The sequence below is a fragment of the Zingiber officinale genome, chromosome 1A, assembly GCF_018446385.1.
Source record: "Zingiber officinale cultivar Zhangliang chromosome 1A, Zo_v1.1, whole genome shotgun sequence".
NCBI lineage: Eukaryota > Viridiplantae > Streptophyta > Magnoliopsida > Zingiberales > Zingiberaceae > Zingiber > Zingiber officinale.
In genome coordinates this window covers 33,360,874-33,432,075 of record NC_055987.1, presented here as the reverse complement: position 1 = coordinate 33,432,075, position 71,202 = coordinate 33,360,874, and the positions used below count along the sequence as shown (strand labels likewise).

Genomic DNA, 71,202 nt, shown 5'->3' with positions numbered 1-71,202 from the left:
TGGTAAGAGGTAGGGTATATTCTCTAACAACCATAGTTCAATTCCCACTCAAGACTCACCTACAGCAATTGAACTACTAGTGAAACTAGGGTGTCACGGTAGGAGTCACCACACTTCCTGGATTTACTTGGTGGGCAGAATGTGGGATCGAACTGTGCACCCCAGGATTAGTCAGGTTGTAAGATTTGGATATCTGATATTAAAGAAAAACTTTAAAGTCACCATCAATTTTGACTGGTATTCTATGTATTAATATGGCAAGGATTATTTTTCTCAATCATTAGTATCGTGTTCATATCGATTGTTATCAACTATGTGTTTCCACCTAATAAGATTTTTTTCCTATTGTATTAATTTTGAAATCAGATAAGAGATCTTATCTAAATAAGATGAATGCAATAGGGTAAATGATGAAGAAATAAAAGAGCGATGAAATAATTATTTCCATCAACATTTTAATGAAGGTTTAGATGTTTAACTTAACTTAGGTAATTAAGTAGGTTAAATAAGTATAAAAATTTAATTTTTTTATCGCAAAATTCAAACTTCAGAAATAGAACAAGCTAAAATAAAAAAAAAAAATTGTTGGATATTCCTATACAGGTATAGAAGTGTCTAAGAAAATAAGGTATTAAATGACTTACAAAATTATTTAACATGATATTAAACATGAAAAAATGTCTGATCAATAGAGGGTAAGTACTTTATTTTTCTTATATAAGAACAAGAGAGACGTACAAAATTTTACAAACTATAAGGATATTAAACTAATAGCCATACCATAAAATTTTGGAAAAGAGTAATAGAAAAAAGATTTAGAAAAAAAGACAATTTAGGTTCATGTTTGAAGGTTGACAATAGAAGTTATACATCGTGAAAAGTATCCGGAGCAAAAGCAAAATCTACCCATGGTAACTTTAAAAAAAGCTTATGATAAAATTCTAAGAGAAATTATATAGAAAATTTTAGAAAAGAGAAGAGTTAGCATAATATATATTGAATTAATTAAGGATCAGAGTGAAGATTTCAGATGAATTAACTAAAGTATTTCCAATAAAGATAGGGTTACATTAACGATCAGCTCTCTCTATCTTTTTACATTAATCATGGACGCATTCTGGACACATTCAAGATACAATACTGTGGTGTATATTGTTTGTAGATGATATTATTTTGGTAGATGAGACACGTGAAAGAGTAAATACTAAACTAAAATCTTGACGGAAAATATTAGAGGTGAAAAGTTTTAGGCTTAGTAGAGTAAAGACAGAATATATAAAATTTAAGTTTAGCAATATTAGACATAATGAGACAATTGTTAAGATAGGAGATGACGAGAAACGGAGAGCTTATAGTATTTATGATCATTTTTGTAAAATGATGAAGGGATTGAGAGATATCTTACATAAAATACAAGTAGGATGGTTGAAATAGAGGACAACGTTGAGTGTTTTATGTGATCGTAAAGTACCTCTAAAACTTAGACCTGCTATGTTATATGACATGGAATATTGGCTATACCTCGAGCACATAAACAAAAGATGAGAGCTGCAGAGATGAAGATACTAAGGTGGATGTGTGGATATACAAAGATGGATAAAATAAGAAATGAAAGTATTAAAAAGAGAGTCGAAGTTGTATTTATTTAGGGAAAACTCCGAGACACACGTTTAAGATGGTATGAACATGCGCTTAGACGGTTAATAAATGTTCAGGCGATGTGAAACTATGACAAATATGCATATCAAATGACGAAAACCAAAAAAGAATGGGTTAGCAACGATAAAACAAGATAAAATGTATTTAAGTATAGATAATGATATAATACGAGATAGAGCTAAATGGCGTAAAAGAATTCATATAGTGGATCCCACCTAGCAGGATTAAGTTTGGTTGTTATTGTTGTTATTAATTTTGAAATATAGTATGTTTGACCATTGTTCACATTAAATCAAATTCAATTATCATGGTTCAGTTCCTTTCTGATTTTACGTAAGAAGCATATCTTTTTGGTATGTGAATTGTATCACATGACTTATGCATATACTTAGTTAGCAGCTGTCTTACAGAAAAAGGAAATACTAGGAGCAAGGTCACGCAAAATGGTTTGTGCTTGAATGTGTCTATCTCATTTCAAGGAAACCCGTCTAGAACATTTGGAACTGATTTGTTTCTAAATCCAGTCTGGTGACTGCTTGCAAAATGTTCCTTCAGTAATGTGGCTGAAGAACCGCTTGTACATTGAGGAAATTATGTGAAGGGTTGTATGATTTCAGAGTCAAATTTATCATCTTCTCTTTCTTTTTCTTTTTTTTCTTGCAGATTCAGTAAAAGATGGCCGGATTGACTTGGGTTCAAATTTTCTATTCTAAGCAGATTTTCCCTACTCGTTTAATGGTCTTCATAATCATAATTCTCTTGTAAGCTCTGCAGGATGAGGCTGTTGTTTAGAAGCTTTGGATGCGTGATCAAATGATGGGTGAGTCTTTTCAACACAAGAGCATCTGTATAGTTTTATCCTGCTTAACAGAGCATGTCTATAAATGCAGCACCTTGAAGATCTTGTTAAAAACAGACATAATGTCTGGTATATAATAGGATGATTGCACTATTTGTTGTTTGAAAATGTTAATATACATACACTAATCAAGTAATCATCATCAGTGTATGAGATAGTTGGGACATATTTTTGCACAATACATTCAATATATCATTGAACATATCTAGATTCTATCTTTTCCTATTTGGATCAATCTAAAACACATCTTCATGCAGTCTTTATCATTGTTGAAAATCTAGGCCGTCTCATGTGCCGCCAGTGTTCCCGGTGAGCTTCTTTTCCTTCTTCCTCTTTTTTATCTGTAACAATAAACTTCGAATACTTTCAGGCTTAGCAATCAATCTGTGTTCAGTAGTAGTTATCACGAAAAGGAGTTAAATAATAGTGAAATAGACACGAAAGAAACTCTCATTATAAACACTGTTGTACTGAGTTGAATGAAGAGAGGAAGAGACCAGCTAGATAGGGGAGAGCCAGGGAAGAGGCAGTGCATGGAAAGAGCAGCAACCTAGCATTTGTTGTTGACCCCGTCCCATGCTCTGCCTCGTCCCCGTCTTGCCCTCCTCGCCCTCTCTCCACTCGCATGAACTTACCTCCTCCTCTTCTTCTCCTGTGATATTGTTGTTGGTCTCTCCGAAAGAGATTAGGAATTGGATGTATTTATGAGAACTTATGGTACTGCATTGTCTTGCGGATTTGGTAAGCTCTGGTACTGCAATTGGAATTTGGAAGTACAAATTGATTTTTGATGAGCGTTCCATTCCAAATCAGTACAACGAGATCAACTGTACTGCAAGTTTTTTGTTGTACTATTCTGGTCTACGCTTTCTTGATTGCGTTGTCGTTGGATTATATTCGCCTGTTTTGCGTTGTCGTAGCCCCAAATTGAACGATTTTAAATGTGCAAGGAGATCAATCTCAAGTGAAATTCTAGAATGTTGGTGGTCTATTAGTCATATTACAATATTACATGCTCTTTTAAATTATATGAATTAGTTCACTTATTAGTAGTAGATAATATAATTATTGATAGTATTAGAGAACACTATTTATAAATCTGATTCTAAAAACGGAAATTATTTTGTGCTTTATTAGAAACCTTTTTATTTTATTGTTATTATTATTGTTTGGATAATTTAGATGTCAACCCAACTAATCTCGTAGGCAATTAGCTCATGGAAGTTTTTCATCTATCTCCAGGTAAATTTATTTAAGAAAAATAAACATCTCCAATATTTTTTAAGAAATGTTTTTTTTTTTCAAATTCTGTTTTGAAATTCACGTAAATTGTAAAATTGTATGGAAACAAACTAATCTTCATATTTGATTAGTTTTAATCAAAGTGATATTCCTCTTGTCATGTCATTCAATTCGATCAGTGCAATGAGAGTGATTTGATTTGATTTTTATTCTTTTAATTTTATTTTGCTCACTCGTATCAAAAAACCTTATGTATATTTAGAAGTAGATATAGTGGAGATGGTTCACTCACTACTTTTACTTTTATTCTAATATTTGAATGGATAATTTGAGATTACAAAAATTATTTCAATAAATCACTCATTTGATAATGTAACTTAACAGACTGAATATGATGAATAGATGAATTGGGTGGACACCAAGCGTGACTAACAAATTAGATGTTTTTTTTTTTTTTTTTTTAATTTTTTTAGTTAACTTCGTATATTCAACTTATGTGGCCTAATCGATGTAATACTATAAAAGTTTTCTATCGATTATTAATTAAGATAAATTAAGAAATATTCATAATAGACGATCCAACAGTCCAATATTTTTAAATTAATCATTTATTAAAGAAAATTTATTTGTTAGTTTACTATAATTGGACTCAATATTTAGAGGATTGGAAATCTGAGAAATCATTCTAGTGACACCATTATCCCAAGGGCAATAAATTGGATGTATAGATGGAACAAGATAAGGTTCAATCAAGCAATATAGTTATTGTTTAAGGATCGAATTATTAAGGTCCTCTTCAGCCACTGTGATAATTAAAATATGAGATATTATTATATGAGATTTTGAGATTAAAACGTGTCTTTACCATAATCGTATCTAGGCCCAGCTAGTATTATAGGGGTGATCGTTCCATTAAAATTAAATTGAACTAACATAATTTTTTTTTCAACCTGATCGAAAAAGTAAACATTAATATTTCTTAATTGTTTTATTTAATAAAAAAACTTAATCAGTTTAATTGATAAAATTTATAATCGAAACTGAATCAATATAATGAAATAATCAATATTAAAAAAAAGACTGAACTTCAAGTATCCACTGGACTAATTTTTAAATTTCGATTGAATCTTTTGCTAATCAATGAGCTTTTTGGAAGATATGTTTTATCTCTTAATTACTGTGATTTACCTTTCTTGTTAGGATGAACTGACAGAGACATTGCGAGCCTAATCATCTTTTACCTAATTTTTACCAAACCAGGAGCCCACTTTGCTTAAGTGCAACTTGGTATTAAAACTAAGGCCTCAATAGGACATTAGTCCGAATTATTGAATTATTTTTAATTAAGAACTGAATTCAAATCAATTAATTTTGAAGATTACTTCCACATAAATTTTCTACTAGACATCAAGATAAATTAAGAGGCACTCATATTGGTCTATCTAGACGGTCTACTTTCTCAAGTCGACTATTCATTGGAGGAAAAATCTCCTATAATTCACTATAATTGAAGCTTGATCTTGAAATTCTTGAAATCTACAATTGGAGATCTAACCATTGTGCGGGAACAAATTAGAATACTTCATGCCAACTCAAATAATTAGAACACTTCATGCCTCCGGGGCAATGGTGGAGCGGCAAGTGCTTTCTTAGTTTCTTAGATATTTAAGGATCAAATCTTAACTTCGACGAATTAACAGATAAATTTTTCTTAATGGACAATTAACTTAAGAACACTGGACTTATGGGTCGTTCACTGTAAAAAATTTTCAATTTATGAAAATTTATGTGGGGTGTAAGTTGGAGTCAATTAAATAATAATAATAATAATAATAATGTAGAAATTAAGAAAAAGAAAAAACTAGTCATATTATTGAATCCAAAATTTATAATTGGAAATACAGAGTATAAGGTCTTTATATAGTTTAGTTAAGAAACTCTAAACTCTAAATATAAAAAGGGAAAAGACCAAATTACCCTAAAAGTTATAAACAGTTAAATATATATAATCTAATATCTCCCCTCAAACTCATGATGCTACAGCTAGAAGCATTGAGAGTTTGTCAGATAAGAAACGAAAGCATGAAGTAAAATGTGACTTGGTAAACATATCAGCAATCTGTAACTTTAAAGGAACAAAAGGTAATGTAATTGTGTCAATCTGAAGATAGTGATGAGTAACGTGACAATCAATTTCAATGTGTTTAATTCGCTCATGAAAAATTAAATTGCATGTAATTTGAATAGCACTCTGATTATCACAATATAACGGAATAGGTTGATGAAGAGAAATACTCATATTTGCAAGTAACCAACGCAACCAAACAATCTCACAAGTAGTTGAGGTCATGACACGATACTCAGCTTCTATGAAAGATCTAGAAATAATATCTTGCTTCTTACTCTTCCAAGAAATGAGAAAATCGCCAAAAAAAAATGTAGAAGACAGTGGTAGATTTACAATCCATAAGATCACCAACTCAATCTATATTAGAGTATGCACATAGTTCAAGAGATGAAGTAAAAGGAAATAAAAGTCTTTGAAATTGAGTACCCCAAAGATACCTGAGAATACGAAGAATAGCAGTCCAATGAACTGTAGTTGCTGCAGGGACAAATTGACTAACCACATGAATAGCATATGCAATATCTGGATGAGTCATAGTCAGATAAACTAAGCTTCCAACAATAGTTCTATACAAACTAGGATCCAACAAAGGTGAGCCATCAGATGAAGAATATCGAGCATTAGTCTCAATAGGAGTATCAACGACTCTATTATCAGTAAGACGAATACGCTCAAACAGATCGAATATATACTTTGACTGGGATAAAAGATAACCTTTTGGGGAATAAGCAACCTCAATACCCAGAAAGTAGCGTAGCATACTAGCAAAACGATGAGCCAACTCAGACTTCAGGAAAGTAATTCCATCAGAATCATCACCAGTAATAATCATATCATCAACATATAATGATAAAAGAATACAACCTGTACTTGTATATCTAACAAACAATGTCAAATCATGATTAATAGGATGAAAACCAAGCAAAATAATCACTGTAGAGAACTTCTCAAACAAGCACGACGTGCTTGTTTGAGACCATAAAGCTCTATACGAAGCCTGCAAACTTCACCAGGTTGGTGTGAAATACCAAGAGGAGGTGACATATAAACTTTTTTATGAAGGTCACCATTTAGAAATGCATTCTTGACATCCATCTGAGATATTCTCCATTGATGAACAGAAGCAACAACAATCAGAGTACAAACAGTCATCATTTTTACAACATGAGCAAATGTTTCCTCTTAATTCATGTCATATACCTAAGAATAACCTTTAGAAATAAGACGAGATTTGTATCACTCGATAGATCCATCAGATTTAGTTTTGATCTATACATCCAGTATGTTTTCCAGGTGGCAACAGAACCAAATCTCATATATGAGTCTGATGCAAAGCAGTTAGTTCCTCAGCTATAGTACTCTACCAAAGTGGGTTACAAACAACTTATCTATAACATGCAGGCTCAGAAAGACAATGAATAGATACAACAAATGAAGCAAAAGAATGAGAATAACAAGAGTAAGTAAAATCTGAGAGTTTAGTAGACTTACGAACATGAGTGGATTGACGACGGTAGAGAGAAGGATCATCCGCAACCTCAGGAGATGATTGGGTGGTGGCAGAAGGAGGAGCATGTGGAGCGGATATCTTAGGAACCAAAGTATCAGATTCAGTTGAGCTACCAATAGGAGCTGAGAGTAAAACTTTCTCAATGTCGGTATTGAAAGGATCAATACAAAGTTGATATGACTTTGTCATATTATGTGAACTAGCTAGAATAGAAAAGAATGGAATATGCTCAAGAAACACAACATGACAAGAGACATACAATTTTTGACTAACGGGATCAAAGCAACGATATCCTTTTTGAGTAACATCATAATCCAAAAAGACATAAAGAGCATACCGAGAGACTAATTTATTACGCTCGACATGTGGATAAAGGACAAAGCAAATACAACCAAAAACACGTAAAGATAAATGGAGAGGAGCATGGCCATATAATTTTTTCAAAACGTGACAAACCTAAATTGTGTGAGGTTGGAATTCTATTAATCACATAAGAAGCGGTAAGGATTGCTTACCCCCAAAAGGTACTAGGAACACTGGGAGACAATAAAAATGAACAGGTTGTTTTAACAAGATGCTTATGTTTTCGTTCAACCACACCATTCTATTCAGGAGTATCTGTACAAAAGGTTTGATGAATAGTACAATCAGAAGCAAGTAATTGTAAAAAATGATTCGAAGTACATTCACCCCATAAATCACAACGAAAATACTTTATGACACTAGAATGTTGAGTTTTCACAAGAGCTCTGAAGTTGTTGAAAATGGTAAGATAATCATACATGTGTTTTATAAGATAAACCCAAGTATAACGAGTGTAATCATCAATAAACGAAACATAATACCTTAACCCCTCCCCCTTTTGTAGAAATAGGAGAGGATCCCCACACATCAGAATGAATAAGATCAAATGAAGCAGAAGAAAAAGAAAGACTTTCAGAAAATGGTAAGACAGAAAATTTAGCCAGTTTACAACTAGTATAATCAGAAATATCAGAACTTTTTAAAGATCCTGATACTCTTGTAGAAGCTAAAAAATGCAAACGAGATGCTGAAATATTATCTAAACAAGAGTGTCACAAATAAAAATCAGAAGATGAATGATTCACATGAAAAGATGATAAATCCACACTTGAAGCTACAATTTATGGTACTTTGAGTTGATCTAAAACATAGAGTCTTCTTTGCCTACGACCTATCCCAATCAACCTCTGAGATTGTGGTTCCTGAACATAACAATTGGATGAAAAAAAGAGACTAGGTATCTAGACTCACATAATTGACTAACAGAAACAAGATTTAAAGTAAGAGTCAAAATATAATAAACATCAATAAGAGATAAACAAAATGTAACAATTGAACCAATACCTACTAATGACATAGTAGTACCATCAACCGTCACAATATATATAGATGAACGGGGATAAAAAGAAACAAAAGATGATAATTAGATGGCATATGATGGCGGCACCAGAGTCCAAATCCCATAAGAATGAAGATATACATAAAATACTAAATAATGATAAACATATACGAGAGGAAGCTGACATGGCAGAGGGTTGTGAAGCAAGGAACTGTTGAAACTACTCCAACATATACAGATTAGATTTCCATGAAGCATCTACATGACCAGGCATGATGACAGAACGAATAATGCTTAGAATTGTTAGAATGTATACTAAAAACCTAGCTTTTGGTATAAAACATTTATCTATAAATAAGAATCACATTGGTCAAATGTCTACATTTGTGATAAATGTAGTTGTTCAATTAATTTATATTGTAGATAACATGGTGTATGGTGTCACACACAGAAGATCATGTTATCAGTACCTTATAAATTATAAACAGTAGTTCACGATCAAGATGGAAAGGAACAAACCATTGGAAGGTCGTAGTGTAATTAGGTATTAGTTTATCTTAACTATATAATTACACTAGTACACTTAGAGTGTATTGAGTAGGACCATTTGAGGTCGTTCCTTTTATACTGACTTTATGAAGGAACAAATACCTCAGTTATTATGGAAGTGTGTGCTCTTAATCCTAATATAATAACAAGCACATATATTTGATATTTATTTCTTTAATTTATCAATGGGTGAGATTTAGTTCGATAAATCAATAAGCCCGATAAGTTGGGAAATGATATCACTTATAGTGTGTGTTGTTGATTATAGAAGGAAACTGTGTCCTAGTAATCTAGGTTGAGAATGTCCCCAAGAGGAGCTCATAAGGTTGTCATGTTAAACCCTGCAGGTGGACTTAGTCCGGCATGACAATGAAGTTGAGTGGTACTACTCTTGGACTAGATATTAATTAAGTGAGTTGTCGGTAACTTACTTAATTAGTGGACATTGTTATCTTAAACACAGGGAGACTAACACACTCGTAATAAGAAGGAGCCCAAAATGTAATTTGGGATTGGTGCGGTAGATCAATAATAGTTCTCTAGTGGAATCAATTATTATTGATAAAATTAAGTTATGTGTTCAGGGCGAGCACAGGATGCTTAATTTTATCGGGAGACCAAAACCAATTCCTCCTCTCGGTCCCTATCGTAGCCTCTAGTATATAGAGATTTATACCGACCGCATACCCACCTTCTTACCCATCCAATGGGGTCGGCCAAGCTAGCTTGGAACCCAAGCTAGGGCCGGCCAAGACCAAGTGGATGAGCCATGTAGGTGGCCGGCCAAAGCTTGGGTCCCAAGCTTAGGTGGCCGACCACTAGAATATTAAAGAGGATTTTTATTAAAATTATTTCTTATGTGGATATCAGGATTTTAAAAGAGAGTTTAAAAATTAAAAATTTCCTTTTATAGCTTTCTACAAAAGATTAAGAGAAGAGATCAATCTCTTTCCTTATTTGTAGTTTAAAAGGATGGTTTTAATTTTTGGTAAAAACTTTCCTTATTTGTAAATCATCTACATGTTTAAAAGAGAGTTTAAAATTTGAAATCTTTCCTTATTTGTTGATTAAAGGAGGATTTTAAATTTTAAGAAAACTTTCCTTTTTAATCATGTTCATGATTTAAAAGAGAGTTTAAAATTAAATATTCTCTTTTATAAGTTTCTACAAAAGATTAAGAAAAGATTTGATATCTTTCCTTATTTGTAGATTAAAAGAGATTTTAATTTATAGAGATAACTTTCTTTTTATCCACATGTTTAAAAGAAAGATTTTAATTTATTAAATTTCCTTTTTATAAACCAATCATGAAGGGATAAAAATTATTGAGAAATTTTTTTAAATTTCCGGAAGCAAATAAGGAAGTTTTAATTGGTGTTTAAAATTTTATTTGCTTGGAGATTTCTTGGTGTGGCCGGCCATTGCAAAATTAAAAAGAAAAATTATTTTTAATTAAATAAATTGTCCTTTTCAATGGCAAAAGAATTAAGAAAGTTTTTATTAAATTTTCCTTATTTGCCAAGACCAAGGATTATAAAAGAGGGGGTAGAGGAGGCTTCAAGGCTAAGGACTCAATTCTATTTTTCTCCCTCTTTTCCTTGGTGGTGTGGCCGGCCCTTTCTTCTTCTCTTCTTCTTCTCTTTGTGGCCGAACCTCTTCATGCTCATGGAGTTTTAATTGGTGGTCAGATCTAGCTTGAGGAAGAAGGAGAGAAAGCTTACATCCCTTGGAGCTTGGTTGGTGGAAAAGATCTTCATCTTTTGGAAGCTTTGTGCTTGGCCGAAATTTGAAGAAAGGAAAAGAAGATGCTTTGGTGGTTTCTTATCTCGAAAGATCGTTGCCCACACAACGTCCGAGGTTAGAAGAGGAATACGGTAGAAGATCAAGAGGTCTTTCTAAAAGGTATAACTAATAATTTTTCTTTCCGCATCATACTAGTTATTTTTGGAAATAATACCAAATACAAGAGGCATGCGATTCTAGTATTTCGAATATGTTTTTCGATATTGTGTTCTTTTATTTTTTTTCCCTTGTGATTTGATTGTTCTTTTCGGTTAACCTTAAGTTATTTTAGGAAATTAAATATTAGCTTTCCATAAAAGGTTTTGTCTAGTCGGTGGTGGTTGCTCCCATATCCAAGAAGGTCATGTGCCTCGCCACGTCAATACTGGGAACCAATTATGGAAATTAATATTTAATGAAATTAATATTTAATGGAATTAATAACTTAAGGTGATTTGGGTTGAACGTGTTAAGTTCCGCAGGAGACCCAAGTCAAAACCTAAAAGAACGAATAGATTAAGTTTTGGATCAAACGTGTTAAGTTCCGCAGGCGATCCAAAATTTAATTTAAAAGAACACATGGTAGCTAGGAAAAGGTTCAGACTTTTGTACAAAATTTTTGTACAGTGGAACCTCTAGGTTTTCCGAGTAGCAACCAACAATTGGTATCAGAGCTAGGGTTTTGCCTCTGTGTATTTGGTATTAGTTTAATTATGCACATGTCATACATAATTTAGGCAGGATAATAGTAGGATGTGCTAACTTTGTGGATGCAGGATCCAACTATTATGACTTATAGTTATTATGTGTGTGATTGGACCCTTGGACATGTCAAGGGCATTTTATTGTGTGTGCATGATTGTATTATAAAATACAGCAGGAGTTGTATTTAGTTTTATTAGGATTTTATTTTTGATCTAGTTACATGTACATTTCTTTTATGGAATATAGGATCGATGGATGTAAATTTTATTTTATGTTCGATCTAGTTTACATGTACATTCCTTCGAGGAATATAGGATCAAAATATAAAATTCTATTTATGTCGCGGATCGAATCTTGCAAAGCGTGGAACCTTCTAAGGACCAGAGGCGCAGCGGAACTAGGAGCAAGATGGATACGACAGCTAGACCCGGTGGCAGTGGCCAAATATGGCAGCAGCTTGGGATGACAACACACGGAGGACAACAAGAGATAAAAGCCATAATAGTTGAAAATTAGATTTTCTATTTATTGCTTTTATATTGTGCTGTGTGTGTATGTTAGTTTACATATTTAGTAGGCTAGTATTGTTAAAATTCCTCATTTATAAATAACTAAGTGGGAAAGGGATTTTTAAGTAAATCTCATGGTCTCCATTACTGGTTTATAAGTGATGCAAACAAGCTTGCGCGTTGGCTCTGAGTGACTTCCTCCATAACGGATGAGTTTGTTTGTGGATCACTAGAACAGACTTCCATTTTTGGATGACTATAGGAAGTTAATTAAGAGCATGTCATCTTCCCCAACGGAAAGGGCATAATCTTATTAATGGACTTAGTGTCAAGTAATGGTATACACTTAGACACATCTAATAGTATTCTCCCCATCGGAGTCACTGCTATTATTTGTGTGACCAAATGATACCAACTATTAATTTTATTTGTCAAAAAGTTAGGTTGACAAGATAATAAAATTAATGGGTTAAAACCCTCCTTTTACAAATGTTGAATTTGGATCAACAAAAACAAAAACAAAAACAAAAACAAAAACAAAATTTCCTGTGCAGCGTCTGTAAAGTATAAACAATATATAAACGATGGATGTCACAGCAATGTAACCAATATTGACAATATTATATATAATATAGATATCATAAAGTGTGTAATTATCCATGTGATCATGTATAACAATTCCTCAACATCGATCTTCTACTAAACATCCTACATAATCATTGAGAGGTACATGTAATTTAAAAATGCTGTCGAATGAACTAGAATTCTAGAAAGCATGAGATTCACTTTCTTTACAATTTAAAAATGCAAGCTAAATAACATACAAGTTTCTCAATGGCTTTGTATCTAGAAGAAAGTAATCTAGACAGTGAACTCTTCTTCAGCTCCTTGTTAACAATTGTATTGAGTGTAAGAGTTATTGCACAAACAATTTCCTCTTCCTCTTCATATGAAAGATTCCATTTCTCCAAGTCCTAGATATGAAAAGAAGTTACACAAAAAAATAACCAATCAATATCAATTTCTGAAGAAAACACCAAGATTGCCCAAATACATAAAAATTTAAAAAATAGAAAGCTTCTAAACATCTTCCAATATTTTAGATAAACGCTCTTGATTGTTTACATGCCTTATAATCTTGGACTTATAAGCATTGGATGATCATATAGCTTACAAGACAGATGGTCTCCCCCTTCTGAAATATTCATAAAGGCTTTAGGAGGATGGTTTCATCAATACATGTACAACTATGAAAGTGATATTTCAGCATTTTTACAGGCCTACAATTTTTCAATGGTTCTATCTATCTAGAAGATAGTACTTTTTGGGTAATCGGTGAAATCTATTTTTTCATGCAGTTTCCCTATAACAACAGGATTAGAAGACAGAAAACCACAATTTCACTTTTTGGGTAATTGGTTCTATCTATCTAGAAGATACCAACAAACTTTATCAAGTTATAATGCCACAATTGACAAAATAAATTGTTTCCTACTATCAAGTTCTGGGGATTGACAAAATAAATTGTTTCCTGCTATCAAGTTCGATTTTGATTCATTGAAATATTCTAATCTATGTGAAGATCAGTAAAAGTGTAGCTTTTGTGTCTTAAAGGATTTAAAACTAATAGGAAATTGCAGTAAAAGCATAGCATCTCATCATTTCATACTCATTTAGAGGAGGGGAAAAAAAACAGGATCTGTCTGTATAGCACATTCTTACATTGCCACTGTAGCCAATTTTCATGTGAAAGGAATATAACATAGATACATTCAGATCATGCAGAACCCAAGTATATGGTACTGCTATAAAATTAACAACAATAAATCTTTCACAGCAGAGAACAAGATGGCCATTCAACATCTACAATCAAATACTGATAAAGAACTTAAACTTAATGGTGGAAAAAACTATTCAAACAGACTACATACTGTAAAACAGTGAATACTAGAGATACATTGGAAGTTTCTTGGCAACATGGCCTGAACTAGCAATAGCGGATGTTAATTCAGTTACAACTTACAATCATTTCTGAACAAGGATGGTAATCCTCATTGCTTATTATCAAAACACTGTATGGTGGCATGAATACATTTTTGGCTGTAGATGGATATCAGCATCAGACAAAAATTTCAAGCTATAGATCATGCAGTTTCTTGTTGCACCTTAAATTGCATGTATTACAACTACATCTATAGTATTTTGTTACCTCGCCTATCCAGATCAAAACTTCAAGATTTTATAGATCCTGCATAACTGCCGAAGCATCTTCACAAAGCTTACGCAATGCTGAGGAACAAGCATTCGAAGAAATTGATTTTGTGAGCTATTGTTCACAATGGGCTATTATTAAAGAAAAAATCTAAATAGAGGAAGCACTTGGTGATACACTAAGAAATGGTTGGCAGCTTTTACAAAGAGAAATTAGTGTTAATCCTCAAGATAAAAAAACATGAAGAATGTAGTCGTATTTGAAGCATTACCAGATATCAGAGCAATTTGTAAGGGCAAGATGAAGTCCATTTCCATAAAGTCATTTCTGCACAGGTTGCTTCAGAACCCCATGAGACATCATCTCATCCACCGCATCCTTGGAGGAAGCAAGCCATGCGTAACGGACATTTGCATTGCCACAAATCTTTTTTGTCATTTCAACATGTTCTTTGAAGAGGTTAAATCAAACTTGACCTAAAACATGAGGGAGCTAGCCGGCAGCAAGGGGGAGTGTGGAGGTCAGCCAAGGCTAGGGGAAGACGTTAAGAAACTTCTTGTTGTAGATGTTGAACACCACGTTCAGCGCTCACCACACGGCGAAGTAAAATCCAATCTTGACCTTCTACACCACCGCTGATCGGCTCGCCGATTAGCTCTCCTCCTCGCCATCAATCGGCCATTAGGGAACCCCCTTGGAGGTCTCCGTGGAGAGTCATCCTTCCTCCATTAGATCAGTAACCAAGGTATCGATCTCCTGCCGCGATCCGCACCTGGACAAGGTGGAGACGCGTAGAGGTTGAGATCGACATCGTATTACTGCTCACTTCGAGCGGCAGTGAAGGCTTTCAAGGCAAGGCACGACTGGTGCTAAAAAAGCTCACTGTTTGAAGGTGTTCAGAGGAGAGATTCGTGGAGAGGGGTTTGTGGAAGAGAGGTTGGACGGAGAGGAGTTCGAAGGAGAGATTCGCGGAGAGGGGAGAGGGAGGAGAAGACTATGCGTGAGTTGGTAGGAGAGATTCGGGTGAAAGGTGGGTGCCAAAGTGAAACCTAGGTCTTTTCTACTCCTTAGTTGCATCCAACGGTTTAGATTCTCCTAGATTTAGATGAGGGCTTGATAATAAACAACGCTTTTTAAAAAGCGTTGTGTTTGACCCATAAAAATCACTAATAGACAACAGTTTTTAAAAAAGCGTTGTCTATTAGTAAGAAAATAAAGAAATAGACAACGTTTTTCACTAAAAGCATTGTTAAAAAGAAAAAAACAACGCGTTTTTTAAAAAGCGTTGTCTTTTAAGTGTTGTAAAATCCCAATTTTCTTGTAGTGATTTTTGAGTAATTGTCTTTACGCACCAAGTTTAGAAAGAACTAGTTTTCAGTTTCTAAACTATTTAAAGAACTTGATATTCTGTCTCTTTTAATAACAAAGTTGTTATTAAGAAAAAGAGGGAAGTTATCTATTCTGGTACGTTGGTTGACAATTTATAAATCCAATAACTCTCATGATGCAACAAATGGAAATTAGTAACATATCTTCTAACTTTAAGAGAAAGTAACCTTCGGAAATGAACCAATTATATCTTTGGCATCTAAAGCTAGGTTATATTAACTTGAGAAGGATTCATTGGTAGCTGATGAACTTTTGGGTTCATTAGTAGTGGAAATCTTTCCAACCTGCGAGTCTTACTTGGAAGGAAAAATAACCAAGAAGCTTTTAAGTCTAAGGGGTATGGAGTCAAAGATATGTTGAAATTGGTTCATTCTGATTTGTGTGATCCTATGACTATCCAGACAAGAGGTAGTATTGAATATTTCGTCTATTTTATAGACAACTATTCAAGATACAAATAAATTTACTTAATGTACCGCAAGACTAAGTACTTTGATTAGTTCAAAGAGTACAAGGCTGATGCAGAGAAATGTTAAAGTAAAAGTCACTATGGTAAAATCGTAGTGGCAAGTAACTCTTGGGAGAATTTAGGAGTCACTTATTAGAAGCAGGGATTCAATCCCAACTAACTGCACCTGGTACACCCCAACAGAATGGTGTAGAAAAAGGAAGGTATAGGACTCTTATGGAAATAAGTAGATTGATGAGTTATTTAGAATATTACCAAAATCATTTTTAGGATATACTCTGGAAACGGAAGTGAATATAGTATTTTCTAAAGTCAGAACTCTCTACTCATATAGAATTGCTGAATAGGCGTAAGCCTATTTCGAGGCATATTCGGATTCGGGTAGTCCAGCACATATGCAGAAGAGAGACAATGATAAGTTAGACAAGAATTCACTTGTTTGTGGGTTATCCTAGAGAAATGAAAGTAAGTTTATAGTCTTAAAAATCAGAAGGTCATTGTTAGCATCAATGATCGATTTTAGAAAAGGACTATGTAATAAACCACGTGCCCATAAGTAAATTTGTTCTTACGGAAATAATAAAAGACATGTCTAATCTAGTACCAACTGTACAAGATGAGATACCACAAGGAAACTGCAACACGTATCACAAATGATACACAATTGCAGAAAGTGTCTTGTCGTAGTGGGAGGGTTGTTAGGCAACCTAAAAGGATTCATGTTTTGGGAGAGTTTTTGGACTCGATCCCTGGAGGACATGAACTTGATCTCCGGACATATGACGAAGCACTCCAAGATAAAGATGCAACATCTTGGCAAAGAATAATGAATAACAGAATTAGAATATATGTATTCTAATAAAATCTGGAAGCTTGTAGAACCACCAAATGGTGTAAAAGCCTTTGGGTGTAAAAAGGTCTATAATAGGAAAAGAGGGATAGACAGGAAGGAAGAAACTTTCAAAAGCAAAGCTAGATGAAAAAGGAAACTTTTTCACTGGTAGTTATGCTTAAGTCTATCCAGATTCTTTTATCTATTTGGCAAGTGGATGTCAAGATAGCATTCCTTAATGGAAGTCTTGAAGAAAGCATCCATATAAAGCAACCAGAAGGGTTCATTGCAAAGGGCTAAGAGCATCTTGCATGCAAGCTCAATCAGTCTATGGACTGAGGCAAAGCTTCAAGGTCTTGGAACATCTGGTTTATCAAAGTAATCCAGACCTATGGATTTATTTAGTAACCGGATAACTCTTGTGTATACAAAAGGTGTGATGGAAACATGGTGGTATTTCTTGTACTATACGTAGATAACATTTTTGGTAGTTGGAAATAATATCAAAATGTTGTCAGAAGTAAGGGTATGGTTGTCCAAACAATTCGATATAAAGGACTTGGGAGAATGTATATATTCTTGAGATCAAAGTAATAAGGGATCGCAAGAAAAAAATATTTTACTTATCCCAAGCTTCATGCATCGGAAAAATCCTTGCTCGTTTTAAGCATGCAAAATTCTAAGAAAGGTTTCTTACCTTTTTAGCATGGAATAACTTTATCTAAAGATATGTCTCCGTAGACATCAAAGGAGATAAAGGAAATAAAGGCAGTTCTTTATGCTTCGGCTGTCGGAAGCCTAATGTATGCTACGCACGAGATCAGAAATCTATTTTGCCAAGGGCATAGTTAGCAGATATCAAAGTAACCCTAGACAAGGACATTGGACTGCAGTAAAGCATATATTAAAGTACCTTAGAGGCACTAGAGATTATATGCTAGCTTACAAGGCAGTTAATTTGGTTCCTGTGGGTTGCACGGATTTTGACTTCCAATCGAATAGGGACAATAATAAGTCGACCTCGGGGTTTTTTTTGTTTACTTTAGGAGGTAAAGTCATAACTATGGAAGAGTGATAAGCATAGGTGTTTTTATGGACTCCACCATAGAAGCTGAGTATATGGCAAGCCTCTGAGGTAATCATAAAAGCTGAATGACTTAATAACCTCAAGATAGACTTAGATATGATTTCTAGTTTGTCCAAAGATTATTACAATTTATTGTAATAATAATGGTGCAGTAGCAAACTCGAAGAAACCATGAGTCTATAAGGCAAGTAAAGACAATAGAGCGCAAGTACTACCCAATACGAGAAATTGTATAACGAGGAGAAGTTGTTGCCGCCTAGATTGCATTAGATGATAACCTAAGGTCCTTAAGGCAAGAGCTTTTTGAAAGGCATGGGAATCAGATGTATGGCAGCAGATATGACAGCTTAGTCTTTTAGTATAAGTGGGAGATTGCTGGAATGTATACTAAAAGCCTAGCTTTTGGTATAAAATATTTATCTAGAAATAAGAATCACATTGGTCAAATGTCTACATTTGTGATAAATGTAGTTGTTCAATTAATTTATATTGTAGATAACATGGTGTGTGGTGTCACACACAGAAGATCATGTTATTAGTACCTTATAAATTATAAACAGTAGTTCACGACCAAGATGGAAAGGAACAAACCATTGGAAGGTCGTAGTGTAATTAAGTATTAGTTTATCTTAACTATATAATTACACTAGTACACTTAGAGTGTATTGAGTAGGACCATTTGAGGTCGTTCCTTTTATACTGACTTTATGAAGGAACAAAGACCTCAGTTATTATGGAAGTGTGTGCTCTTAATCCTAATATAATAACAAGCACATATATTTGATATTTATTTCTTTAATTTATCAATAGGTGAGATTTAGTTCGATAAATCAATAAGCCCGATAAGTTGGGAAATGATATCACTTATAGTGTGTGTTGTTGATTATAGAAGGAAACTGTGTCCTAGTAATCTAGGTTGAGAATGTCTCCAAGAGGAGCTCATAAGGATTGTCATGTTAAACCCTGCAGGTGGACTTAGTCCGACATGACAATGAAGTTGAGTGGTACTACTCTTGGAGCTAGATATTAATTAAGTGAGTTGTCAGTAACTTACTTAATTAGTGGACATTTGTTATCTTAAACATAGGGAGACTAACACACTCATAATAAGAAGGAGCCCAAAATGTAATTTGGGATTGGTGCGGTAGATCAATAATAGTTCTCTAGTGGAATGAATTATTATTGATAAAATTAAGTTGTGTGTTCGGGGCGAGCACGGGATGCTTAATTTTATCAGGATACCAAAACCAATTCCTCCTCTCGGTCCCTATCGTAGCCTCTAGTATATAGAGATTTATACCCACCGCATACCCACCTTCTTACCCATCCAATGGTGCTGGCCAAGCTAGCTTGGAACCCAAGCTAGGGCCAGCCAAGACCAAGTGGATGAGCCATGTAGGTGGCCGGCCAAAGTTTGGGTCCCAAGCTTAGGTAGCCGACCACTAGAATATTAAAAAGGATTTTTATTAAAATTATTTCTTATGTGGATATCATGATTTTAAAAGAAAGTTTAAAAATTAAAAATTTCCTTTTATAAATTTCTACAAAAGATTAAGAGAAGAGATTAATCTCTTTCCTTATTTGTAGTTTAAAAGGATGGTTTTAATTTTTGGTAAAAAACTTTCCTTATTTGTAAATCATCTACATGTTTAAAAGAGAGTTTAAAATTTGAAATCTTTCCTTATTTGTTGATTAAAGGAGGATTTTAAATTTTAAGAAAACTTTCCTTTTTAATCATGTTCATGATTTAAAAGAGAGTTTAAAATTAAATATTCTCTTTTATAAGTTTCTACAAAAGATTAAGAAAAGATTTGATATCTTTCCTTATTTGTAGATTAAAAGAGATTTTAATTTATAGAGATAACTTTCTTTTTATCCACATGTTTAAAAGAAAGATTTTAATTTATTAAATTTCTTTTTTATAAACCAATCATGAAGGGATAAAAATTATTGAGAAATTTTTATAAATTTCTGGAAGCAAATAAGGAAGTTTTAATTGGTGTTTAAAATTTTATTTACTTGGAGATTTCTTGGTGTGGCCGGCCATTGCAAAATTAAAAAGAAAAATTGTTTTTAATTAAATAAATTTTCCTTTTCAATGCCAAAAGAATTAAGGAAGTTTTTATTAAATTTTCCTTATTTGCCAAGACCAAGAATTATAAAAGAGGGGGTAGAGGAGGCTTCAAGGCTAAGGACTCTATTCTATTTTTCTCCCTCTTTTCTTTGGTGGTGTGGCCGACCCTTTCTTCTTCTCTTCTTCTTCTCTTTGTGGCCGAACCTCTTCATGCTCATGGAGTTTTAATTGGTGGCTGGATCTAGCTTGAGGAAGAAGGAGAGAAAGCTTACATCCCTTGGAGCTTGGTTGGTGGAAAAGATCTTCATCTTTTGGAAGCTTTGTGCTTGGCCGAAATTTGAAGAAAGGAAAAGAAGGTGCTTTGGTGGTTTCTCATCTCGGAAGATCGTTGCCCACACAACGTCCGAGGTTAGAAAAGGAATACGGTAGAAGATCAAGAGGTCTTTCTAAAATGTATAACTAATAATTTTTCTTTCCGCATCATACTAGTTATTTTTGGAAGTAATACCAAATACAAGAGGCATGCGATTCTAGTATTTCGAATATGTTTTTCGATGTTGTGTTCTTTTATTTTTTTTTCCCTTGTGATTTGATTGTTCTTTTCAGTTAACCTAAAGTTATTTTAGGAAATTAAATATTAGCTTTCCATAAAAGGTTTTGTCTAGTCGGTGGTGGTTGCTCCCATATCCAAGAAGGTCATGTGCCTCGCCACGTCAGTACTGGGAACCAATTATGGAAATTAATATTTAATGAAATTAATAACTTAAGGTGATTTGGGTTGAACGTGTTAAGTTCCGCAGGAGACCCAAGTCAAAACCTAAAAGAACGAATAGATTAAGTTTTGGATCAAACGTGTTAAGTTCCGCAGGCGATCCAAAATTTAATTTAAAAGAACACATGGTAGCTAGGAAAAGGTTCAGACCTTTGTACAAAATTTTTGTACAGTGGAACCTCTAGGTTTTCCGAGTAGCAACCAACAAGAATAACCAAACTGTAAGGATACACATCTGTATAATCCATAAAAAAATGGTGTTAGGGCGACCCGTGGTCACATAGAGAATTCGAGATAGAAAAGGATGTCAAATATAGAAATCAACAGCACTGGGTATCGATGTCGAAATTAGTAGAAAAGGACGTCAATACCAAAATCAATAACACAGGGAGTCGACACCAAAATCGATAGAAAAGAGTGTCGGCAGCGAAATTAGCAACATAGGACGTCGGCGCCTAAATCGACAAAAAAGAGCGTCAGCGCAAAAATCGGCAGGACAGATCGTTGGTGTCGAAAATCGACAATAGCAGTAGGAAACGATAGCTGCAAAAGGAAGCAATAACAGGGGGCGATAGAAAAAATTAGGTCCGAGAAAGAGAACCTTGCTCTGATACCATGTAGAAATTAAAAAGAAAAGAAAAAACTAGGCATATTATTGAATCCAAAATTGATAATTGGAAATACAGAATATAAGGCCTTTATATAGTGATGCAACGATAAGAGGAGGCCCACCTAGCATGGGATCAATCGCCAGGGTGGAGGTTAAAATCAGATGGTCAATGCCCAAGTGTCAAAGAGCCAAACGGAGGATAAATGCAATGGTCGGTCGGGATAACTAGGGCTCGATTAGCGGGGGGCATGTCCGAGCGGACACTCCTTCCGGCTCGGGAGAATACCATAGGCAGGCGCTCAAGTCATATTATCGAGATGCTGAGGGAGACCGGATCATGTTGTCCGAAAGGAGGAAGGCAGGTTATTACATAGACACCGCACGAAATGGCAACTAAAGTTGACAGAGCAGAGGACTCCCAACCGAGCGGCTACCCGCTCGACCAAATAGTGGGACCTGACCATGGGTAGAGCGCAGTCCTGGGCGAGCGGCTGATCCACTTATCCAAGCAACAGGACGGTGGTCCTCGCGACATCCTTTCATAGGATATAGTGGAGGATGTGACCCCGTATATATTGGAGAAGGTGGTCATGAACGTGTTGGAGGACGTGACTACAAACATATAGGAGAACGTGCCCACGAGGAGCGTGTACGCCACCTAGGGGGTGTCAAAAATGAACCCGACCCGATGATCCAACCCGAGTCGACCCGAAAAAAATCAGGTTCAGGATGGGCATTTTCGTGTTCGGGTCGGGTTCGAGTTGGAGGGTTTTCAGGTTGAAAATTTTCGGGTTGGGTCGGGTCGGGTTCGGGTTAACCCGGGTTAGCCCAAATATAGCGTTTATTCAATTTTTTGGGGTTAAATCAAATTTTATTTTGAAAATTAAGATATTTTTATGTATATTAAGATCAATGTTAGTATAATAATAATGGAGTATTGGGAGAAAAATAAAGAATTATAGGAAAAATAGTAAAAAAAAAGTCATTTTGAATTGGGTTTTCGAGTTTTCCATGTCGGGTTCGGGTTGGTCGGGTTTAGAGATTTCGGGTTGAATTCGGGTTCGGGTCGAGTTCGGATTGGGTTTTAAAAAAAAAATCAACCCGACCCAACCCACTCGAATTGACACTCTTATACTTGCCCACTAGGACTCTATATAAAGCGGGGTCCATCACCGACGGAGGTACGCATGGTCTATTTTTTGGGTGCATAATTCTACTATTACTTCACTTCTTCTCCACATTCCAATAACTGACTTGAGCATCGGAGGGATAACGCCGAGGACCCCTTCATCGGCTCAGCACTAATGTCGTTTGTTTTGCAGAGCAAAGCGGAATCAACATTCGGTTAGCGAAATCACCACCTCCCCAATTTTTCACTCACTTACTTTCGGATAGGATCATATAGTTTAATTAAAAAAAACCCTAAACTCAAACCATAAAAGAGAAAATGACCAAATTACCCTAAAACTATAAATAAATATATATAATGTAACAAATAATAATATTGATACGATGCGTGTTTTGTGGGGTTGATAGGATGATGTGGTTATGAGTCAAGGCCACAAGAGGGTCAGAAGTCAAGCTGACCTGGAGGACAGGAAGGTCAAAAGTCGAGCTTCCGTGGTCGGTCAGCAGTCAAGCTAACATGAGGTCAGGAGGGTCAAAAGTCAAGCCTCCGTGGTCGGTCAGCAGTCAAGCTGACATGGAGGTCAGGAGGGTCAAAAGTCAAGCCCCCGTGGCCGGTCAGCAGTCAAACAGACATGGAAGTCAGGGAGGTCAGAGGTCAGGTCGTCGTGGTCCGTCAGCAGTCAGGCTGACAAGGACAAGAGGGAGGTCAAAAGTCCAGCTTACGTGGCCAAAGTCAAAGTCTCAGCGAACAGGGTGGTCAAAGGAGGGGATTATAAGACCAGCCCTGACAGTGAGTAATAAACGAGCCCGCAGGCCAGGTATAGCTAAAGACGGAAACTACAAACAAACAGGTTTGGTACAGACCCAGCGTTCAGGTCGGGACATTGAAGCCAAGAATCACAGATCTGCTTACAGATCCAGCGTGCAAATCGGGACATCCAAGCCAAGGATCAGAGGTCTGCTTACAGACCCAGCGTGCAGGTCGGGACATTCAAGCCAAGGATCAGAGGTTTGCCTACAGACCCAGCGTGTAGGTCGGGGCATCCAAGCCAAGGATTAGAGGTCTGCTTATAGACCCAGCGTACAGGTCGAGACATCCAAGCCAAGGATCAGAGGTCTACCTACAGACCCAGAGTGCAGATCGGGACATTGAAGCCAAGGAGCAGAAGTCTGGATACAAACCCAAGGTGCAGATCGAGATGTGCAGGCCAGAGACAGCAGATGACAAAGGCAGATCTGGATACAAGCTTAGCACAGATCGAGGCATACAAGTCAAGGGTAATAGTATATAAAAGCAGGGCGAGCCCAGATCTCAAAACGCAGGCTCATCGGTCAGACACTACAGGACAAATCAGCTAATGAATCGTAACTGCTTGTCAGAGAGAATAATCAAGGTGTCAGGGAATATGCCAACAATCGGAGCTCAATACACCTTCGGTTTTACCGCCAGCCTATCAAGAAAAGCCACGTGTCAATCACCGCCAGACAAAGCCTGACAGCTGACATTCCCTGCCACCCGTCAGACCCAGAAACTCCCGTTGCAGTATAAAAAGGGATGTCTTGTCCCTTATGCAAGTACGCTCACTCGTCATTTCTCACTAGTCTCTACTTTTCATCCTTTCTCTGTATTTTCTGGGGGAAAAGTACCTGACTTGAGTGTCGGAGGGCCTGACCCGGGGACTTTTCCCCTGATTTCTGGTCTCTAACGACCGGTGGATTCGTCTGAGTGTGCGCAGGGCAACAGCGTCATCGTCCTGATCATCTCTAGTCGCCAACCGCCTGTGTGAACCTTTCCAAAGGGGGGGGGGTGTATCAGGTAGATAGAACAGTTCTACGACTCTCAGTCAACTTTCCGCACAACAAGGCCCGCCTTCACCCGACTCAGCTTCCGGACGGGATCAAATTTGGCGTCGTCTGTGGGAACACAACAACCTGTTCCGGAACGTGACGATGGAGGAGTCTGGCCGTATTCATGTCACTATGACCGCCGAAGAGTATGAGCTCTTCAAGGAGGCCAAAATGTTGGCAGCCTCCGAGAGGCAGGCAACTGTTTCACGACCACGACAAGCTCCTGTTGAAGCTTCCAAGGAGCCCCTCCCTGTTTCAGATCGGGGTTCTAAAAGAAAGCAACCTGAGGTATTTCCTCAAATTCCTTATCGTGAGCCTGACGGGGGATATTATCAGCCAGAGCCTCAATGGCAGAGCCTCAAGAAGGAGCAGCCTCCATAGCTGAGAGTTCCTTGCCACGAGACTCGAAGAAGGGAAAGGCCCTTATCGTACCTGAGGTGTTCCCCGAAGATCCGGACGAGAAAATACCTTTCTCGGCTAGGATTTTAAATGAAAGACTGCCTAAGGGTTACAGAGCCCCGTCGATCGGGGAATATGACGGGAGCAAGGACCCGGAAGAGCACTTGCGAAAATTTAAAAATGCAACCATGCTGCACCAATACAGCGATACTGTTAAATGTAGAGTTTTCTTGAACACTTTAGCTGGCTCGGTCTTAAAGTGGTTCGATGGGCTACCTCAAGGGTCCATTACCTGGTTTTTGGACTTCAAAACGGCTTTTCTGCGTCGATTTTCTAGCAGCAAAAAGTATCAGAAGACAGATCATTGTCTCTTCGCTCTGAAGCAAGGGTCGACTGGGCCCTTAAGAAGTTATATCAACTGCTTTAATCAAGTAGCTCAGGATGTCCCCACTGCCACTTCAGAGATTCTGATGAGCGCCTTCTTTCATGGATTGGGAGAGGGAGAATTCTTCAGAGATCTCATCAAAAATCTAGCTCAGAATTTTGATGAGATGGTGGAAAAAGCTGCTTCCTACATCAAAGTGGAAGAAGCGTAAGCAGCTCGGAGGAAAGCTGAAAGACCACCTCCCTCCGCCAATAAGCAAGAAAGAAGGGCACCTCAACCACCTCCTCAACCTCTGCCACGAGCCCGGGAGGCCAGACCTGCATTTCATCCTGGGACAGAAATCAGACCCGCGCCTCGAGTTGCCGCTGTGCACGTTCCCCGACCAGGGCCATGGAATAATTGGTATTGTACCTATCATCGGTCACGTACGCATGATACTAATCATTGTTTTCAGTTCGCTCGAGACTCCAAGCGGGCTGCCGAGATGGGTTTACCTCTGCCTGAATTATCCTCTCAACTGATCAAGATGATGGAGGAGCAAAGGGGGGCGACTGGACAGGCCGGGCAATCTCGCCCCGACCTCGCAGGACCCAGTACTCATCAGCCTAGTCGGGGAAAGGAGCCAGAAGGATCACGGGAAGCTGAGAATAGAGGAAATGCTGCTGTCAGAGAGATCGGCATGATCTCCGGAGGGCCCACTAATGGAGATTCAGGGAGAGCATGCAAGTCTCATGTCCGTCACTTGGAGGTTCATACCGTCGGGTGTAGTCAGGAGCAAGCTGCTGGTCCTGTTATTAGCTTCGGGCCAGCAGACCTGGAGGGCCTGGAGTTGCCTCATGACAATGCACTCATCATCAAGACCATCATTGCCAATAGCCGAGTGGCTCGGGTTTTCGTCGACACCGGGAGCTCGGTCAACATTCTATTCAAGACCACATTTGAAGAGATGCAAATTGATGCTGCTGAACTCCAGCTGGTGGCCACATCTCTATACGGATTTACAGGCAATGAAGTGAAGCCTATGGGTCAGATTAAGCTGCCTATATCTTTGGGCACCGAGCCGTTGGTACGCATAAGGAGGAGCACTTTTATAGTAGTGGACTCCCCTTCTTCTTATAATGTCATTCTAGGAAGGCCCACCCTGCATGAATTTAGGGCTGCTGTTTCGACCTCCATCAAAAAATCAAATTTCCTGTGGGCGAGCAGGTCGGGGAAGTTAAAGGAGAACAGAGGGTTTCTCGCCAGTGTTATATTTGTTGGTGCAACCTTAGGTCAAGGTTGACCTGGGTGACCCGACTCGAGTTGACCTGACTGGAGGTATATTTTGATGTTTGACAAGAATGGAGAAGTTATATTTTGATGTTTGACAAGAATAGGAACTTGGGGTATTGTGGGTGCAACCTTTGGTCAAGGTTGACCTGGTTGACCGGACTTGAGTTGACCTGGCACGGGAAAAGTCCAAGTATGGAGACTTGGCACGGAAAGGTCCAAGCAAGGAGCTTGGCACGGGAAAAGTCCAAGTATGGAGACTTGGCACGGAAAAGTCCAAGCAGGGAGCTTGGCACGGGAAAAGTCCAAGTATGGAAGCTTGGCATGGGAGGTCAGAGAGGGCTCGGTAGCTCGTTCTCTGGACTGGATGGAGTCGGAGAGGGCTCGGTAGCTCGTTCTCCGGACTAGGTCAGAGAGGGCTCGGTAGCTCGTTCTCTGGACCAGACGTGGAAGTCGGAGAGGGCTCGGTAGGTCGTTCTCCGGACTAGGTCGAGAGAGGGCTCGCTAGCTCGGACGAAGTCGGAGAGGGCTCGATAGCTCGTTCTCTAGACTAGGTCAGAGAGGGCTCGGTAGCTCGTTCTCTGGACTGGACGTGGAAGTCAAAGAGGGCTCGGTAGCTCGTTCTCCGGACTAGGTCAAAGAGGGCTCGGTAGCTCGTTCTCTGGACCGGACGTGGAAGTCGGAGAGGGCGCGGTAGCTCGTTCTCTGGACTAGGTCAGAGAGGGCTCGGTAGCTCGTTCTCTGGACCAGGAAGACGTTAGGATTTAGGGCTGGGAAGCTCCAAGAGGCTGGATCGGTCTGCTGACCGATCCAAAGTTAAGTTCATTGTGCATGCGCTGTCTCTGATATTTTCTGATTCGCACTTCTTTTTGCTCATCTCTGTTTAACCTTCTGCGGTGACCGATCAGTAAGAAGAGAACAATAGGGGATCAATAGGGGATGGTCTGCGGACCGATCCACCCGATCGGTCCACGATCGATCAGGTTTCGCAACCCTCTCGTGAGAGTTGGGATTGTGCGGGGACCGATCAGGCCACACAACGGCTAGATTTCTGTCTTCTTCGCAGATTGAAGTTATAAATCGAGGTTGAGGGCCTCTACAGAACTTCTTCTTCTTCTTCTTCCTCCTTGCGATCTGAGCTTTGTTGAGCTCTCTACTGTTGAAGCTTCGTGTGAGCTTTCCTCGGCTGGGTCTCCAACAACAGTTGCTGCTGTGGTTGGCATCCGTGAAGTTGCTGCTTCATCAACAGTCGACGAGAAGGCAAGCAAACTAGTGTTTTTACATTCATATTGTTCTTGGCTTCTTGCTGTATTTCTTGTACTCTGATCTTGCTGTTGCAAGAGAGATTGTGGCGAGGTTTCTCCACCGACGGATTGATAGGATTCATCCACCTTACGGACACGCCGAGGAGTAGGAGTATCATCTCCGAACCTCGTTATATCGTCGCGTTTGAGGTTTGATATTCTCCATTTTCGTTTCTACTTTTTATTTCCGCTGCGCTAAGGAAGAAACGAGAATTTGGGGTCGGCTATTCACACCCCCCCTCTCTAGCCGCATCCGAAGGTCCTAACAAGTGGTATCAGAGCGAGGTCGCTCTTCGTCGGATTAACACCCGGGGGAGCACGAGTTAGAGTATGGATCAACTTGAAGAAGACGTCACAATTCCACCCTTCTATGATCGCGACGACTTCGCGTATTGGAAGGTAAGAATGAAGTATTTTCTTATGACTAACCTAGTAAATTGGAATTGTGTACAAGTAGGTTTTATTCCTCCGGTGGATAAAGAAGGAGAACCTCTCGAGAAGAAGAAGTGGACGAAGGAACAAATCCACCAATCCATAATCAATGATGAGGTAACGAAAATCTTTGAATTTTCATTACCTAATGATATCTTGTGTAAGATAGGTAGATACAACAATGCCAAGGAGTTGTGGAACAACTTGGCTAAGTTCCATGAGGAGAGCTCCAATTCAAGTCATGAAGAGGAGTCAAGTGAGCCAAGTAGCTCACATCATGGAGGTATGGAATTAGAAGTTGAGGGCTACTCAACATCTAAGGAAGAAGAGGAGGAGAGTTCTTCTTCAAGACTGGAGCAAGAAGAAGAAGCCTCTACCTCCGGAAGGGATGAAGGAGAGAGCTTATATCCATCCTCAACCCTAGGTAACTCAAGCAACTTAATTTCAAATAAATTACATATAATGTGCTTTGAGTGTAGGGAATATGGGCATTACAAAAGTAAATGTCCAAAGAGGATTAGGAAGACTCCACCGGCACCAAAAGTCAAGGAAGCCGGAGTCCCGATACGCAAGGGCAAGGAGCACGTGGTGTGCTTCCAATGCAAGCAAAGGGGACATTATAGGAGTCAATGTCCAAGGGGGAGGCAACCTCACAAGGACAAGAGACCAAGCACATCTATGGGGGGAGCTAAGGCAAACCCTAAGGTATCCTTTAAGTCATATTCTTGCAATTCTAATAAGACACATGCTAGTAGTTTTATTGCAATTGTCAATAATGATAAGCATGATAACCATAGAAACCGATACATGTCCTTAGGTGCCAAACATGTTAGCCTAGATAAGGACAATGCTAGAAATGCCAACCCTAGAGTTAACTCATCTAAGGTTAAGAAAAACCTAGATAGGAATCCCAAAACAACTAGACATATGCCTAGGAATACCTCAAAGAAAAATGGAAAATTAAAGCTTGAGGTATTAAAGAAGAAAAATCAAGTCTTGAGGTCAAGACTTGACACTTTAGAAAAGGCTCTTAAGAATTTGGAGAAGTCAACTCTAGGGTCTAAGGGTCAAAAATCAAAGCCCAAGGACATGAGAGGTTTGGGTCACAAACCTAAGTCTCAAGTGGTCAAGCCCGCTTACCATAATGTTCCATTCGATTATGGAACAAGACCTAGGGCTAAGAAGACCATCACCAAGGTCACAAGGGGAGTCACCCCTAGAGTTGATCTTGATGAGTTCCAAATGACCAAGGCTTTAAAGCCTAGGAGGGTCATTAGGAGGGTTGCTAGGGAAGTCATCCCTAGTGAATATTTAGTGAACCCAATGAGCTCAAATAGGTATTGGGTTCCTAGGAGCGTGATTCCTTCACGCTAGATGGTTTTGGGTGTGCCAACCTTAATTGGATAGGTAGTTAACCTACTCATGACAAAAGGTGGCATTTTAGGAATTTTCAAGGTGTAATCAAGCCTTGAAAATGAAATTAAAAATTATTCCTAAGGTGATTAGGATGTGCCAACCACATTTGAGGAGTTTTTTAGGGTCAATCTAATTGGCACATAGTGATCTAAAAATCTTTAGTATATGATTTTAGGTCTATTACACTTAGGAATATAGAATTTATGGTAAAATGATCAAAATTATCAAAAATGGCAACTAAGGCTAGAATTAGGTATTTTCTATATCTTTATATGTTATTTGCCATACATTGTTTGTCATATGTCATGTCATGACATCATATTTATTATCATTTGAAATGTCATGATAATGCTTAGGTTAGTTATATGTCATGTCTTATTTAAGTTTCATACTTTATGCCATGACATCATGACATTGGCACATATTTTCACTTATGATATTATTTTATGCCATGTCATCATCTCTTGCATTTATGATCAATTAATGTGATTTAAGGATAGAAACACAATTTGATATGGAGATCAAATTGTTGTTTAGAAAATGCATGAGAACTTAGCTTAAGATGACCTAAACTCATATCTCACATCAAAATTGACTTGGATGTGTTTGATACACCTTAGATGTGTGTGAGATATTAGGATTATGAGTTAGGATCAAGGTGCATAGTTCTTGTACCTAGATGAGCCTAATTCGAATTTGAGGATCATAGGGAAAACTTGTATACAAGGCATGTACATTTAGCCCTAAGATTGTGGTCCTAAATTGAATGGTTTAAGATCATTTCAAAATTGATTTGAAAAACCTTGATGAAGCTTTTCTAGTGATAGCATTCATCATTGAGCAAATTGATACAAAGATGGATTAACCTTGAGTTATTTCAAAGTATTTCGAACTTTGTATCAAGATTAAAAAATGGGAGTTATTTTCATAGAAAACTATTTTTCCATGATAATATATGTTATGAGGAATGTATCCTCAAAATTTTATAATTTTTGGAATTTTCTGTAATTTTTTAGGGGTTTCTGAATTTCGGGAGAAAAATCAGAAATTCTCCTGATCGGTCCAGGGAAGTCTGGATCGGTCACTGGACCGATCCAGGGTAGTGTGGATCGGTCTGGTGACCGATCTAGTGGAGTCTTGATCGGTCTGGTGACCGATCAGAGCGTGCCAAAATGCTGATTTTCGACTGTTGTCTGAAATTTCAGCTGTGGAAGTTGGTGTTTTAGATTTCTAAAGGGTTGAAACTCTCCAAGACATTGTTGGTGCAATGGTCAATGAGGAGTTGACCTTTAGGGGGAGTTTTACCTATTGGTCAAGGGGGAGTTGACTTTTAGGGGGAGTTCTTACTCGTCAAGATTTCTGAGGATGAGTGATATGGGATTATCACTAAGTTGATTGTTGATTTTAGTATCAAGGGGGAAATTAAGGGTTTCAATGAAAGGTATGAGACTTTCATTAGAAAGAAACTCTTGACCTTGATTCACCCCTTTTGATGTGTGTCAAAAAGGGGGAGAATGTCCAGAGGATGTTCAAGGAAGAACATTGGAGTTTGGGGAGAATGTTCAGAGAATATTCGAGGAAGAACATTGGAGAACTATTGGAAAACCTAAGTTAGGTTATCGGGTTAACCTAACTTGATTATGGTTTTTGTCAAACATCAAAAAGGGGGAGATTGTTGGTGCAACCTTAGGTCAATGTTGACCTGGGTGACCCGACTCGAGTTGACCTGACTGGAGGTATATTTTGATGTTTGACAAGAATGGAGAAGTTATATTTTGATGTTTGACAAGAATAGGAACTTGGGGTATTGTGGGTGCAACCTTTGGTCAAGGTTGACCTGGTTGACCCGACTTGAGTTGACTTGGCACGGGAAAAGCCCAAGTATGGAGACTTGGCACGGAAAGGTCCAAGCAGGGAGCTTGGCACGGGAAAAGTCCAAGTATGGAGACTTGGCATGGAAAAGTCCAAGCAGGGAGCTTGGTACGGGAAAAGTCTAAGTATGGAAGCTTGGCATGGGAGGTCAGAGAGGGCTCGGTAGCTCGTTCTCTGGACTGGATGGAGTCGGAGAGGGTTCGGTAGCTCGTTCTCCGGACTAGGTCAGAGAGGGCTCGGTAGCTCGTTCTCTGGACTGGATGGAGTCGGAGAGGGCTTGGTAGCTCGTTCTCCGGACTAGGTCAGAGAGGGCTCGGTAGCTCGTTCTCTGGACCGGACGAAGTAGGAGAGGGCTCGATAGCTCGTTCTCTAGACTAGGTCAGAGAGGGCTCGGTAGCTCGTTCTCTGGACCGGACGTGGAAGTCGGAGAGGGCTCGGTAGCTCGTTCTCTGGATCGGACGTGGAAGTCGGAGAGGTCTCGGTAGCTCGTTCTCTGGACCAGGAAGACGTTAGGATTTAGGGCTGGGAAGCTCTAAAACCAACAGAGGCATTAGATCGGTCTGTTGACCGATCCAGTGATACTTTGGCTGTCTGATCGGTCTGTCGACCGATCCAGTGATACCTTAGTTATCTGATCGGTCTCGTGACCGATCAGTAACCACACAGTAGCTCTCTGTGGGTTATCTGATCGGTCTGATGACCGATCGGTGATCAATAGGGGGATCGGTCTGTGGACCGATCCACCTATGGCCTGATCGGTCCACAGATCGATCAGGGCTCGGCAACCCCTCTCTGTGAGAGTTGGGATTGGTCTGGGGACCGATCAGGCCATAGCCTGATCGGTCCAGGCCTAGCCGTTGAGTCACAACGGCTAGATTTCTGTGTCTTCTTTGTCTTCTTCGCAGATTGGTTATAAATCGAGGTTGAAGGCAGAGAAGTGGACTGCTTCTTCTTCTTCCTCTTTGCGATCTGAGCTTGGTTAAGCTCTCTACTGCTGAAGCTTCGTGTGAGATTCCCTCGGCTGGGTCTCCAACAACAGTTGCTGCTGTGGTTGGCATCCGTGAAGTTGCTGCTTCATCAACAGTCGACGAGAAGGCAAGCAAACTAGTGTTTTTACATTCATATTGTTCTTGGCTTCTTGCTGTATGTCTTGTACTCTGATCTTGCTGTTGCAAGAGAGATTGTGGCGAGGTTTCTCCACCCAGAAGGAGTTTTCATTAGCCGGTTTTCTGGGGTTTCATCCACTGACGGATTGATAGGATTCGTCCACCTTACGGACACGCCGAGGAGTAGGAGTATCATCTCCGAACCTCGTTATATCGTCGCGTTTGAGGTTTGATATTCTCCATTTTCGTTTCTACTTTTTATTTCCACTGCGCTAACTCAAATTGTAGGAAGAAACGAGAATTTGGGGTCGGCTATTCACACCCCCCCTCTCTAGCCGCATCCGAAGGTCCTAACAATATTGACATGGTCCGAGTAGAGACTCGGAAAAATCAAAGGATGCAAGATGGCGGTGTTCATGCTGTTCAAGAGGAGCCTCTACCTATAGCGAAAGAACCCATCCCTTGGGAGGAAGTACAACTGCACGCCGAGCGACCCAAAAGTTTGACCCCGGTGACAAGTGACCTGCCCTCTTCCCTCAAAGAAGAGTTAATTCAGTGTCTGATTCGCAACCGGGATGTCTTTGCCTGGTCTACTGAGGAGCTGCCCGGGGTCAAGCCGGAAGTAGCAAAACACAAGCTGCATTTATTACCAGATTCCAGACCTGTCAAACAAAAGAAAAGGAATTTTTCAGCAGACTAGAATAAAATAATAAGAGCCGAGGTAGATCAGCTCAGGAAGGCAGGACATGTTCGGGAGGTTCAGTTCCCATCATGGCTCTCCAATGTAGTCTTGGTGAAGAAGCCCAACAATAAGTGGAGAGTGTGCATAGACTTCTGGGACCTTAATCGGGCCAGCCCTAAAGACTGCTATCCTCTGCCCCAGATTGATCAAATAGTGGACTCCACGGCTGGCGGATATGTATGTTGGACGCCTACCAGGGGTATCATCAGATACCTTTAGCAAGGGAGGATCAAGAAAAGGTTAGCTTTATTACGGTTGATGGTACTTTCTGTTATACTGTCATGCCCTTTGGTCTCAGGAACGCCGGAGCCACATACCAACGAATGATGGAAAAAATCTTCCGGGAGCAGATCGGGCGAAATGTGGAGATCTATGTAGATGATATACTCATCAAATCCCCGTTGGTCGGGAACTTGATCAAAGATGTGGAAGAAACATGCAGTACTCTCCGGCAATATGGGCTGAAGCTGAATCCCTTGAAATGCTTATTTAGAGCTAAAGGAGAAAAATTCTTGGGTTACCTGGTGACTGAGCGAAGAATAGAAGCCAATCCTGAAAAAGTTCAAGTACTAAAGGATATGCAGTCTCCTCAAAATTTAAAAGAAACCTAGAAGCTGGTCGGTAGAATAACAGCCCTGTCAAGATTTATTTCCCGATCTATAGACAGAGCTGCTCTTTTCTTTAAGGTGCTAAGGAAGACCTCCAAATTCCAATGGGATGAAGAATGCACCAGAGCTTTCGAAGAACTGAAGAAGTATTTGGAGACTCTCCCTTCTCTCTTTAAGCCAGTTGTAGGAGAACCTTTATGGGTCTACTTGTCGGCTACCCCTGAGGCTGTAGGGGTCGTGCTCATTAAAGAACATGATAATGTACAACGGCCAGTGTATTTCTTCAGCCATTTATTGAAAGGGGCCGAGTCTCGATGCACGACCCTAGAGAAGTTGGTTTATGGATTAGTCCTTATGGCTCGGCGGTTGAGACCCTATTTTCTATCGCATCCTATCACAGTCCTAACCAATATCACCATGGGAAGAGCACTAACTAATGTAGAAGTTGCGGGTCGACTTATTAAATGGGCAACGGAGTTGGGAGAATATGACATACAGTATCAGCCGCGCACCGCCATTAAGGCGCAGGCCTTGGCAGATTTTTTAATAGAAGTTCATCAGACCAACTCTGAAGAAACCTAGAAGATATACGTGGATGGGTCTGCTAATCACCAGGGAAGCGGGGTTGGTGTCTTGGTAATATCTCCTCATGGAGATATACTCCAACTGGCAGTTCGATTGAATTTCCAAGCCACGAACAATGAAACAGAATACGAGGCTTTGTTGGCAGGACTACAAGCAGCCCGGCATGTAGGGGCAGCCCGAGTAATCATTTATTCATATTCATAGTTGGTAACGCAGCAAGTGACAGGCAACTTTCTGATAAATTGCAAGTGTATCGGGAAGCTTATGAGAAGATGAAGGAAGAATTTACAGAGGTCACTATAACCAAGATACCCAGGTCAGAAAATGAGAAGGCAGATGAGTTAGCAAAGATGACCAATTCCTTAACTACTTGGGTGTTGAATCGGTCAATGGCACAAACTTTTCTGATAGCCCAGATAGATCTGTAAAATAATATAGAAGCAACTATTGATTGGCGGGCACCCATGATCAATTATCTCAGGCAGGGTATCTTACCAACCGATCTAGAGGAGTCACGACTGATTAGGAAGCAAGCGCATGCTTATGTAATGATTGGAGATCAGCTCTACAAGAGGTCCTTCTCTCGACCTTTACTCAAATGCTTGGGGGTAGAGGAAGCTGACCAGGCCTTGCGAGAAATACACCTGGGATGTTGTGGCAATCATGTTGGCGGTCGGACATTATCTCACAAGGTACTCCTGGCCGGGTATTTCTAGCCTACTTTACAGAGGGATGCTCACAAGTTGGTGAATACATATTTGTCCTGCCAGAAACATCAAAATTTGACACATCGATCCACGACCCTTTTGAGAACGTCTATAGTTTCATGTCCTTTTGATCAATGGGGCATGGATATCATGGGACCATTTCCGATGGCGCCTGGTCAGAGGCGTTTCTTATTGGTGGCAGTGGACTATTTTTCTAAGTGGGTAGAAGCAGAAGCCCTGGCCCGGATCACAGAAGATGTCGTCATTCAATTCCTGTGGAAGAACATTCTTTGTAGATTTGGTATTCCTCACAAGCTGGTGTCTGACAATGGAAGGCAATTTCAAAGACAAAGAATCCAGGCCTGGTGTAAGGGATTTGGCATAACGCAAGTCTTCACTTCAGTAGCATATCCACAAAGCAATGGTCAGACCGAGGTAATCAACAGAGAAATAGTACGGGGTCTGAAAGTCAAGTTAGATCATGTTGAAGGTAATTGGGTGGAAGAGCTGCCAAGCATTCTGTGGGCCTATCGTACAACACCTCGGGAAAGTACAGGTCTGACACCATTCCACCTGGTTTATGGCAATGAAGTAGTTGTACCCATAGAAATTGGAGTGTCATCAGTCGGGAGGACACTATATGACGAAGGAAACACAGAGCGGCGGTTAGCTGAGCTGGATCTTATTAGTGAAACTCGGGACAGAACGGCGGCTTGGTTGGAGGCCTATCGACAAAGAATGAGACAAAATTATAACAGAAGAGTAATTCCTCGATTCTTTGGAGAAGGAGATCTGGTCTGGAAGTAAATCAAGTTAGTGGGGGGTGTGATTAAGCTAGCACCTCAATGGGACGGGCCTTACAAAGTCATTAAAAAGTTAGCATCCGGAGCTTATTATTTACAAGACGAACGGGGCAAGAGGCTAGATCGGCCATGGAGTGCTAATTACCTGCGACCTTATCGAGTTTGAAGAAGCAGGCCGAGAAGTGTAAGCTGGGTGATAAGCCGGGCTGTTACTTATCCAACAAACCAAGATAGCAGACCAGGGAAAAGTAGATCAGAGAAAGTAGAAGAAGATGTGAAAGCAGAAATTGTATGTCCTAATACTTTTTATGACAAAAGCTGAGAAATTTTAGTAAAAGCGAGCCTTAGAATGCAAATGAAGAAACAGCAAAGTACTTTACAAGAAATTCTCAAGTCATTATATGCAAGTAACCAAGAAATGTCACTTGAAAGGAGCAAAAATTTCTTCCGGGATCTCTTTGAGGATTCGGTCATGGTCTAAAAATTCAAGAGGCGGAAGTAACTTTAAGTAGTCTTGCTCATAAAGTTGACGCAGAGCCCCGCCCGCCCCATAGATAACAGAAGTAGAGAAACGTTGTCCCACCTGTACACAAAATTCCGGAGAACGCAGATACAGAGCACGGTTTTATAGGCAGCGATCGTTCTCTCCATCTCTATAAATAGCCAGAGCTGTTGATACGCCCTCTGTGGTAGCCCGAGCCTGAGCCAGTTCCTTCCGGGCCGTGGTCAGCTCTACTGCTTGGGAGGTCAATTGAGCCTCCTGAGATTTCAACTTCTTGTCTTGTTCTTGCGCCAGAGTCTCGGCAGTACGCAACTTCTGAGTCAATTGTTCCATATCTCGTTGATGCTCTAAAGTTTGTTGATCTATACTCTGCTGGTGCACAATATTGACTTGGCTTTGTTCTTCCTGGAGAACTTTAAGTGCACGGTTAGCCAGCGCTACGGATACTTCCAGACTAGTATTCTTTTTGGTCAAATCTTTTATCTCGGCCCGCAAAGGATGGCTAGCTTGGGCAAGATCATTCAATTGCAGTTCCAGTTCAGCAACCTGGTCCCGCAGCACCTTATTCTGATGATGAGTAGCATGGAATGAATTGTTCACTGCCAGAGACTCTGCATAAGCCTGGGGCACACAGGAAATATCTGATAAGAGCGGGAAAAATAACAGTTGGGAAATCTTCAAAGTTTACCTTGATATACAACTCTGCAAATTTGTCCATCTGGGCCAAGGGAGGCAAGGAGTCCATGTGTTGTATGCTTTCCTCCCATAAAGTGGCTAGACGACCTTTTATCTCGAGGGAGCTGGTGAGAACATCTGTTCGGGACCATAACATCCCCTCAGAAGGGATACTAGTATAGTAACAGTGATAAGTAAGCGGGGATGGTTCTGAGGGACCCACGGCTAAGCCAGGAGGAGCTGAGGGATCAGCAGTTGAGTCAGAGGGAGCTGAAGAAGGCCCCGGAGGATGTGCTGCAGGTGGGGTAACTGAAGGGCATTCTGAGGGCCCAGCTTCTCCGCCTTGAGGTTGCTGGGTGGAAGGTTGAGCCAACGGAGGCTCGACGTGAATATTGGACGGAATAGGGGGATCATTTACATGGCTCGGGATTGGAGGCAGTGTCACACTGGGAGGTGGAGGAGAGGCAGCTGCAGTTGGGGGAGGAGAAGGGATAGACGACGGGCCTGAGTCGGACACCGGACAAGAGGCTCGGCGCCGACGTCTCTGAGCCAGCGGCTGGTCATCCGAATCAGAATCATCGGAGGGTGACCGAGCCCTGTGTCTAGAGGGAGAAGGGGCATCCTGGCTCAGGCGGTCATTTGTAGAGCGGGCCCTGCGAGTTGCTTGAGAAGCCTCTCTGAAAACGGGGCTGGCAAAGGAAACGTTGCTTGTTCCTCCGCCAAGGCCCATACATCTTCCACCAAGGCCCAGACCAGGGATATAAGTGGCTCTGGGAGGATTAACCGATTGGAGGGGTGTTGAGGTAGTAGGCCGAGCTGTACGTGGAGCCCGGGGGCGAGCAGGGGCGGCCGGTCGAGGTGGACGAGCAGCCCGGGGCGAGCAGGGGTGGTCGGCCGAGGTGGACGCGCAGTACGTGGGCGAGAGGGGTGAGCCAAGGGAGCAGGTCGGACACCAGCAGACCCTCGCCGAGCAGATCGGGGCGGAGCATTGGCCGGTGAAGCCCCACCGATTGAAGTCGAAGACGAGTGGGGGAGTGCTCTCCTCTGTAAGATAACTCGGCCACACCTCATTAGTTCCATATCGCTCAGAAGAAGGGGTTGAACCTCTGAAGCGTGGGTTAAGACTTCAGCTGCACAAGATAAAGTATGAAATTAGTTGCCGTAGAAAAAATAAAGTGCCCGCGAAGTGATATCAGAAAGGAAAGGGAGGCTTACCCAGGGAGCGAGGCGTATCAAGGGTCAAATAACTCAGGCAAAAATAGGACAACAATTCCTCAGACGATAATAGACGCGTCAAATTCAGCTGCCAGCCGGACAAGCGAGACGAGGCTTTTGTATAAGAAGAGTCAAGATGAAATTCCCCTAGTTCGGGAGAGGGAGGAAGTGATTGTTTCCATCGCAAGGGTCACTCCACCTCGTAGGGAAAGATAATGAAAAAAAATTTGTTCCTCCAGCTCGGATCAAAAGGCGGCAGGGATGAGAAAAAGGTAGTGTGCAGACGGGGCTGAAAACGGAATGTGCCCTCTTCCTGGCGCCGAAGGGTAAAGAAGCAGTGGAATAAGTGGGAGGACCAGGATAATTTACATACGTCACATAGTATTACAAAGCCACAGAGGATCCTGATGGAGTTGGGTGTCAGTTGCCCCAGGGGAATTCGAAAGTAGCGGCATATGTCGGAAAAGAAAGGGTGGATAGGAAGACGAAGGCCCGTCACAAATTGCTCTTTAAAGAAGGTGCTAGAACCATTAGGGGGATTGAAGAACTGATGTATCCCAGTGGGGATAATCACTTGCGTGTCATCCTCAACCCCGTAGGTGTAGCGTAGGTCATCTCGGTCCAATTCATCGAAGGTGGATGAGCCAGGATAGTATACCGCCGCCAGAGAAGGAAGAAAGGAAGAGGAGGCCATGAGAGAAAGAAACAAAAAGAAGAAAGATCAAGTGAAAAGCTATCGACACAAAAGCCGGAGGATCAGAAGTAAGGAAGGATTCAAGCAAAAGGAAGAAGAAAAGGACATGAAACGTTTGAAGTCGAAAGCGAGGAGAATATTTATAGTCGCTGAGCAAAGGGGCAATTTCATCATATTATCATCCATCGGAGTAAAATAATGGGTAGGAACAACGAGAGCCGAAGGATCTTCCTCGGAAATAATACCCAAGGGCATATTTGGAAAAGTACCGGCGCGAAGTACGAAGAGGCGGATCTCGGGAAAAGATATGAACAAGTTGTCTTAGAAAAATGCCCACGCTTTCCCGATCTGGACTTAGCTCTTAAATACCCCAGCCTTCATCTATACAGACCTGGATCACGAGGGGCCCCGATCTGTGCTTAACTCCTAATTTCCCGGCCTTCGGTTATCCAGACCTATAATACGAGGCAAAGGACAGATCGAGGAGCAAGACCGAAGAAGGGGATCGACAGAAAAGGACAAGGAAAGCAGGTCAGGGAAATAGAAGAATCCCCGATCAGGGATAAATGAGACCTAAAATAGGTGGCCAAATTACACACAAGATCTTGGGGCATTTTAGGAGGGAAGTATACAAGACTATCAACAATGGAGCAAACCTACTATTAAAAAGATCAATATGCTAAGGGACAAGCGAAAGTCTGCGGCCAAGTGGTAACACGAGAAGGACAAACACACTAAAATGAAGAAAAATCAACGACTAAGTTGAAAGAGAGTTGATCAGTACATCAAAAAATGCATAAAAGTGCAATACATAGGGTCATCTTAGGGATTATCTTCAGCAGGGGGATTATCTTCAACAGGGCCATCAGGGTGCTAAGTGGGGCAGGACGTAGAATTAGCCGGAGGCTCGGGAAGAAGGAAGAAGTCGTCATCATCTTTGAAAGAAGGGAATGACCCATCAGGAATCTCGTTCATGATGCGACCTATATCCAGGAAATCTTCCGAAGGGGCAGCCCGAAACAAATTCTGTTCAAACATTTGGCGAGCTCCTCCACCCGCGCCACAACATACCAGGAAATTCATTAGATCTCCCATTTTCCTCATGAAGAAAGGGGAGGTAACATAGGCTCGCCTGTAGGCTCTCAGACGACCTACTTCACCTGCCTGATAATCTGTCAGCTTAGTCTCGACCTTCTCCTTGTCGGCGTGGGCCAGAGTCAAGGCTTGTTGACTTTAAGAAACGTCCTCTTGAGCTTTCAGAAGGTCAGCTTGCATTGATTTAAGAGTCGCTTGGGTGACCTCCCACTTGCTTTGAAGGGTTTTTTCCTGGTCGGCGCTGGAAGCCAACTGACCCTGGACTTCTATTATCGTCTTCTGAAGATTCTCCTGGGTTTCCTGCAGGCTCGCCAACTGGGCATCCTTTTTATCTAGCTTAGCTGCTAGCGCCTGATGCTTCTCCACTTCAGAAGTCAATTTCAATTCGCTTGTCTGAAGAGCTGCTTCCAAAGCCCTTATCTTGTCAAAAACCGCATGAGAAATATTGCGGGCAGACTCAGCAGACTCCCCAATCAAGCGAAGATAATGCGCTAGGTCTCCAGGAGTCAGGTTGAGAGGATCGCGGGGAGTTAGGGGCAGCTCTATTTCCTCAAGACGAGCCTTCAGCACTTTCATTTTCCCTCTGTAAGCTGCAGGCGTACTGAATGACACTTAGGTTGGCGGAGCAGGCCTGCGTTAGATATAGGAAGAAAAATTATGAAAGATTTCAGAGGAAAAATTATGAAAGATTTCAACAGGGGAACATAGAGAGAAGAAGACTTACAGAAACAATTTGGCAAGCCGCTTGATCTAGCCCTTCCACCGGGGGATTCTTCCAAAACTTTCGATGGCCTGAGCGCCAGGAGGCCGCTAAGTCTCCCTCTAATTCAACCTGGGCAATACGGGGAGGAGCCCCTTCAGCAGTTTCTGTGGCGGCGGCGACATCTGATCCTGTGGAGGAAGGCAGGCGCCAATAGTCAGTAAAGGAATACTTCTTGTGACTTTTCCTCCGGGATCTAGAAGTAGATGCGGGAACAGCTAAAGGGAGGGAGGCAGATTGAGTCGCAGAGTTCCTGGGCTGATCCACTAAAGGCAAAGGTAGCTGACCGGGAGAAGAAGCCTGAGCGGGAAAAGAAACCTGCTCGGGAGTTATAACTCGACCGGGAGCCGAGACTGATAGGTGGGGTGACGCGACGGGAACTTCAGGCCCCATATTAATCTCCTGGGTGGGAGTAGCAGTCTTGGTTTCAAAAGAGTGAAGGGCAGCAGAACAGTGACGGCTAGAAGGAAGAGGTGGAGGTGACGCCTTAATAGCTGGAGTCGCTTTCTTCCTTTTGCGTTGAAGTTTCAGGCGTTTGGCTGGCCGGGGGGATGCAACTTGCCTTTCCTCGACCTGCTCTTCAGCGGTCTCCCTAACCTGTTCTTCAGTGGCCTCCTCGATCTGCTCTACAGTGGACAGATCAACCTGTCCTACAACGGCCAGGTCTTTCACTGGAGCCACATCCATGGGAATGGCCGAAGAAACTTCCTCCTGGGCCGTCACCGGTGGGATAGGTGGTGGATCGGAAGGAGCTGACTGTGAAGCAGAAGGGCCAGATCGGGAAGAAGCTGCTAAACCTTGCGTAAGTTCCTCACTTAAAGTTTTCAAATAGGAGGCAGATCAGCGCTTAACATCGTAGGAGTACGCTCGGAACATGGCAGCCTCTGCAATAAAAAAGGAAAGATACCTCAGTTAGCGAAGAGTAGTGGAGAGGAAAACGGGGTCTTACCAAACGGTGCCCCGATGTCTACCCGAACGGGGCTGAGCCCAAACAAATACAGAAAGCCTTCCAACAGTAATATGGAAAGGCTAACGCTCACGCCTTGTAGTGCTTCTGAGGCGGCGTTGCAAGAGGGTTGGTGTTGATGTACAGGGAGGTTGGAAGGGATGCCAGAGCACCACTGGGCGGGCCCAACTAGGGGCTCAGGGGACTTAATAAAAAAGAAACGAGATTTCCGCCCCTTATTTGAAGAAGGCATGTCCGAGAAAAATTTATAACCCGGCCTCGCCTATACCATAAACACTCCCGGTTCCGAGCATTTAAAAGAGTAAAAATGATGAAATAGTTGGATTGTCAGCGGAAGTCGATACACATGACACAAAATGACGGTGCCGCAAACTGCTCTGAAGAAGTTGGGAGCAAATTGAGATAGGCAGATGCCAAAATATTCGCTCAGGGCAGAAATAAAATGATGAATAGGAAAAAGGAGGCCCCCCATCAGTTGATCCGGAAAACGGTCATAAAGCCTTCAGGAGGGGATGAAGGATGCTCGGTGGGTGTGGGGATGCGAAGTATATATTCTTTGCCGAGCCTCAAGTCAGACCGAATCATGGATAGGTCGTGTTGGTCTATGTCAGAAAGGAAACACGAATACCAAAAGGTCGCCTTACCGTCAACCATTATCAAAACAAAGAAGGTTGCAGAAGAGATTAGTTAGGGGGGAGGGGAGAAGAGCACCAGACGGGAAGAGCCTAGAAGGGGAAGGGTGGAGATGCCGGAGAAGTCGAAGCAACAGAAAGAGGAAGGCAGTCAAAATGCGCAAGGTAATGACGATGGACTGCCTTTAGGGTTTATAAAGGAAGTTCTCCTCGGGAATATCGAAAAAGGATGTCAAGTATCTTTTTGGGTGAAGCGCCTAAAGCCGTTCGATCACCGAGAGACATGTTCTTGTGGGAAAGCGTGTACCCAAAAGGAGTGGTGTGGGCGGCGTCATCATGCATAAGCAATAAAGGCATGAGACAGGCGTCGATCCCCTAAGAGTCGTATTAATGATGGTTGTGATAAGGCAAATCATGATATGAAGCGGGAGTGCGGAAACGCTTACCACACGATTTTCTTGGGGACCGTCAAAGAAAAGAAGCGGGAAAAAAATTCAAATGCAGCGAGGCCAAGGCTGAGTAAGATTTTAATATGGTTATCCTCACAGCACCACTAATGGTATATTTTTTGATGACAGACAAAGTCGAAGCTCTTCAAGCAATCCCCGGTCGGGAGATCGACCCCCAGGTCGGCGGCATATGTCCTGGTCGGGAGATCGACCCCCAGGTCGGCAACATATATCCTGGTCAAGAGATCGACCCCTAGGTCGGCAACATCTGTCTTAGCCAGGAGGTTACTCTCTAGGTTTGCAACGCACATTGTGGTCGGGATGTACCTTCCCGGTCGGTTGTCCCAGACTCTCGCCCCAGTCCGAGTTATAAGTGAGCATGACTCTCACGCCCAACAACCTTCCAAGTCGGCTGTCCCAGACTCTCGCCCCAGTGCGAGTTATAAGTGAGTATGACTCTCACGCCCAACGACCTTCCAAGTCGGTTGTCCCAGACTATCGCCCCAGTGCGAGTTATAAGTGAGCATGACTCTCACGCCCAACGACCTTCCAGGTCGGTTGTCCCAGACTCTCGCCCCAATGCGAGTCATAAGTGAGCATGACTCTCACGCCCAACGACCTTCCAGGTCGGCTGTCCCAGACTCTCGCCCCAATGCGAGTCATAAGTGAGCATAACTCTCACGCCCAACGACCTTCCAGGTCGGCTGTCCCAGACTCACGCCCCAGTGCGAGTTATAAGTGAGCATGACTCTCACGCCCAACGACCTTCCAGGTCGGTTGTCCCAGACTCTCGCCCCAGTGCGAGTTATAAGTGAGCATGACTCTCACGCCCAACGACCTTCCAGGTCGGCTGTCCCAGACTCTCGCCCCAGTGCAAGTTATAAGTGAGCATGGCTCTCACGCTCAACAACCTTCCAGGTCGGTTGTCCCAGACTCTCTCCCCAGTGCGAGTTATAAGTGAGCATAGCTCTCACGCTCAACGACTCTCCAGGTCGGTTGTCCCAAACTCTCGCCCCAGTCTGAGTTATAAGTGAGCATGACTCTCACGCCCAACGACCTTCCAGGTCGGCTGCCCCAGACTCTCGTCCCAGTGCGAGTTATAAGTGAGCATAACTCTCACGCCCAACGACCTTCCAGGTCGGTTGTCCCAAACTCTCGCTCCAGTGCGAGTTATAAGTGAGCATGGCTCTCACGCCCAACGACCTTCCAGGTCGGCTGTCCCAGACTCTCGCCCCAGTGCGAGTTATAAGTGAGCATGACTCTCATGCCCAACGACCTTCCAGGTCGGTTGTCCTAGACTCCCGCCCCAGTGCGAGTTATAAGTGAGTATGACTCTCACACCCAACGACCTTCTAGGTCGGTTGTCCCAGACTCTCGCCCCAGTGCGAGTTATAAGTGAGCATGACTCTCACGTCCAACGACCTTCCAGGTCAGCTGTACCAGACTCTCGCCCCAGTGCGAGTTATAAGTGAGCATAGCTCTCACGCCCAACGACCCTCCAGGTCGGCTGTCCCAGACTCTCGCCCCAGTGCGAGTTATAAGTGAGCATGACTCTCACGCCCAATGGACCTGTCCCAGACTCTTGTCCCAGTGCGAGTTATAAGTGAGCATGACTCTCACGCCCAATGGACCTGTCCCAGACTCTCACCCCAATGCGAGTTATAAGTGAGCATAGCTCTCACGCCCAACGACCTTCTAGGTCGGTTGTCCCAGACTCTCGCCCCAGTGCAAGTTATAAGTGAGCATGACTCTCACGCCCAACGACATTCCAGGTCGGTTGTCCCAGACTCTCGCCCCAGTGCGAGTTATAAGTGAGCATGACTCTCACGCCCAACGACCTTCCAGGTCGGCTGTCCCAGACTCTCGCCCCAATGCGAGTTATAAGTGAGCATGACTCTCACGCCCAACGACCTTCCAGGTCGGCTGTCCCAGACTCTCGCCCCAATGCGAGTTATAAGTGAGCATGACTCTCACACCCAACGACCTTCCAGGTCGGCTGTCCCAGACTCTCACCCCAGTGCGAGTTATAAGTGAGCATGACTCTCACGCCCAACGACCTTCCAGGTCGGCTGTCCCAAACTCTCGCCCCAGTGCGAGTTATAAGTGAGTATGACTCTCACATCCAACGACCTTCCAGGTCGGTTGTCCCAGACTCTCGCCCCAGGGCGTGTTATAAGTGAGCATGACTCTCACACCCAACGACCTTCCAGGTCGGCTGTCCCAGACTCTCGTCCCAGTGTGAGTTATAAGTGAGCATGGCTCTCACGCCCAACGACCTTTCAGGTCGGCTGTCCCAGACTCTCTCCCCAGTGCGAGTTATAAGTGAGCAGGGCTCTCACGACCAACGACCTTCTCGATCGGGCAATGATTTTCTCGAGCAGTATGTCTTATATTTGCCGACACACCAAGCCGTGAGCTAAGTTGTCGCGTCCGACTGGTCAATAAGCAGTATTCAAGGGTTCTAATTACATAGGGAGTCTTGCAGGCCTATCTTCGTCTAACTCATTAACTTTGGTCAAGAGTTCATATGATATGAGGTAACATTGGGTAAGCAATCTACTTTTTTATTACTATTATTTTTGTTAGAAATATTAGACAGACACAGGTGTTCTATAAAAACATCATGATATCCAAAGCAAAGAGTGGAGCTACAATAGGAGGGGAATACAAAAAACAACTGTTGTTCCATCAAAATTAGAGATACGTTCTTTAAGGGTTTACATGGCTTCCTGAGCCAGAGGCTTGATCCTTTATAGTCAGATGAGCTCGGACCTTAATTAAATCTGCTGTAATAAGGTCGATGGTACGTTTCAACTGCCCAATGGTTTCATTTTTGATACGTCCCTCCTCTTTCAAGAGAGTCACCTCATCTTCATGCTTCCTCTTCAAATAAACAATATACTACCCCTGACTCTGGAAGTCCGATTGAGCTTTATGTTTAAGAGCGATTTCGGCTCGGGTCCTAGATTTGGCGGCTAGCCAGAGGCTCTCCATCTCATGAGTAAGGGAAGCCTGAAGATCTCTGCTCGCGGTCATCTCCTGAAGGATGCTTTCCTTTTGAGCCAACAACTCCGTCAGAGTGGAAATGTGCTGGAGCGAAGTTTCTTCTTTTTGAGCCGATAGCTCTAGCAGATGGGAAGTTTGTCGAAGCAAAGAAGCAAATTCGCTAGGTTCTGTGGTAGGCTCCATAGATACAGAGTACTGCATTAACAAGAGGATAGTTGAAAGCAGCGGATGTTCAGATCTTTTATAAGGAAGGAGAAGGTGAAGAGATTTCCTTGAAACTTGAGGCGACGCTTAGAAAACAGTGTCATATTTATAGGAGGAAAGTGTGCTCGGAAGTTGAGGAGTCAGCATGAGCACAAGAGATAGTACTTCTCCTAGGAGTACCGGATATTCCCCAAGAGGTAGAGGGGAGACAGGGCAGCAAAGGGTGCGGGAGCCAGGTCAGCTAACACAAGGACGGGGGTCTAGTTAGTTGGACTAGAGCCTCCTTCGACTAGACTTGAGGGGGAGGCTTGTGATACGATGCATGTTTTGTGGGGTCGATAGGATGATGTGGTTATGAGTCAAGGCCACAAGAGGGTCAGAAGTCAAGCTGACCTGGAGGACAGGAAAGTCAAAAGTCGAGTCTCCGTGGCCGGTCAGCAGTCAAGCTAACATGGAGGTCAGGAGGGTCAAAAGTCAAGCCTCCGTGGCCGGTCAGCAGTCAAGCTGACATGGAGGTCAGGAGGGTCAAAAGTCAAGCCCCCGTGGCCGGTCAGCAGTCAAGCAGATGTGGAGGTCAGGAAGGTCAGAGGTCAGGCCGTTGTGGTCGGTTAGCAGTCAGGATGATAAGGACAAGAGGGAGGTCAAAAGTCCAGCTTACGTGTCCAAAGTCAAAGTCTCAGCGGACAGGGTGGTCAAAGGAGGGGATTATAAGACCAGCCCTGACAGTGAGTAATAAACAAGCTCGCGGGCCAGGTATAGCTAAAGACGGAAACTACAAACAAACATGTCTGGTACAGACCCAGCGTGCAGGTCGGGACATTGAAGCCAAGAATCACAAATCTGCTTACAGATCCAGCGTGCAGATCGGGACATCCAAGCCAAGGATCAGAGGTCTGCTTACAGACCCAGCGTGCAGGTCGGGACATTCAAGCCAAGGATCAGAGGTTTGCCTACAGACCCAGCGTGCAGGTCGGGGCATCCAAGCCAAGGATTAGAGGTCTGCTTACAGACCCAGCGTACAGGTCGAGACATCCAAACCAAGGATCAGAGGTCTACCTACAGACCCAGAGTGTAGATCGGGACATTGAAGCCAAGGAGCAGAAGTCTGGATACAAACCCAGGGTGCAGATCGAGATGTGCAGGCCAGAGACAGCAGGTGACAAAGGCAGATCTGGATACAAGCTTAGCACAGATCGGGGCATACAAGTCAAGGGTAATAGTATATAAAAGCAGGGCGAGTCCAGATCTTGAAACGCAGGCTCGTCGGTCAGACACTACAGGACAAATCAGCCAATGAATCGTAACTGCTTGTCAGAGAGAATAATCAATGGAGCTCAATACACCTTTGATTTTGCCGCCAGCCTATCAAGAAAAGCCACGTGTCAATCACCGCCAGACAAAGCCTGACAGCTGACATTCCCTGCCACCCGTCAGATCCAAAAACTCCCGTTGCAGTATAAAAAGGGATGCCTTGTCCCTTATATACAGGTACGCTCACTCGTCATTTCTCACTAGTCTCTACTTTTCGTCTTTTCTCTGTATTTTCTGAGGAAAAAGTACCTGACTTGAGCGTCGGAGGGCCTGACCCGGGGACTTTTCCCCTAGTTTCTGGTCTCTAACGACCGGTGGATTAGTCTGAGTGTGCGCAGGGCAACAGCGTCATCGTCCTGATCATCTCTAGCCGTCAACCGCCCGTGTGAACCTTTCCAAAGAGGGGGGGGGGGGGGGGGGGGTATCAGGCAGATAGAACAATTCTACGACTCTCAGTCAACTTTCCACATAACAAAGCCCGTCTTCATCCGACTCAACTTCCGGACGGGATCAAATATTAATAATTAATTAGAACACTTCTTTGTCTATCTATTATGATCTAGCGATGTCACTTCAAATAATGTGACCTATGAACACACTACACACTACTCAATACCATTTGAAGTGCACTGGACAACCACATACAAACCAACAATCAAAAAACAAATAATATCGAAGAGTAGAAGCTACTTCTTTGTTCATCTTCTAATTCAAGTCAACAAAATCCAAGGCCTATGCATTAACTAATTAACTGGAACCCATGCATAACCTTTCTTCTCAAAAGCCTAAAAACTTCGGATATATGGATAATGTAAATGGCTTTGCAGATGTTTTTGTCTCAAGCTTAATTTGCGTCACTCAAACGACGTCAGTCACATGAACGTCCGGTCAAAAGATCAACATCACCCCAGCCATTTCTTGGAGTTGAAGATGGGTCACATTCGTAGTCATGTCCAATTTGAAGGTGGAGTTGGGTTGGATGCACTCGATTGGTGACAAAGAAAGGGGAGAAGAATCATGAGGATATTAAGAAGTTGCAATCAGAAAAAATCACCCTTCACAAGCAAAGTCTCATCTCGTTCAATTAAATTTACTCATTGATAAAATTCTTATGTGTTAAATAAACAAATAAATTTTTAATATGAAAAAATAAATTTATATCATCAAATTCAATAATTAACTAAACAAATTTAAAATATAAAAATTTCAAATAATCAAATATCAACTCTCAGCTACTCGTCTCTCATGGGGAATGCACGAGTATACTCATTGTGGCAAAAGACGAATATGCTCGTCCCCAGCTCTCCCCTCAATCCGTCTAAAGATCAACACGGAGGAGATAAACTCATGCTAGCTCGGGTGATTGCTTAATTTACTTGGAATTAAGGTATTAGGTATGGTTGCTGGATTAAGTGAGCGCCGAACTTGTTTGGTTTATATGCATTCATTCTTAGCCAATTTATTGGATGTGTGATTTCAATATGTCTTGTTTGTCACATGCGTTAATGCAAGAAAATCTAGAAAAATGAAAGAAGAATTTTATGTGATTCGAATGTTTTCTAAGTTGCACTAGTTAATTAACCTAACCACCTTTGACACCCACATAGAAAAGCATCAGAGATGGATGCACTTGGCTTTTAAGACAGGCATACAGCAATGCGAACTGATCTGATAATTTGTCTCATTTCCCTCTATATATCTTAGGCAAGAGATCAGAAATGAAAAGGCATGCAATTAGTAAATCACACCATTAAGATCCTCTGGTCCTAAGCTTTTTTCTCACTTAGCATGGAGCCACACAGACAATTACTGACATGCATGAATAAGTAATATTTATGGCTGCCACTGAACCTGAACGCGTAAGCTTCATAATTTAGTCAACTGGTGATCTCTTCCTCCTTCCTCCTTCCTCAGCTACCACGATGATAAAGATATAATCTCGAATATATATACTCCACAGCTACAGGTTTGAGGCAGCAGTACTGCTTTGTCCAAGCAAAGCTATGAAGCAAGAGCCCGCAGTTCCACGTGCAGCCAGAACCAGGGTAGTCTCGAGAGTGAAGGACTCTCCGAGAACAGATACAGCTAATGGGACCTCTACAGGGTTGAAGGCGAGACCAAAATCTACTTCTTTTGATTCAAGCAGCACAAAATTGGCTGAGAGATCTCCTCAGTTCAACAAGCGTAGGCCAGGCACTGACGGTTTGGGTGCCCCAAGAGTCGATGGTGAGAGTGAGAGATTGGTGAGGGAGTTGCAGAAGGAAGTGACAGGATTGAAGACTGAGATAGAGAAGTTGCAGGTGAGGAATGTTGAGTTGGAGTCACAGAACAGGAAGCTGGAGCAAGATCTCGATGCAGCTGAAGCAAAGATCAAGAGCATGGAGAAGATTGATCAGGTATGGAACTTAATGAACAAATTAGAATGAACTTTTGATTTAAGGAATGATTAAACTAAATGACTTGATTAGATGGCAAATCTAAGTTTAGAGGTTTGCTGGAACTTGTTCAGGAAAAGCAGAACAATCCTACAGAAATGGAGGTTAAATTTGGAAACAGAATCTGCAAGAACCAGCCTTTGGCAATGGGACCTGCTACCCAAGCAGTAGAATTTCAACCAAACGCAATGATTAAGATGCCTGTTCCAACTTTGACGCCTTCCAAACGTGCTTCCCATGGTCCACCACCACCACCACCACCTCCTCCTCCTCCTCCTCCTCCTCCACCTCACAATGCTTCAGGAAGAGCAACAGTGAACAAGGCTTCCTCTGTTCTAGTCCAACTATACCATTCACTGACAAAGCAAGAGGGAAAGCAAGGTTCGACAAGCAATGGGGGTTCTCCCAACACTATCTCCAGTATCGTACATAGTGGCATTGTTGGAGAACTTCAACATCGATCAGCTCATCTAGTAGCGGTAGATCCTGTTGCTTCTGTCAAAAATCACCAAAGTTTTATTCTTCATGTAATGTTGATGTTCATGGGCAGATTAAAGCAGACGTGGAAACAAAAGGGCAGTTCATCAAGCAGCTTATAGAGAAGGTGCAATTGTCATCTTTCACTAGCATGGAAGATGTCCTAACCTTTGTTGATTGGCTTGACGGAGAACTCTCCACCTTGGTAAGATTCTGTGTTCAATTAATTTCCTCCAGGATACAAATTTGTTGATGTTCCTGAATCATAGAATTTGGACCATGCATAACATCTTTCTTGTATTTACTCTTGTGGTTTCTATATGACCTACTGAGCAGGTTGATGAGAGAGCTGTGTTGAAGCATTTCGATTGGCCCGAGAAGAGAGCAGATGCATTGCGTGAAGCCGCCGTTGAGTACCGTGATCTAAAACAACTTGAAGCTCAAGTTTGTTCTTTGAAGGAAGATTCCTCCTCACCATGTGAGGCAACACTAAAGAAGATTTCAAACTTACTAGACAAGTAAGCAGAAACTCATGATCAATTTCTCATTCTGCTTTCATTTCCAATATTTTCTTTCTATTTTCTAACAACTAGTACTCATGCTGTGGTCCATGATGATGCAAGGTTGGAGCGCGGCGTCAATCGATTGCTCGAGTTGAGGAATGCAAATATGATGTTATACAAGGAGTGCAAAATTCCGACTGATTGGTTGCTAGATTGTGGCATGGTTAACAAGGTACAGGCCGGATCTTTTTTCTTTCGAAGAAAGGATAGAGAGTTGCCTACATTGTAGCTTCTTTCCTCTTCACTTACAATCATCAATTTCCTAAAAAAATTATTCATTTACAATTGCAGATGAAACAAATCTCTGTGAAGCTTGCAAGACTCTACCTGAGTAGAGTGTCAATGGAGCTCGAACTGTTTCAGCCCTCCGAAAGGCAATCGACACAAGAGGCACTTCTGTTTCAGGGGGTGAAATTTGCTTATAGGGCTCACCAGGCAAGTAAACTGTAGATACATCCAAACTACTAATGGCCATGGATCAACTGACATCAAATCTTACCAATTATTTAGTTCTCCATTTCACTGCAGTTTGCCGGAGGGCTCGAGTCAGAGGTGATGATCACAATCGAGGAGTTGAAGAAGAAGGTTGAATCACAGAGTAGAGGATCACAACAGAAACAATGGAAAGCTGGTACAACACTGGAAGTAGGCTAAAACTTTTCAGTTTGATGCAGTTTATTTAATCAGATTCTGAAAGGAGATCAACCAAAGTTAACATGGTGGTTTTGTTGGATTGTTTGTCCTGAATGACACATTCATGTCTGAAATGATAAACACATTGGCTATTTGCCTTGTTTATACCAATACCAAGATGGAATGGCTAAAACCAAAGGAAGTTACTTGATTTGTTCTTGCCACAAGACACAGACATAAACACAATAAGTTTGATGATTACACCAACATTCATCATTAATAAACATCCATGTTCCATTAGCATGCCATGCATTGCTTACTGCTGAGAGAGAAGGCTAAAGGCGCATGACTCCTCCTGTCCCTCTTTGTGGAAGCTACTCCAAAGCTTTTACTGGACATTGCTAAAAGATGAAAAACTACTCCAATCCCTGCCACCGTTTTTATATCTCGTCGAGATGAGTGTTCGCCATGCTCGTTGGTACCACTCGATTATATGATCGAGGACGGCTCAAGATAAATCTATCCAACAAATGCTTCGAGATGGTCCATCATGATGCTCTTCATGACCCATCAATGCCGACAAGAACATTGACCAAGAATCCTTAATGGAATCTGCAGGCTGCCGGTACTGTCCTGTTGCAAGATCTTGTTTCTTTCTTTTGCATGAATCAGGAAGGGTGGTATCTGTCTGTCTGTCTGCTGCATGATCCTGGAAATGGAGGTCCTTGGCAGGTAGCGGCCATGGCCATGGCCAAGTCCTCCTCATTTAAAGCTCTCTGTTTTCTGCCTTTGCGGTGGCACCTATTTCACATGGCAGCCATTTATGAGGCCGCACAAAAACAGCTCAGAATCGTCTGGCGGTAGCATGCCCGAGCTTTCGTCCCCACAATGAAAGTGAAACCAAATCATTGATCTCACTGCTCGCTTTTCCAATGCGCCTCGAGCTGAAATCGATTCGACCGGATTAACGATCGAACTGGCTAATCCAGTAGAAAGAAGGGCTCGATCTAGTAAACTGCAGAGAATAAGTCAAGTGGCAATTGTTAATAAGACATTGGATCCCAAAGCTGGAGGGACTTTGCTGCAACAGAGCAGAGAAGTTGTCCTTTATTTTCTTCCCCCAATTGTTCTTGTCCCCTTCTTTGTGGACCTTCCTTCCATTCTTTTTTAACACATTCAAATTTCACTTTTTCCAACGCCCAAGCTTTCTTTGAACTTTGGAGCCTCATTTGATGTAAGTAAACTCATGCTGGGAGGGATTTAATTAATGGAATTGGAAGTTGAATTCTTTGTTTTGTTTTTGTTGTCCTATAAGCTGCTAGAAAGTTAGATATAAACTGGTCTAATTTAATCTCACATGCATAAACAGTTGTGGGTTAAAGTGAAGGTCTGGTATTTTACTATAAAAGACAATTAAGGTATAGTATCTTACTATAAAAGCTAGTCTCGTATTTTAGAAAATTCAAAAATTTAATATGTTTTTAATTAATCAGAAAAGTTTTAGTAACTCATTAATGATATCTGTCGGTGAGTATCCTTATAAATAGTTTGTGATAAAATTTTCAAACTGTTCGAAGTTAAAAAAATTCAGTACTCTAAATTAACACTTTCAAATTCATATGTGACTGTTGGAAAAGAATAATAAAAGTATATTTGTTTTGATTTAAAATGATTCAGAGTTTTTTTTTAATCCGTTAGTTAATTTCAGCTATGAACCTATATAACTCTAAATCACTTAAAATTCAATTAAACTTAATATACGTTTATAAATTTCAATGCTCGCCTATCTAAATCCTATCTCCTATCTAAATTTGAAGGCGTAAATTAAAATCAATAAATTTTTAATGGGACAAAGTAAAATTTCTAACGTGGAAAAAAAAGAAAGAGCTAATGTTTTTAAATTTTTAAAATTTGAATACATAAAATAAATAATATTGTAATAAAAAGTAATTATAAACCTTCTAAACGTCTTTCACAGTTTCTCCCCAGATTATCTGAAGAAAAATAAATTATGGATCTGCTTAAATAATATTGTAGTATTGTAATAAAAGATGTTTACACTCACCGAGATGTTTCTCCTCATGTTATGTGAAGAGTGATAAATGATAGTGTCAATTTATACCCAACCACCAAGTTGGCTAAAGGTGGGAGGGATTTTCATGACCACCGAAAATTGATCTCTATCCCATTATAACCATTATAGTAAGTTTATCATCCTCTAATCAACTGGATATCTAATATTGTAGCAAAAGGTAATTATGCTTGCTCCAAGAGCCTTTCACAACCTACCCCCAGGTTATAGGAAAAGAAGTAAATCATGGGATCAGCTTATAGCTAACCACCAAGTTGGTTAGGGGTGAAGGGTTTTTTTCCTGAGGGCATGCACCCATTGAGAATAGAATAATAATGTAGTAAAAAGTAATTACGCTCATCCTAAGTGCCTCTCACAGTCCATCCCCAAATTTTGTGAAGAGAGATAAATCACGGGGTCAACTTATAGGTGACCGCCAAATTAACTAGGGGGTGGGAGGAATTTTTTTTTTTTCCGAGGACATATATCCCTCAAGAAATGCTTCTAGTATAGTAAGCTCGACAAACTCTAAGCAATATAGTAAATAATATTGTAGTAAGATGAAATCTGTCTTTCCAACGACCCCATACGGTCACCCCACAATCATATGTGATGAGGTAAATCAAGAATATATAGTTGGCCACTACGAAGGAGAATATTCATTCGACTTTATTAAAAATCGACCTCTATCTATTATAACAAATTCTATCTTGTTGGATTTCAATCAAAGTCTCACATTGAAATATTTGGTAAAGATCATGGGGTTAAAAGGATGCATGATATCTCCATTGACATGAGACCTTTTGGGGAGAGCCCAAGAGCAAAGCCATGAGGGTCTAGGCCCAAAGTGGACAATATCATGTCATTGTGGAGATATGTGGACATCCTTCGGGCACAACAAATGGTATCAGAGCCATGGTCCGGACCATATGTCAAGTGGGGCGGCCTTGAACGAAATTGAGGGTGGGCCCGAAGTAGGTCGGGTGACCGGATGTTCGTGGGAAGCCTAGAGTAGGTCAGGGTGACCAGATGCTCACGGGGAGGCCCGAAGCAGGTCAGGATGACCGAGTACTTGCCGGGGGGGCATGGTCCGGACTAGATGCCAAGTGGGATGACCTTGAACAAAGTTGAGGGTGAGCCCGGAGTAGGTCGGGTGACCAGATGTTCATGGGAGGCCTAGAGTAGGTCAGGGTGACCAGATGTTCACGGGGAGGCCCGAAGCAGGTCAGGATGACCGAGTACTTTGCGGGGGGGCCTGGAGCAGGTCAGGGTGATCGGATACTTGTGCGGAAGCAAATAGGTCAGGGTGACCAGATACTCACGGGGAGGCCTGAAGCAGGTCAGGGTGACCGGGTACTTGCGGTGAGGCGAGTAGGTCAGGATGGGCGGATGCTCGCAGGTAGGCTCGGAGTAGGTCAAGGTGACCGAGCGCGGATGCTGGCGGGGGAGGCCCAGAGCTGGTCAGGATGACCGAGTACTTGCGCGGCAGGGGGGGCTGGAGCAGGTCAGGGTGACCGGGTACTTGAGGTGAGGCGAGTAGGTCAGGGTCGTCGGATGCTCGCAGGTAGGCCTGAAGTAGGTCAAGGTGACCGGGCGTGGATACTTGCGAGGAGGCCCAGAACAGGTCAGGATGACCGGATGCTTGCGGGGAGGCCCAGACTATGAGAGTAATTGTGGTCTTTCGTTTGAGGGGAGGATTATTGTGTTTCAATCAAAGTCCCACATTGAAAGATTTGATAAAGATCATGGGGTTAAAAGGATGCATGCTATCTCTATTGACATGAAGCCTTTTGGGAAGAGCCCAAGAGCAAAATCATGAGGGTCTAGGCTCAAAGTGGACAATATCATATTATTGTGGAGATATATGAACATCTTTCGAGCACAACATATCTCATAATAACCAACCTAATATTATATCGAGGGTAACTGAGTAAATAATATTGAATCTTAGTCACATAAACTAGTGAAACGTTATTTTATACCTCGACTGTATTAAAAATTCTTAAACTAATAGAGAATAATAATGTTTGTAAATAAGACATACAATTTGATTTAATATGAAATAAGTTTAGTTATTTCAATCTAAAAGTAATTAACACTAGAGATCCTCTATTCCAGGATCTCTGGATTATTTCTGTCCCTATTTATTCATTAGTTGGATAAATTGGATTTCACCTATTTAATAGATGGAGTTTCATCCATCCAATAAATGAAGAGAACTTTTTGTCTAAAATTTTCTGGATTAGAGGATCTGACTTCCTTCAATCGTCTCTTGAAATATGAGATTTTTTTTTTTTTTTTAAAGAAAGACTCTAATTCAATCTTTGCTATATAAAATAATTATAAATTAAAGCCTCATAATATAATAAAATAAAATAAATATTAAATTTTAAATAAAATAAATATTTAAGTACATATAAAATTAAAGAAATAATTACAAACTAAAGCTCTAAAAATCCTTCCTTTGCGAGCTGCTAAATTCTTGACAAGATGACAAAAGATACCCTTCCATGACATTGATGGATTGACAGAGACATGGGCATTGACGTCTTCTCAACCACCCTCTTCTTCACGGGCGTTCCGTATTCCGCCATGGAAATGGAATCCCACGAGCCAAAGCAAGACTACTCCTGTACAAGCTGCTGACCCTTCGACCCCTCTCACTCTCTTTCTCTCTCTGTCCTCTCTTCTGTTTGCCTGCACGCTGCCCTCTCCCCCAGTTTTTGCGGTTCCACTCGGATGCCACCACCTCCTGCTGCTGCATTGCATGCGTCGCACAGTATGAGAATGCCCAACCAACTTCCCAGCAGTCAGTGGATTGATTGATTTGAGTTGATTCCCTGGAGCTTTCCGCCCTCCGTGACTAGCTCTATTACCAACCTGGTCTGCGCGAACTCACAGTGGAAAGAGAGCTGAGGAAGACAAAAGGTGGAAGACAAGGACTTGCCTGGTTCTCTTTGGAGGACTTAGTGTGTCATTATTTTTTATTTTTTTTGTTGTTCCTTCGTTCTTTCTTCCAGTTTCTGTGCCTTTAGTGTTGAAGGTGCTTTCTATTTGATTTCCCCTTGGTGTTTGTGGAGATCAGAGCCTTGGCCTTATGAAGACGAGTGCTGTGAGTACTTCTCTTGCCCTTGCTTTGCTCTTAGAACTCTTTTCGTCAATTGTTGAGTTTTATTTCCTTTGCTGCAACTTAGTGGCCAGATCTTCCTGATCTGCGTTCTGAAAGATGAGATTTTTTTCCCCTCCTTACCTTCAAATAATTATATTATCTTCTCGAGGAATAATTCTTCTTTTATGTAGATCAGATCCATCCCTTATCTGGATTTCTCGATACAAAAAATGTTAACTGAAGCTTTACAGTTCAACTCATTGCAAATCCAAGTTATCAGATAACTTTTTTATTATTTTAGGATTGCCCGATCCCCATTGCTGTTCCTTGATATGATTTAAGAATTTATCTTCTTTATCACAAACTATCGATTTTCTTGTTTTTGGAAACTCAAGGATGAAAAATCCAAGTCGAATTAAACCTGCCCTGCTTGTATATCGCAATATGACTAGGGTTTGTATAGTTGATTTTGCCCAATCAGCTCTTGAATTCTCCTAGTAGCTAATTGGAGCATAGAAAAATGGCATGCATTAGGCCTTATTGTATTACTAATTGCATCCAAGTGACCTATGAAATTTTCATTCAGGTATTAAGAATTCTTCTGGTTCTTGCAACTGTTGGCCAGTTCTTATGGACTGCAATGGCCAGTTCATACTGCAAGGAGATGGGATCGAGCACTTATAGGCCTCACAGTGTCACCGTGACGGAGTTCGGTGCCGTAGGCGATGGTGTCACACTAAACACAAAAGCATTTCAGAATGCTATCTTCTACCTCCATTCATTTGCCGATAAGGGTGGGGCGCAGCTATTTGTGCCTGCTGGGAAGTGGCTGACGGGGAGTTTTAGTCTCATCAGCCATCTGACTCTCTCACTGGATGAGGATGCTGTAATAATCGGGTCCAAGGTGAGCTAAACCTTCTACAAAGATGCGTTTACAGAAATCAGTAGTGTAATCAGCCAAATTCTGATGCAAAGTCGGATTCCCTTGGTGTGACATTGTGCATTCTGTTTTGGAATTAATTAACCCAAATTGCCTTTCGACAGGACCCTGCTGATTGGCCGATCATTGATCCATTGCCATCGTATGGCCGCGGTAGGGAGTTACCAGGTGCGAGGCATCAGAGCCTCATTCATGGATCTAACTTGACTGATGTGATTATAACAGGCGAGCATACTTTACGAATGAAGTTTGTCCCTCGACTTAGTATCAATGAGAGTTTTATGTATAGCTGAGCTTCCATCTATTCTTGTTGTTTACTATACTGTTACAAACTACTACATTGCATAGTTTACCGAAATGTCACCATTGTTCGAAAAAATTGAGCTGATTTAAGCATGAACTTGCTGCAGGTGGCAATGGGACTGTTAATGGCCAAGGCAGTGTTTGGTGGGACTGGTTCAGGAATAACACTCTCGACTACACGCGGCCGCATCTGATAGAACTGATGTATTCAACTGGAGTGGTCATCTCAAATCTTACTTTCACTGATTCGCCATTTTGGGCCATCCACCCTGTGTATTGCAGGTATGTCTCTCCTATGATTTGAATTGCTTCTCTTGTTAGCATCTTTCGGTCGATGCACGAGTGGAGGTTTACATCGTTGGGAAGACTTGAGACTTTTTACTGGATTAACAGCCAAGTTCTCATCCAAAATGTCACAATCCTTGCGCCATCAGATTCACCAAACACTGATGGGATAGATCCAGGTAAACTGAAAAGCCTATGACTTGAAAGTTTGATTTGGGTATCAGTTTGAAGTATATTGCTGATTATAATCAATTTCAGCTACTTACTATATTTAATAATTCAGATTCATCTAATAATGTCTGCATCGAGGACTGCTACATCAACACCGGCGATGATCTGATCGTCATCAAAAGTGGATGGGATGAGTATGGCATTGCCTTTGCTCACCCAAGTTCCAACATCAGCATTCGACACATCGTTGGCGCAGCTCATTCTGGTGCTGGGATTGCTATTGGCAGTGAGATGTCAGGTGGCATTTCAAATGTGCAGGTAGATGGCATCTCTCTCTTTGACTCCCTGTATGGTATCAGAATAAAAACATCCCCTGGGCGCGGAGGATATGTCAAGTACATTCACATCTCCAACGTCGTCATGAGCAGCGTTAAGACGGCCATCGGTATAACGGGACAATATGGAGAGCACCCGGATGACAATTATGATCCAAACACTCTTCCAACTATCGACATGATCACCATAGAAGACATTGTAGGGACAGATATTAATGTCGCTGGCTTCTTGCAGGGTATTCAAGGGGCTAACTTTAGCAACATTTGCTTATCGAATGTGGACCTCTCTGTCAACTCAAAATCTCCATGGAACTGTTCTTACATTGAAGGCTTTTCTAACTCGGTTTCTCCAGAATCATGCGAAGCACTCAAAAATCCCTATCAAGCATCACTTTGTTACACAACTGAGCATTTAGAGCATTGCAATCTGGTGCAAATTCTTTGAATTCAGTAAACAATCGAAACCTTAATCTGCAACAGGATGTTCAGTTCTTTACAGAGTTTGATACAAAGAGATTGTTTTGTTCATGGGCCGACATTTGTGTGTAGCCTTCAGCTGAGATTGGTAATGTCTTTAAGATCGAAAAAAGTTGAAAGTGCAGGGAGGTCTTCTTGCCCGTGTGAAAGTCGATGCCTGTTTCAATTTTATGATTATATACGAGTGAAGGAGTGATGTAAAAAAATGGCAAAATTTTCCCCATGTTTCTTAGTTTATTTGGCCAAAATTTGGAAAGGTGAAGCTTCAAATGTTCTCTAATAACAACATTTTAACTGACTGGATCACTCTGCATGAAAGATCAAAAATTCTACTGATGAAATTTGGAATAAGTGTTTCAGCATTACTCTTATCTTAGTTTGCAATAAAAGAGCTGTGGATCTTTAGCTAGTAGAGGCTTACAATAGTGCAACATCACCAAAACATTAAAGAAATAAATGAAAGCTCATCCACTTGAATATCAATTGATTAACAGAAGACAATCAATATTCACAAAGTTTGTTGATTATTTTGCATACAGCAGGGCGATTCAGAAAACAATGTAGCATATATATTTAATACATCTGAAACTTTTCCTTGGTCTTCTCGAATACTTGTTCAGCAATCACGGCGCCACTGCCATCAGCTTGTTTGATCTCCATATGAGCTTTCTGGTAGAATCCGGTGCCTCTCAGAGCATCGGCAATGAAATCATCAAATCCTATAGCTATAGCAGCCTCTGCTTTTGCTCCATAGACCAGCCTCTACATTTGGTTGAAGCGAAACCAGATGAGCAAAATTTTTTACAAGATTAAAAAGTTCAAAAGAAAATACAAGACCAATGACCACCTTAATTCGCGAAAGGTGAATTGCTCCAAAGCACATCGGACAAGGCTCACAGGAAGCATAGATCTCACAATCTGAAAGTTCAATCTTCCCAAGCTTTTTGCAGGCCTGAAATAATAACAGACCATGTGAAAAACTACCTTGAAAGTTTTTGGTGAGTCACCGATGCTTGTTGATTAAATCAATAGATGAATTCTTATTTCCAAGGTTATTTCAAATTACTTAGCAATTGAGATTTAATTTATACATGAAGGGTACAGTGAGCAAGCACTCCAGAAAGCTTCCATTCAGCACTGAAAGAATATGGTTTTGTCACAACCCATAATCGAACATAGATGAGAGAACTATCCATTAACTAGACTGACACAAAATAGCCCAAGTTCAAAGTAATTCACTCATCTATGCCTATATGCCTTATTTATTTGCCTCAATTTCTTCAAATGGGACTAAACTAATATCTTATAATCTTACCCACACGAGATATGGAATCCCATAAAAGCTGAAGTCCAGGTCAAGTGGCACCATATTCATCACTTAGGCAGCCTTTTGCAATAGCTTACTATGCCATGCCAGGATTAGCTTTGCTTTGGTACCAATGGCTAACCAACATAAACTAGAGAATTAACCATTGATGTGTATAACCCGACCACTGGACCAAAATATTTTAACTCAAGTTAATAGTAGCTCACCCGTATATGCTTACGAGCCTTATTAGCCAATAATTCACCATATAGAACAAAACTAAGGTGCACAAATGACTTTACTATGATCATAACTCAAAAGAAATTTCACAAGTTCATTTATTAAATTTATTTATATGCCTATATCATTCAGACAATGTGTCCACCTATGAACCATTTTTTTTATTGAGTATTTCTTTATAAAATTTATTTTAGACTCGTTTGTATCTATACCTAGCAAAGATGGTTGCAGTATTTTGAATATCTGAGTGATGCAAAAGCCATTTGTATTTTGTAAAAGTGCATGAGTTAAGACTAAATTTGACAGTTGCAAGGTATAAAAGACATCTTTCCATCATGCAAAGAGACAACAACCTAAATCAGTAATTCTTTCATGCCAACATGAGAACATTCCTCCACCATTTCCTACATTACCAGAGAATTGTACTTAATCAGAAAGAATGATTTGACATTGTACGTTGTGGGTTTAGGTGGCATAACTAGGAACTGTGCTCCACACTGAGCATGTATACCTATGGAGCTTTTATGAACTCAGCTAATTCCACCAAAAGGCATCTTGTTGTTGAGAGTACACACTTAAGTTATTCAAGACATTTTACTCCTGTGGCTCAATCACACTTTCTCAGCTTCAGTTTGTGTTTCAGTTCATTATTGTCCAAGTAACCTAGAAGACAACTACGAATCACACCTTGTCTGAGCTCATTGCCTTGACAATTGCTCTTTGTCCTCCCCAGACAAGGTCACAATAAGCCCAAAAGGTCACTCATTTTGGATTGCTCCATACTGAGCATGCTTAATTATGGAGTTCTTATATGAAACTCAACTAATCCCATCAAAAGGCATCTTGTTGTTAAGAGTATGCACATAAACTATCCAAGGCATTTTACTCCAGTTATATATTTAAGTATAGATGATGATATAGTAAGAGATAGAGCTAGCCGACCTCATCTAGTGGGATAATGCTTGGTTGTTGTTGTTGTAGTATACATTTTCTACTTAGTATGTGTGTTGGTTCATTCCCCCTAGTATCCTATAAGATTGCCAGGAGCATGCCTCATCCGAGCTTGTTGCCTTTGCAATAGACTCCCCACCCTCCTAAGATTGGGTTGCAACACCAGTAGTAGTAGGATTTGTTCAAGAAAATTAGTTATAGTGAAAATTAAGAGACCATATAGGTATCATGCCTATGGCAACATATGTTTAGATAAAGAGCATCTGACAAATAGAATGAAATGATAATGAATAAATGATGAAATAAAAATAATACTATTAGGAGGTTACTTCAAATTAAAATAAAGAAATTAAATTGGTGTTTTATTTTGTTTATACAATTTGTGTACCATTTGAGATACTCCAATGTTTACTATCTCAGAGGAACTATATAAGACTGCCAAAAGTTGATCAGCTATGTAACCTGCCTGAATGGTGAGATGGAAGGAAATCATTTAAGTATGCCTTACATAATTAGCTATGTATTTCTTTTGTTAAAAGATGTCATTCAAGGAAAAAGGTTGATCCGCTGACTATCAATAGCTTCCAAAAACTCAATCGTTGACATCTAGCAAGGTCCATTAGCCTTTAATGAAAAACCAAGTTCTAACCTATTTGTATTAGCCTAAGAAAGACCTATTGTTTTTCATCACTAGAAACATGTAGATTGCATGTCATTTAAAACACAGTGAGTAATATCTGCCAACCAAACAATTCAAAGTCTAACTTACCAGCTGAGAGAATCATACATAGTAGCGTGTCAACATAACCAAATTGATGATATCAAAATACTAGGAATTGCTCACTGTTTGTGGATGTTTGATAATGTTGACATTTTTGTTGTACTATTTAGAAATCCTAGTGAGCTATTAGCTTCTCATATGAAATATAAGCAAAGAATTGGATAGCATAGACCTGAATATGTGACTCAGCTTTGCCAAGTATGCAAAAATAGTTTGAAGAATTAGTATACAGTTTAAACCATCTAATATTCTTACCTCTCTTATTGCAGTGACCTCAGCATGAGCGGTAGGATCTGTGTGCTTCAGCACCATGTTATGACAACCTACTACTACCTCATCATTACAAACAACAACTGCACCAAAAGGCCCTCCATCACCACATTCAACTCCATGATATGCCTCTTCAACAGCTTTTGATAAAAATTTATGATCTCTATCTTGGACAACTGCTTGAAACAACACCATAATACACAAAAAAAGAATGCGGTGAGAAGAAAAGATTCATAAAAAAAGTAACGGAAAGAAAGTGAAAAAATAACACGCTACTAACTAAGATCTTTCCTTGTATATTATGTATCATATGGCCTAAAGAAGAAATACAAAATAATATAAACATGTGTGATGTGCAGTAAATTATAAAATCTAAACTAATATAAAATTATTGAAAATGTTAAATCAAAATCTAATTATATTTAAAAATAACATACTAATTTATCTAGAAAGTATTTATATGATCATTGTAAATCCTTCCATATGATCATTTATGAGCAAGTTTGATAAAAACAATCATTTTTTTTTTCACCTATGACCACTTACACAAATATAAATGCAAACTTTTTAACTAGGTGATACTTTTATCCTTCTTCCATTCTCCTTTTCTACAAACTTTCTTGTGCTCTCATCTCTTTATTGTCACCATGACCTCCATGTTTATCTTTTTTTTTTGTGCTGAATAAAGCATTTTTTAATCTGAGAGTGTTTTTTTTTCAAAAAAAAAAAAAAAAAACTACCAATCCAACATTTGTGCTTTAATCAACCTCCTTTAAAAACAATGTAAGAACAAAAAAGCATTAAATATTTTAAATTTGGCCATTAAAAGTAAAATTACTTTTGACCATAAAAATAACAAGCCTTAAACAGTGGATCAAACATGATACTTTTTTCTTGTCACAAAGTGACATTGGTTGAATACCCCTCAATCTCAACTCCTACCGACATTGACATCTTGTCCTATCCCACCTTCATGGATCTCAAAGCCCTTGCTGCAATGATCCTCATCCTCCCACCTTCACCTCCCCTTGTCGTATCATATTCTTCCTCATCGTATGGTAGTAATGGTTGAACGATCCTGATCTCAACGACTGTGAATGTGAACATTTGAATCTTCTTTTGCCCCACCCTCATGGGCCACTAGGCCCTCCTCTACAACATCTCCTCCCCCTTCTACCTCCTCTCATCACACCACCTTCACCATGCTCACACCATTGTGTGCACCCTCCGCAATTCACTCACTTACCTATTTTATCCTCTAGGTTTATTTCCAATCCATCCATCCATCTTTAGTTGATTAACTAACATCACATTCTCCTCTCATAGAGATCAATCCTCTCACAACACTCATTAATTCTTCCTTATCATACTCCACCATTATTTCTCTTTTAATCCAATTTAAATACATCTCATCAGTTTCTCCATAATTCCCTTTGCATTTTGTCAAAAATAGGGAAAAACTCAGTAAAATTTATTATATTTAATCCCAAATTCTCCCATCAACTATTTATCATCTAATTTCATTTCCATTTAACCTGCTATCATTTCATTAATTAACATTAAAGTCTCCTGTTGTGTGTTGTGTTTACTTGTGCATAGAAGAAAGGAAAGGAAAAGAAAGGAAAGGAGAAAAAGAAAAGGAAAAGAAAATAAAGGAAAACAAATCCCAATCCCTCACTTACAGTATCTTCTTAAACAGAGAGGAAAGAAGAGGGATTGGGTTCCTTATTTATCATCTAAGTTCATTTCCATCTAACCTGCTATCCTTTAATTAATTAATATTAAAGTCTCCTCTAGTATGTTGTGTTTACTCGTGCATAGAAGAAAGGAAAGGAAAGGAGGAAAAGAAAAGAAAGCAAAATAATAGCATTCCCTCGCTTATAGTATCTTCTTAAACAGAGAGGAAAGAAGAGGAATTAGGTTCGTTTTTTTCCACTCAATTTCATCAGAGTATGCACAACGGTAGAGATCCATTCTCCCTCAACTTCTATTATTTCTTTCCTATCATAACTCTCCATAATTCCTCTTACAATCCAATCTAAACGCATCTCTTCAATTTCTCCATAATTCCTTTTGGTCAGTCAAAACTATACAATGTATTTTATTTCAAAAGAAAAACTACAACAAAAAAAAAGGAGAGCACTAATAGTCCTCCATTTTACTATAGAAAGATGATGTTACTCAATTACCTTCATGATGACCTGAAAATGCAGAAGCCACAGAGATGGTCCCGTCCTTTGACTCCACCACTGAAACCACAATGCAAATGAGCATAGTAAACAACAACCAGTGCCAGTATGATAAGTACTTAACTAATTATACATAAGATCTAGGGTGGAAGTGGTAGACAGTGAAAAAAGATGCAGTCTCACCATACACCACAGAAAGAAAAAAAAAGAAGTTCAATTTCACCCCTAATGAATTAAGTAATTGATGCCTAAGTATATACATAGTCAAAAATCCAACATATGGTAAACGAAATAAAACTTGGAAATTGAAAACCACTATATTTTAGATTATAATGGACATGAAAACCAGAGAAGTTGAAATCTGGGTGACCTAAACACACCGTGGGGTATAGGAAACAATTCACAGAATATCTTATGTCGCTGAAAGCTCAAATCTCAGAGCAGAAATTAGAATAAGCACCGGATTTAAAAACCAGCGGAAATTGAAGTAAAAAAAAATACATATCCTGAAATAGAACCTACCAATTACAAAAAAGGGGCCTAAATCTTTGACAGATACCAGATAATAATAATAAAAAAAATCTCATTTACCGGGCTGATTTTTAAGAAAAAGAAGACGAAAGCGGAGGCTAAAACGATGAATTCTAAGACCAATTGCTAGGAACGGTAAGATGGGAAGAATTTCGATCAGAATCAGAACTGTCGACAAAATTCAGTATCAACCGATGGCCTTGACAGCCGATGCAGGCGTACAATAACGAGGCGTAAAAATCGATCCTTTCCGCGTAAAGGCGGCGACTTTCCGGGAAGATACCACAGCGGGATCTCCAATGAGGCCACTTGCGATTCGTAACCGATCGTGAAAAGCGAACAAAGATCAAGGATTTAAATCTCAAACGAACCCAACATCCGAGCACAGGGCTACGGCAGCCCGAATAAAAGAAACATGATTCAGCCGCACCTTGCGCTTCTTCCATGAAATTAGAGTAGGCAAACGAGCTCTTCTTCAAATCCTTAAACCAAGTTGGGCTAATAGCGAATGCCCTGTGGCAGTATATATAGAGGAACATGTTGGCAAGGGATAGGAAGGCAGAAAAAAAAGGAGCACACATTTTTTTGGACCATTTTTTTATGATACAAAAGATGTGACATTCGTATTGTGATTCCTTTTGGGTTCATCGTCCCCATCAAATTATAATTTTTGTTCGGAGCGGACGGTCAGAATTCGCTCGAAGGTTTACGGTGGTGGATAAGTAGCAAGGTTACTTGGCGCCGAACGAGGGTGTTCTCCGGACGGCCTCCGGCAGCCCGCTCCGAATAAAAACTATAACCTGTTAGGGATGATGAACCTAGGAAGGGATCGTAATCATTTACGACCGGATCGTGACTGTGATCCGACCGTAAATACGAGTGACATATCCCCTGGATCACAAAAACTGATCCAAGAGCTCCTGCCTCAGAAAGAGGTAATGGGGGGAGGATTCAACAGGAAAAACATAGGCAAGGGATAGGAAGGCAAGAAAAGGCAAGAAGAAAGAGGGTTCAATGGAAGGAGTGTGCAAGGGATAGCAAATGCCTAATGCTTTTCTATTTATTTATTTATTTATTATTATTATTATTATTTATATATTTTGGATAGCAATGGATCGACAAAAGATAGAAATCACTCAATGAATTCACGTTGAATTAGGGCATGAGTCAATTCATTGGTGTTCTCCTCGTGCGGATGTGGTTAAGATATGGTGATGCAGCGATAGAGGAAGTCCACTCAACACAGATGGAGGTCAAAGTTAAGATGATCAACGTTAACGTGTCAAAAGGTTCGCCTACGGTGGTTGAGTGGAGGCCGGTTACAGAGGCTGGTCGGGCAATAAGTGGTCGGGTGGACCAACCGTCTAGCTCGGATAATACGGTAAGACAGCTGATGCTCAGTGTAGAGCAGCAGGCCACTAAAAACACTGGAGAACTTGTCTGAACAGGGAGGACATGCTACTGCACAGTCATCGCAGGGAAGAGCAACTGAGATCGACAGAGCAGAGGGATCCCTATCAAGCGGCTACTCAGCTTGGCCAAACAGCGAGACTCTTGTCATCTCTTTGAAGCTGACAGAGCGGAAGAGTTCTGATCGAGCGACTATACCACTCGGCCAAGCAGCGAGACCTGACCATTAATGGAATGGAGGAGTCTCGACCAAACAGCTACTATGCTCGATCAAGCAGCAGGATCATTGTCGTATCTCTTGATATCCTTCTCGGAGATAGTGCCACTGACACGAGGCATGAGCGATAGATGGATCGTACGATGGAAGCTTCTACTGTCTTGTAAGGGATATACATGCCCTGTTAAGATATAGTATCAGAAGTACTTTACTGATAGGTCTCTTCATAGGACATATTGGAGAACGTCGCCATGTCTCGAGGAGCGTGCACATCGCCCACCAGAGTTCTATATAAAAGAGTGTTCATCTCTGGCGGAGGTGTGCATGATTACTGTTTGCGCTTGCATTACTGTTGCTCTGTTTTCTTCTACACTTACTGATTCGAGTGTCGGAGTGATTCAAGCGTCAGAGGGCGAACGTCGAGGACCCCTTACCTGGCTCGGCACTGACGTTACTTATTTTGTAGAGCGGAGTACATTGTATAGCCAGTGAGCATAGCAGCTACATCCTTAATTTTCCACCCTCACATTTTCGGACAAAATCACATGGGATATGATAAAATATTAAGATCAAAATTTAGTGTATTTGAGCATGCCTTCTTTTATATCATAACCATCTATTATTTACCTCCTCCGTTAGACTTATTTTATTATAATAAAATAAAAAAATTAATTCCTCTAAGAATTATACCTTCCGAAAGTTTTTTTATCCTCCTCCTCGCTTCTCTAGTCATTTGACTATGATTAATATTTAAAATAAATATAATTTATAATAATTTTTAATATACATTAAATTAAATATTTAATTTTTTTTTATATTGGCTCATAATAAAATATTAGGCATCACTTATTCTAGTCGACCATTAATTAATTAATGGGGTCATAAATTAATTATTTAGTAGGTGAAGATAGAGAGATTCATGGATGGGAGAAGAGGACCTTTATGAAGTCTTTCAAAAGCATATGATTCCGTACATGGCAATGGTGATAGATAATAAAAAAAAATAAAGTTTCAATTCCAATTACAGTGTATTATAGGGTCATCATTAAAAATTTTTATGGGCCGAATTAATAAGTCAGAATTAATCAATTTAAAAAATTTTAAAAATTAACAAAATGCATGGAACATGTAATATGATATATGAATGGGATCGACGTCACATGGTAGGTAATTGATTAAATAAAGTAGGATATAATAATTTTAGTTGAATCAACGATCTTCTTGAATTTTCCACGTTTATGATTATCTACTCATAATGCTCTGTCCCTTTTTTTTTTAAATTTTTTTATGATCCACGTTTCCGGACTTCTTTAATAATTATATATTTTTTAATAATTCAGGAATCTTCTCTCTCAGCTCTAAAGTATTCAATCCAATTCCAACGGAGAGAATATGGGAAAAAAAGTTAGACGGATTACATAATCTGATAATTAAGTATTGAGATTTTCCGATTCAAATATAGAGGCGAGTACGATAGAATATATAATATCTAATATTTGAGTAAGATATAAATAGGATTCTATCGTACAATGCAATGATAAAATATATAGAAAAGCATATAAAAGAATTATGATAATTTTTTAAAGACGTACTCAGATTTATTAACTGACCCAAAAGTATTTACACCTAGTTTGGAATCCTATGGAATTGAATTTCTATAGTAATTGAAATTCAATTCCATAGTTTTGAATGAATTTTTAAGATGAATTTGATATGGAATTCAATTCCAATTCCATTCAAAACGTGAATAGTAAATCAGACCTCAAATGATCAGATTTAGATAGGGATTTATCATGAACAACTAAAATTACTTAATTGCCCTTTTAACTTAAAACCCTTTTTTCCATCTGCCGACTCTCTTGTTTTCTCTTGTCTTTCTCCCGTGCGCCGTTTCTCCTTGTGTCAAAAACTTCTCCTTGCACCGTTTCTCTCGTGCGCCACCTTCTTCATACTGCTGTTTTAACTGTGTGATCCCTTCTTCCTATTCTCTAATACTTAACTTGATTATTAAATGATTAGTTATGAGGATAAAATGGTAAATGTATAAGAATGGAATTCAATTCAAATAGATTCCAAATTAAGGAATTCAATTCAATTCTATTATTCACTAATCCATTCCAAACATAGGAATTGAATTCAATTCCTGCCAGAATTCAATTCCTAACAGAATGTAATTCAATTCCTTCACTTAAGTTGTTTCCAAACAGGATGTTAATTTTTTTACTCTTTTCATTCTATCCTTTCGTTATTTTTTTCCTTTTCTTTCATGCATGTAAGTTTTTTCTTTCTTTCCGCTCTTGAATCCACACAACCACTCTTTTCCTTCCTCTCATCGCTTCTCTTTCATCTCTCTTTAGGATGCACACATGCAAGTATAATAGGGTTATAATTTAGCGTATTTATTTTGATAACATTTTAATACCTCTAAAAAAGTTAAAATATATAATAGATGGTACCGTTGAACTCCTTACAGCTTCAGAAATTTACAGGACCCGAAATGGATATAATATGAGGTTTCTAATTCTATTAGTAGATTTTGGTCAAAGTCTATTGATGGACCTAAAAACCTTAGATTAGATTCATTTCAGGTCTTGTGAATCTTTGATGCTCCAAGGAGTTCAATAGTATCATCGATTGCATATTTTGACTTCTCTAAAGGTGTTGAAATGTTGGTAAAAAAAAATCAGTTTAATCATAACTTCATGAGCCTAATATGGAATCATATCATGCCCACGTTTATGTTTTTGCTAATTTTTCCAATAACATTTCAATATCTTTCTAGACGTCAAAATATGCAATGGATAACACCGTTGGACTCCTTACAACATCAAAAATTTATAGGACTTGAAATGGATCCAATATGAGATTTTTAGGTCCATTAATGGGTTTTGACCAAATGTGTTGAAATGTTATCAGAAAAACCAGCTAAAACATAAACTAATTTATATCAAGCCCACGTTGGGCCTGATATGATTTAATATCAAGTCCAATGTGGACCTGATATGAAATCATATCAAGCTTAACGTGAACCTAATATAAAATCATATTAGGATCACGTGACTCTAAATTGTAATTACATAAGGTAAACTCCTATATATTAGAGAAGGGAATTTTTTAGCCATTACTTTTCCCGATGTGATTCTTGCTTTTTGAACTTGACATTTAGTTACTACAAAATTAGAACATAAACATACTTCCTTAGTCAACTATAAATTCAAGTATTATCTATATGCAGTTTGAAAATATGATGTTTTGCAGGAAAAAAACATTTTTATTAAAAAGGAGACACTTCATCTGGTTGGATTCATTTCACAAGTTGTTTATCATATTTGTAGGTTAGAGTTGAACGAACTGTTGAAAAGGACTCCAGAGAGAATCTGAAAATATTTCTAAAGAGAAGTCTGAGCAATTGTTAACTGGAAGTCAACTTGGAGCAATTGCTAGCAAGTAAGTATGTTCTATTTATCTTTGTTTTTTTTCATGCATTGTAATAGAAAATTATATTATCCAACGTGAGCCTAATATGGAATGATATTAGGCCAACATGGATGATTTTATCGATTCTTGTTTATTACATTTTAAAACCTCCGAAAAGTTGAAATAAACAATGGGGAACATATTTAAACTCCTTGCAACATCAAAA

At 40.5% G+C, this 71,202-nt stretch overlaps 4 protein-coding genes and 1 long non-coding RNA gene across 8 annotated transcripts; 2 read left to right on the top strand and 3 right to left on the bottom strand.

Annotated features, from left to right (window-relative positions):
* Nucleotides 1-12,892: 12,892 nt before the first annotated feature.
* LOC122023078 lies at nt 12,893-15,544 on the bottom strand. Its single transcript, XR_006123087.1, has 3 exons — nt 14,790-15,544; nt 14,516-14,595; nt 12,893-13,280 (listed from the first exon to the last, which is right to left on the bottom strand). It is a non-coding gene; the product is annotated as an uncharacterized LOC122023078 (long non-coding RNA).
* Nucleotides 15,545-36,980: 21,436 nt separating this feature from the next.
* On the bottom strand, nt 36,981-39,441 carry LOC121997426 (formin-1-like). The gene is made up of 3 exons (XM_042551828.1): nt 39,176-39,441; nt 37,546-38,638; nt 36,981-37,478 (listed from the first exon to the last, which is right to left on the bottom strand). Exons 1-3 carry the CDS (start codon nt 39,439-39,441, stop codon nt 36,981-36,983), a joined length of 1,857 nt encoding a protein of 618 aa, XP_042407762.1.
* A 10,285-nt stretch (nt 39,442-49,726) lies between these two features.
* LOC122023070 (protein CHUP1, chloroplastic-like) lies at nt 49,727-52,184 on the top strand. Its single transcript, XM_042581167.1, has 7 exons — nt 49,727-50,261; nt 50,375-50,779; nt 50,851-50,982; nt 51,114-51,295; nt 51,401-51,512; nt 51,632-51,775; nt 51,869-52,184. The coding sequence occupies exons 1-7, from the start codon at nt 49,869-49,871 to the stop codon at nt 51,992-51,994; spliced, it is 1,494 nt and encodes a 497-aa protein (XP_042437101.1). The 5' UTR covers nt 49,727-49,868; the 3' UTR covers nt 51,995-52,184.
* Nucleotides 52,185-56,626: 4,442 nt separating this feature from the next.
* Nucleotides 56,627-59,759, top strand: LOC122023039 (probable polygalacturonase). Of its 3 annotated transcripts, none has more exons than XM_042581147.1 (7): nt 56,627-57,156; nt 57,740-58,057; nt 58,198-58,318; nt 58,504-58,678; nt 58,790-58,860; nt 58,965-59,170; nt 59,423-59,759. In XM_042581147.1, exons 1-7 carry the CDS (start codon nt 57,142-57,144, stop codon nt 59,630-59,632), a joined length of 1,116 nt encoding a protein of 371 aa, XP_042437081.1. In that variant the 5' UTR covers nt 56,627-57,141; the 3' UTR covers nt 59,633-59,759. The 3 variants fall into 3 exon arrangements, with proteins under 3 accessions (XP_042437081.1, XP_042437073.1, XP_042437076.1); XM_042581142.1 differs by having other exon boundaries at nt 56,633-56,972; nt 57,065-57,156; nt 58,965-59,759; XM_042581139.1 differs by having other exon boundaries at nt 56,629-57,156; nt 58,965-59,759.
* A 372-nt stretch (nt 59,760-60,131) lies between these two features.
* LOC122023055 (guanosine deaminase) lies at nt 60,132-66,474 on the bottom strand. Of its 2 annotated transcripts, none has more exons than XM_042581154.1 (5): nt 66,363-66,474; nt 65,402-65,461; nt 63,198-63,388; nt 60,512-60,616; nt 60,132-60,426 (listed from the first exon to the last, which is right to left on the bottom strand). In XM_042581154.1, the coding sequence occupies exons 1-5, from the start codon at nt 66,469-66,471 to the stop codon at nt 60,238-60,240; spliced, it is 654 nt and encodes a 217-aa protein (XP_042437088.1). In that variant the 5' UTR covers nt 66,472-66,474; the 3' UTR covers nt 60,132-60,237. The 2 variants fall into 2 exon arrangements, with proteins under 2 accessions (XP_042437088.1, XP_042437093.1); XM_042581159.1 differs by lacking the exon at nt 66,363-66,474 and adding an exon at nt 65,993-66,289.
* Between the last annotated feature and the right edge of the window lie 4,728 nt (nt 66,475-71,202).

Coding starts and splice junctions, on each gene's coding strand:
- LOC122023055 (XM_042581154.1), bottom strand. CDS start 66,471: ATGTTCCTCTATATATACTGCCACAGGGCATTCGCTATTAGCCCAACT. Junction 63,389..65,401: donor ATTTTCAGGTCATCATGAAG/GTAATTGAGTAA, acceptor TGTTTCAAGCAG/TTGTCCAAGATAGAGATCAT. Junction 60,617..63,197: donor AGGTCACTGCAATAAGAGAG/GTAAGAATATTA, acceptor TTATTATTTCAG/GCCTGCAAAAAGCTTGGGAA.
- LOC122023070 (XM_042581167.1), top strand. CDS start 49,869: ATGAAGCAAGAGCCCGCAGTTCCACGTGCAGCCAGAACCAGGGTAGTC. Junction 50,983..51,113: donor ACGGAGAACTCTCCACCTTG/GTAAGATTCTGT, acceptor CCTACTGAGCAG/GTTGATGAGAGAGCTGTGTT. Junction 51,296..51,400: donor ATTTCAAACTTACTAGACAA/GTAAGCAGAAAC, acceptor TGATGATGCAAG/GTTGGAGCGCGGCGTCAATC.
- LOC121997426 (XM_042551828.1), bottom strand. CDS start 39,441: ATGGCCTCCTCTTCCTTTCTTCCTTCTCTGGCGGCGGTATACTATCCT. Junction 38,639..39,175: donor TACTTTCGAATTCCCCTGGG/GCAACTGACACC, acceptor CCCACGCTTCAG/AGGTTCAACCCCTTCTTCTG. Junction 37,479..37,545: donor TTGCAGAGTTGTATATCAAG/GTAAACTTTGAA, acceptor TGTGTGCCCCAG/GCTTATGCAGAGTCTCTGGC.
- LOC122023039 (XM_042581139.1), top strand. Junction 58,058..58,197: donor CTGTAATAATCGGGTCCAAG/GTGAGCTAAACC, acceptor GCCTTTCGACAG/GACCCTGCTGATTGGCCGAT. Junction 58,679..58,789: donor ATCCACCCTGTGTATTGCAG/GTATGTCTCTCC, acceptor CTGGATTAACAG/CCAAGTTCTCATCCAAAATG.